This window comes from Meriones unguiculatus, chromosome 8 (genome assembly GCF_030254825.1).
Source record: "Meriones unguiculatus strain TT.TT164.6M chromosome 8, Bangor_MerUng_6.1, whole genome shotgun sequence".
NCBI lineage: Eukaryota > Metazoa > Chordata > Mammalia > Rodentia > Muridae > Meriones > Meriones unguiculatus.
This window is the reverse complement of record NC_083356.1, coordinates 43,381,526-43,453,614: the sequence shown is the minus strand read 5'-3', so window position 1 is coordinate 43,453,614 and position 72,089 is coordinate 43,381,526. Positions and strand designations below refer to the sequence as shown.

At 37.5% G+C, this 72,089-nt stretch overlaps 1 protein-coding gene across 1 annotated transcript; it reads right to left on the bottom strand.

Moving 5' to 3' along the window:
- Positions 1-23,777: 23,777 nt before the first annotated feature.
- Positions 23,778-59,567, bottom strand: LOC110561697 (solute carrier family 22 member 22-like). Its single transcript, XM_060389406.1, has 11 exons — positions 59,496-59,567; positions 53,960-54,382; positions 50,196-50,299; positions 44,207-44,361; positions 43,583-43,751; positions 42,630-42,753; positions 38,264-38,379; positions 36,987-37,201; positions 32,807-32,915; positions 26,851-27,054; positions 23,778-24,145 (listed from the first exon to the last, which is right to left on the bottom strand). Exons 2-11 carry the CDS (start codon positions 54,359-54,361, stop codon positions 24,076-24,078), a joined length of 1,668 nt encoding a protein of 555 aa, XP_060245389.1. The 5' UTR covers positions 54,362-54,382; positions 59,496-59,567; the 3' UTR covers positions 23,778-24,075.
- Positions 59,568-72,089: the final 12,522 nt, after the last annotated feature.

The following is a 72,089-nucleotide window of genomic DNA, read 5'->3' as shown; positions in this document are numbered from 1 at the left end:
CCATTACTGTGGAACCCACTTGGACACTGAACTGCCATGGGCTACATCTGTGCAGGGGTTCTAGGTTATCTCCATGCATGGTACTTGGTTGGAGTATGATTCTCAGGAAAGAACCCTGTGTTCAAAACTTTTGGTTCTGTTGTTCTCCTTAAGGAAACATTTTGCATACTATTTATGTCACTTAGCTACTTAGTTGTGGCCAACTTCAATTTAAGTAGGTTATTAGGTTCAATTCATTTGTGCATATTCCTGTTCTTCTCAGACACTATGCTCATTTTTAATTTCCTTTATAGCATCTGCTTCCTGGTAATGACAAACTTTGTTTTCCAAAGCTCAAAACTTTTTTTTCATCATTTCTGTAAACTATGGATGTTTGTTGTAAAAGTTAAAGCAAGAAGACGTTGGGGACCTGTACACTAAACACTATAAAATAGTGTTGAAAGAGATGCAAGAAAACAAATGCTTTGTATTTCCAAATAACCCCTGTGTATGCATTAAAATGTACACCACTTAAATGTCCATGTTAACCAAAATTATTTGCAAGTTTAATGTAGTCTTTATCAAAATTGCAGAAAGAATCTTAGAATTCTGACAGTCACAACTATCCCAAAGTTGTAAAAGCCATTTTATTCAAAAGCAACAAAGCCAGAAAAATTACACTATATGGTATCAAAACACAAATCCAGTAATCAGCACAGCTTGATAAAAGCATAAGAGCAGATGCACATACTGAGGCAACAGAATATAGCCCAGAGAGGTGGACCTACTCACTGGCAGCCAGCCCAACTTTGACAAAGCCACCAACCAAGATATGCAATGGAGAAAGAAATGTCTCTTCAGCAAATAGTGTGGGAACACCAGATAACTGTACATGGAAGCCTGAAACTTCTTATGTCATATAAAAATCAAGCCGAATATAAGATATAAAGCTAAAGAATCAAATGATTAAAATGAAAAACACTTCTTGACATCTGTTTAGATTATTATTTCTTGGACGTAGCTCCCAAGGCATATGTAACAAAAGTAAAAATAGACTAATGAGATTCATCAGGATGAAATGCTGCTTGAAGCCAAGGAAATAATAAATAGAGAAAGAGCAAGCTTGCAGATTCAAGGAAGTTTGTCCAAACCATGCATGGATAGGAATAAATACCAAAGAAACTCAAATGCTCAATGACAAAAAATATGTATATTTATATATGTATATATAAATAAAATACTTATTATATATATATTAAAAAGAGTCAAAGGACTTAGAAACAAAGTTTCCTCAATAAAGACATCAAAATCGCTGCTAGAAACAAATGAGAAAACAACAACAATCATGGAGAAAATGCAAATGAAAACCGCAAGGAGGGGTGGAGAGCTAATTTAGTAGTAGGATGACCCCCTTTCCTTAACACACATAAAGTGGTCAGCTTGATCTGGAACCTCAAAATAAACAAAACAATCAAACAGGAAAAAACTCAATAAATGATTCTACCCAACTCTTTTTGGAATAGAGAATATCAGGAAAAAAATGGTTTTTTAAAAAAACAAAAAGATAAATGCTGATTAAAGTGTTAATAAGAGAGCTCTGTGCAATTTGTGGGAATGGAAATCACTAAACACATGGAGAACAGCACTGAGGATCCTAAAAGAACTAAAACTTTAACTATCATATGATCCATATGTATCTTTCTGGATACATCCACAAAGATAATTAAATTAGTATCTGGAAGAGAAATATGATCCCACATGGTAGCAATATTCAAAATAGTCAGATATAGACTCAAACGAAGCATGTGCAAATAGGAGAGTAAATAAAATAATCTGTCTCATGAAGACACGTGGATATAATTCAGTGTTTAAAAAGAAGCAAGTCATTTACAACAACAGAACAGAGACACAACATAGGGGACGTTGTGCTAAATAAAAAAAGCCAGGCACAGAGAGACAATAGTTTGTGATCTCTTGATAAAGATAAATTAAGAAAGAGAGACTACAACAAAAGGGTGGTTGACATTGACTGGAAAAAGCAGTGGGGTTGAGAGAATGTGTGACAAAGGATAAGACTTCAGTTAGCAGGAATAAGAATTTGGAAGATAACTTTGGCAATTGCTAATGATCATTTGTTTCTAAACTTGAAATTTGTTAGGTGGCTTTTCAATTTTCTCAGTACAGAAGAATAGTTAAGCAGAGGAAGTAATGGACATGTTGACTTCCTTGACTTAACAATTCCATGGAATGTGAAGACACCAGGTTCATGCATGTGCTGTGTAGTTATTGTTCAGTCATCCATGATTTCATCGTTCATCCTATTATTATCTAATAGCATGTGAGAAACTCTTCCATTACTTTGCAACTATTAAGTCAGCCTTCGTATTATAAAGTATGTTCTAGTTTGGAACAGTTCCATAATGTGATAAACAAATACATTTACTATAAATTGTTTACTTATTGTGTATTACTGGTAGGCCCATTTTGACTTACCATGTAAATTAACTCTAATGTTTCTTTGCTGTTTTTGCATGAGTGATCTAGTTAATAAAACTATTGTTAAAAGTGGGTGTAATAATGGGAAGAGGGACTGCCTCTGACTTAATCTGATTGGCCTGCTCTTTGATCACCTCCCCCCCTGAGGGGGGAGCAGCCTTACCAGGCCACAGAAGATGACAATGCAGCCACTCCTGATGTGATCTGATAGACTAAGATCAGAAGGAAGGAGAAGAGGACCTCCCCTATCAGTGGACTTGGGGATGGGCATATGTGAAGAAGGGAGAGGGAGGGTGGGACTGGGAGGGGAGGAGGGAGGGGCTTATGGGAGGATACAAAGTGAATAAAGTGTAATTAATAAAATAAAATAAAATTTTAAAAAAGTGGGTGTAATAATCCCCTGCTATTATTGATTGTGCTGGGACTACTTTTCCTTTCAAGTCCAGCACTTTTTGTTTTATAAAATGTATTTCTTTAAATTTGTTTCTGTGTATGCATGTGTGTCTTTTGTGTGTGTGTATGTGTGTGTAAACACAGTTAATATAACTTTTTAACAAGTTGTTCTTTTTATGAGGTAGTGATATTCTTTGTCTCTTCTGACTGATACCATACAGAACTTTGTTTTAAAAAATATAAATAAATTTATCTTGATTGCATTTGAACTTCATTTTCTTAGTATAGAATTTTACATACTTTCACTTTCTGTGTGTTTACATCACTGTCATGTATATATTACACTATACTTTTTGTTTGTAAATATAATAGTGAAATTTTTTGTTTTTTAAACTTTTTATATCAATTACAGCCAGCTGTAGCCCCCTCCCTCATCCCCTCTCAATCTCACCCTCCCTCACTCTTCTCCTGAATATAATATAAATATAAAAAGAAATTTTTTTCTTTTAGTTTATAAATATCTTGAAAGAGGTATTTCTTCTTTTTGAAGGGTAACTGTTGAGTAAAGCAGTCTAGGTTGTCAGTTATTTATTTTCTTTCTGGGTTAGAAATTTGCCATTCTGCGTCTATATGCTTCAGAGTTTCTTCTCAGGAATATGCTTAGTCTAATAGGTTTGCTCTTAAACTTTGTTTTGAAATTCTGCATTATGCTTCAGATATTCTTTCTTTTTACTCCAGTAGCTTAGCTGCTGCATACCATTAAAAAATATTTTTTGTCACACTTACTAGACTTCTAAATGCCTTCTACATCTGAAAACCCATATTTTCCTAAAATTTTGAAAATTATTTGTTATTATTGCAATGAATTTCTTTTGTATGACTTTTAGCATTTTTTTCTATTTTACCTGTATCAATTTTTCATTAGTTTGTTCTCTTAAACTTTCTATATATGTTATTCATCCTCACTTTTCTTTTATTACTTAGCATGACAACCCATCAACTTTTTCTTCAGGCTCTAATATACTTGTGACCTTCAACTGGAGTTTGAATTTTACATCTGAATTTTTAATTTCCAAAATATATCTGTGCCTCATTTTTAGAATATCTATATCAACATTGAATTGTTCTTATATCCATATTGTTTTTCTTAACTAATTTGCAGTATCTTCTTTGAATTAGTCAATAATTGTAATATTATTCTTGTGGATTCTACATCAAGCATATTATCCACTTTGAAAATACTAAATCTGTTACTACTGACTTCTGAAATTTATCAGGGTCATGATACCATTGCCTGGGGATGATCTATGTTCATGTTTTTTTTTTTGTTGTTGTTGTTTTGTTTTTTGTTTTTTGTTTTTTTTTTTTTTTTTAAGACATAGCATCCACAATTTCATCATTTTTCCCTGCTATTGATATGGAAGTGAATGTTCACAATCAAGACTTAGTTCTCCTCAACTACTCATGCATGTTTGGGACTGCATCCTCAGGTAAGAATACCTACTACCTCTGTTCAGGATGAACATTCACCAGCAGTTGAGCACAGTTGGATTGTGGCTATGTTATGTGCAATGTTATTTCAGCCGAGATTCAATTTTACTTCAGTGGCAAAGATTCTGTCCAATATGCTAGAGATGCCAAATTTCAGTTCTAACTCACATTGGAAATAAAATAAAATAAAACCACAAAATCAATTGCATTTGTTTTGTACATTTCTCTCTGTTGCCTTTATGATATTCTATGTTGTTTAGATATATTGTAACTTTTTAAATTAATTCTAAGATTTTTTTCTTACTTTCTCTCCTTGAAAAATAGTTTATCCTTTGTAGTCCTGCCACTTTTGCACTCAAAGTCCTGAAAAGCATCGTTTGATTCCTCCATCTTATAGGAAAGACTGAATCTCTCATCCATATTAATCAGGTACAGCTAGCAACCAAAGACCTCAGGATATTATGAACCATTCTTTTTTTTAAACAAGGAATGACATGAGCCACAGAGACAGCCCAGAGGGTAAAGACACTTGCTGCAAAACATGGTGACCTGACTTCAATTCCAAAGACCTACATGGTGCAAGATGAGAACAATCTCCACAAGTTGTCCTCTGATTTCCACTCACATACTGTGGCCTATATGAAGAACCTCACACTGCACACACACACACACACACACACACACACACACACACAGTATATATATATATATATATATATATATATATGTGTATATATATGAATGACAGTGTTTGAGTATTTACATATTATCGGAAGATAAAAGAAACCTTTGTAGAATACCCCTAGAATGAAGAGATTTAGACATTAAAAAACCAAGTTCATCCTATAGTTGTGGTTTTATCATTATTGACAAGGATATGACGATAGCTCACTGGATATGAAGAATTACACGATTTCCAAGCCAAATAATATTTCTACAATTGACAACAAGGTTCTCAGGAGACGAGTTTGATGGTAATGAAGATGGAACCTAAGGATGACATATAGGGGATTTCTACAATAGGGTTCAAGAAGGCTATGCTAGATCAGCAGGAAAGCACTTTCTTGGATGCTGCAGATTTCTGTCTGCTTATGATGACTTTGAATGAGCTAAGAAGCTAACTAGAGGACAAGACAGTTGAAAGAAATCTCAGAGGTAGCAAGTTAGGCAGGCAACTTGCATGTTCTAGAAAACTGACAAGGGATCTTGGGTTACTAGGAAACTGGTTGTGTAGACCTTGCTGAACAAGCAGAGGCCAGCTGGCTGCGCATAGAATTCACCAGGAGTTGGACATGAGAGAAACCATGAAATTTACTGGGTTATTTTGCTTTTGGGGAAAGTCATTGCATTTTCTCAAAGTAATTAATTGGAATTCACCATTGTGTGACAGGATATGCTAATCATCCAGGGGAAGGCCTGCTAGGGCTGTAGAGATTTCTGAGAAAATAAGAGTGGCTACTGAACCTCCCAGGAGATAAGCAGGGCTATACATCCACTTGAGAAGAACGCTGACATTCATCCACGGTCATGCCTATCGGGATCAGGCATGCTAACCTAGCTTCCAAGAAGAGAACCGGATGGGGCTCTTCAGGGCTCTTCAACCCATCCTCTAACAACAACCCTCCAGTGCCCTCTACTGTCAAAACTATCCCAAAGCCGCAGCAAGGACAGCAAGGACAAGTGGGGGAATTAACATTCAAGAGGTAAGTAAAACAATAAACAAATTCCTTTGGCTTAATCCGAGGTATGGGATTAAACCAATTCCGGTTTTCACTCTCCTGAGTTCATCTGTTGATACTTCTTTTGTTTGTTTGTTTTTGTTTTTTAATTAAATTTTATTTTTTTATATTAATTACAGTTTATTTACTTTGTATCCCAGCTGGAGCCCCTTCCTTTATTTCCTCCCAATTCTACCCTCCCTCCCTTATCTCCTCCCATGCTCCTCTCCAAGTCCATTGATAGGGAAGGTCCTCTTCCTCTTCCATTTGAACCTAGCTTAACAGGTCTCATCCCGACTGGGTGCATTGTTCTCCTCTATGGCCTGGCAAGGCTGCTACCCCCTCAGGGGGAGGTGATCAAAGAGCCAGCCACTGAGTTCATGACAGAGACAGCCCCTGTTCCCCCTTACTAGAGAACCCACTTGGATACTGAGCTGCCATGGGATACATTTGAGCAGGTTATATCCATGAATGGTCCATGGTTGGATTATCAGTCTCAAAAAAGACCCCTGTGCCCAGATATTTTGGTTCTGTGTTCTGTTGCTCTCCCTGTGGAGCTCCTGTCCTCTCCAGGTCTTACTCTCTCCCCCTGCTGTTGTCAGAGCAAAATGACAGCCTACAGACTAGGAAAGGATCTTCACCAACCCTATATCTGACAGAGGGCTAATATCCAGAATATATAAAAACTAAAGAAGTTAAAGAACAACAAATCAAGTAATCCAATTTTAAAAAATGGGGTATGGAGCTAAACAGAATTCTCTGTAGAAGAATGTAGAATGGCAGAGAAACACTTAAAAAAACATTCAACGTCCTTAGCCATCTGGGAGATCCAAATCAAAACACCCTGAGATTTCACCTTACATCCGTCAGAATGGCTAAGATCAAAAACTCAAGTGACAACACATGCTGGAGAGGATGTAACCATTGCTGGTAATTCTTTTTGAAGCAATTCTATAAAGCAAGATCCCTTCAGGAAATGGAAGCAACCCAGTGATATGGATGGATGTAAGAGATTTGGGTATTGACATGGATACGAAAGAATACATGAACTCTACAAGAAATTGAGCACTAAGAAGAAATTAATTGTAGTACCAAAGAACAGAGAGATTACTGCTGAGAAATAATGCCCAGGAAGGGGCTGGCTTTGAAGGTGATAAATTATTCAAACAAGGGAACATGTGTACGGATTGGATCTATGAAGCACCAACGTGGCTACTCTGTGTGAAACCTCCATGGAAAAGCTGGCTAACTATCTGGCTCAATATCCAACACTGGCAACTCTGAGTGTTCAGACTCTAAAAATTGCTTCACTGATATTTCTTTCCCTTTTCTCTGCTATCTGAGGCCAGCTGGGTACAGGTTCTAAGTATTCTTTAGGGCACTTCTATGCCTTTCTTCCAGAGAAGCTCAGCATTACCTCTCTGTTCATCATTTGTTTTCCACTTAACTTCAAATACTTTTTCTCCTTAATCTTTTAAGTAGCATTTCTTTTTTTTGGTGACAGTTTTCTCAGGCATCTGATCTCTTCTGTACTTTTAGGAATAGCACTCAAAGTATTAATTTGCTTATTAATCTTAATTTTCACTGCAGTCTATGGAATATAAGACCAAGGGTCATGTGTCTGTCTTGGTTTCTGCTACACTTTTGTGCCTAAATTTCTTAGAACTCTAGAATGTAGTCATCTTCAGAGCGTAAGCACTAAAACAAACTAATTCTTTTCCAAATATCCAGACTCTTCTCACCAAGATCATCTATTTCCTGCTTTTAGTGCACGTGGACTTCTTGTTCTTATTTCCATTGTCAGTTGGATTGATTCTGTGATGAATTAAGATTCAAAGTGGTGTCACATTCCATATGCACAGCCGGGGCCATGACTGGCCAATAACCATCCCCTGTGGTTATTCTGCAGACTGCTAAGTCTCATGGAAAGTAAGAACTAAGCAACATTTGTTAAAACCATGGTGTCGTACTGGCAAGATGATCAGTGCTTGGACAAAGACTGGCAACATGAGTTCAATGCATAGGTCCCACAGGGTAGAAAGGGAGAAGTCCACTTCCGGAAGTTTTTCTCTGCCTGCCACACATGGGCCATGGCTTCTGGAAATACACACACAGATGAAATGGACACAACAAAATATAAGCATTGTGTTACTTGGTGAAGCCTTAAAATGTGTTTTGAATGAGGAATAAGTTAGAAAGCAGTATTAAAGACATTTTAGAGAATATATATATATATATATATATATATATATATATATATATATTTGCAGAGAAAAAGTAATGATCAGAGTCTACAAGAATAAGCTTTCAGAAGACAAAAAGACAATTTTTATTAATTTTTATTTTTATATTAATCACAGGTTATTTACTTTGTATCCCATCTGTAGCCCCCTTCTTCATTCCCACTTAACCCCACCCCCACTCCATCATCTCCTCCCTGCCGCTTTCCAAGTCCACTGCTAGGGGAGGTCCTTCTCAAAGAGCCAAATTTTAAGTTTGAATTGTAAATCAAAATTAGAGCAAGCAGTGGAATTGATAAAATCCTGGTAATTAGATTAAAATAATAAATAAATATATATGCTGTCAAGGTATGGAACAAAAAGTGGAGTACAATGTTGAGTTAGGGGATAATGCCCAATATTTGGAAAGGCTTTCCAAGGTAGGCTAAAAAAAATCTTGCTTTTTGTTTGTCTCATAGAGTGTAAAAACATATTTGATATTCATCTGATATAATGAAAGTGCTTTGTGACAGAAGACTTGACAGGGCAAGGAAGGGAGTCTGGACCACCTTGTCTCCTGTATTTAAAAATCTAAGATCATAGAGTGTCCATACACATTTTGTGCAAGAAACTATAATTTATCACTCACAATTAACCAAGAATCAGGCTGTATATTAACCTTCTAAGACAGTATTTGATGGCAAGTAGCTTAAATTTTCTTTATAAGTTTTATTTAACTCTTAAACTATGGAGAACAAAAATTATGTCATGTGGTTAGATTCTGTACACTAAAGTGAATTTGTATATTCAGTTGTTTTTTTATTATCCACCTTTTCCTGAAAATACAATCTTTTCTCATATCCTGATTACAGTTTTCCCTCCCTTTTCTCCTCCCAATTCCTCCCTACCTTCCTTCCTATCCAAACCCACTCTCTGTCTAGCTCTCATTAGAAAAAAACCCAGGGTTTTCAGAGATAATAAGGACACATAAAAATATAAAAAAATAATAATAAGATAAAATAAAAGCCATCACATTGAGGTTGGACAAGCAAACCAACAGAAAAAAAAATACAAAAACAATCCAAGAGGAGGCACAAGAATCAGAGACCCGCACATTCACACACCCAAGAGTTTCATAAAAATAATAAGCTGAAAGCTGTAATATATGCATAAAGGAACCTTCTGCGGATTCTGGTAGGCCCTATGTTTGCGGTTATCACTCTTTTCGAGTTAAGAGGAACTTTGCTCAGTTGATTTACAGAGACTTGCTCTGGTGTCCTCCACCCACTCTGGCTCTTACATTCCTTCTGCATCCTCTTCCATGGGGTTACCTGAGCTCTGGCGGCAGGGATTTGACAGAGACATCCCATTTCAAGCTCTGTATTCCAAGGCGCATCCCTCATGTGTGTGTACATGTGTGTGTGTGTCTCTCTGTGTGTACGTCTGTGTGTGTGTCATGTCTGGCTGTACTTGCTCCTATCTGTTGCACGAGGAAGCTTTTCTGATGATGATTGATAAGGCACTACTCTATGAGTATAGCAGAATACCATTAGTTTTAAAAATTATAATTTTTAAAATGCTCTTCTTAAAATTAATTGATTTATTTTTATTAATTGTAATTTATTCGTTTTGTATCCCAGCTTTTTGGTTTTTGTTTGTTTGGGTTTTTTTTGTTTTGTTTTGTTTTGTTTTTGTTTTTTTGAGATCAATAGATTTTCATTTTACCTTATGTCTCTGGGCTGTCTAGTCTCTGGTTCTTGATCACCTAACACAATGTCAGGAATAGGTTCCATTTCCTGGAGTAGGCCTTAACCAATCAAATGATGGTTGGTTACTCCCACAAGCTTGCACCACTGTTTGTCCTTGCATACTTTACATGCAGACATCACTGTAGATCAAAGGGTTTGTGGCTGGGTTGTGTTTATGTTTCTCTTTTGGTACCCTATAGAACACCTTTCTTAGAAAGACACCAGCACATGGGGTGAATGTTCTATGTAGGTACCATCTTGACTTCTCCATATGTTAAATGAATTGTGCGGGTGTTGTCTTCAGCAATGGGGCCTTGCTGTCAATTTGTGGGGAGCAGTCTAGTGCATTGGGAGCATCATGGAATGTTTAAGGATTTCCTTGGTAGGCAAATGGCTCAATTGGATGTATCCCAGTCCTGGTACTGAGAGCTTCACTTGGTGTCAGGAAATGGTCAGTTGGGACTCCATCTCCCTTATGATTGGGAGACTTCATCAAGTGGCCTTCATATATTTCAGGAAGTTTCCACTGCACTCAGTATCCACACAACCCTTCAAATGCTCCTCAGCTCTAGCTGTCTCTTCCCACATTTCCTCCCTCAATACTTTCCCTCTTCCTCCTCCCTTGATCTTCCAGTTCCCACCTTCCTGCCTCCTTTCCACCCATAAAATTTATTCTATTTTCCTCTTCCAGGGTAATCCATGTTCCCTGTCCCAGACCCTTTTTGTATTTCTAACTTCTCTGGGTCTATAGATTATAGCTCAGTTATATAATATCCATATTTATGTTTCTGTGGGGTCTGAGTTACCCTACTCAGTATGTTTTCTTTCTATTGCCATCTATTTGCCTGAAATTTTCATGCCGTCTTTCAAAACAGCTGAATAATACTCTGTTGTGTAAATGTACCACATTTTCTTTATCCATTCTTCTGTTGAAGGAAATTTAGGTTGTTTCCAGGTTGGGGCTGTTAGGATTAGAGTAGCAATGAACATGATTGAGAAAGTGTTCCTGTGATAGGTTGAAACATCCTTTGAGTAGATACCCAAAGCTGGGTCTTGATGTGTATGAATTTCCATCTTACTGAGAAGCTGCCACACTGATTTCCATAGTGGCTATAAAGAGCGCATTCCTGCTAGCAATGGAGTAATGTTCCCCTTTCTTCACACATATGCCAGCAGGAGTTGTCACTTGATTACTGATCTTGGCAATTCTGAATTGTGTAAGATAAAATCGTTAGTTTTTACTTACATCTCCCTGATGTCTATGGGAGTTGAACATTTTTGAAGTGTTTCTTAGCCATTTGAGTTTCCTCTATTGAGAATTCTGTGTTTAACTCTTTACCCCATTTTATAATTGGATTATTTGGTTTTAAAATATCAGGTTTCTTGAGTTCTATTTATATTTTGAATATTAGCCCTTGTCTTAGGGTTTCCATTGCTACAGTGAAACACTATAGCCAAAAAACAAGTTGGAGAGAAAAGTGTTTGTTTGTCTTACATTTCATATTGCTGTTCATTATTGAAGTAAGCCAAAATGAGAGCTCAAACAGGGCAGGATACTGGAGGCAGGAGCTGATGCAGAAGCCAAGGAGAGTGCTGCTTACTGGCTTGCTCATCAAGCCTTGCTCAGCCTGCTTTCTTGTAGAATCCAGAACTGCCAGCCCAGGGATGTCAACATGCAATGGACTGGGCCCTCCTCCATTGATTTATTTAGAAAATGCCTGACAGCTGAATCTCATGGAGGCATTACCTCAACTGAGGCTCTTTTCTCTGTGACGACTGTAGTTTGTGTCAAGTTGACATACAATACCAGCCAGTGCAACTGACCTCTTGTCAGCTTGACACACAAACACATCACCATTAAATCATAATCCTTGCTTTCTTATTCATCCCACGATCTTATAGTAAAAACATAAATGGCATCAAAAGTCCCATAGTCTTTATAAATTCAAACACATTAAAATTTCAGTTCCTTTAAAATAGCAATTTCTTTTAAATCCAAAGTCTTTTAAAATTCAGTCTCTCACTTGTAGACTTCAGTGAAATAAAAATAAACCAAATATTTTCTTACTTCAAGAGGAAAACTTAGGGCACAGTCACAATCACATCAATGCAAAATCAAACTCCAACCATCCAATGCCTGGGATCCACTCTCAATCTTGTGGACTCCTCTAAAGGGCTTGGGTCACTTCTCAAGCTCTGCCCTCTGTAGCACACAAGGCTTGTCTTCTAGGCTCTGTCTGGCTCCACTCCACTGCTGCTGCTCTTGGCGGTCCTTCCATGGTCCTGGCATCTCCAAAACTGCTGGGGTCCTTTACTTCAACTGGGCTCCACTTTCTCCAATATCCTCTCGTAGGCTCTATTCCTGGTGCCAATCCTCAACTTTTTTCCATGACCCCTTCAGTCCTAGGCCTTCACCTGACACTGAGGCTGCACATTAACCAGTGGCCTTTCATGACCTCTTGCAGTATCAAACCTCAGCTGCTCTCCATGACCCCATCATGCCTTTAAAATCAGTACCACTTGGGTGCCTCTTACACATTGCCAAGTTTTGCTGCCAACCCAGGAACAACCTTGGCCACTTCTGAAACACAGCTTCTCTGTGCTGTGAGGAATCACTTCTCAAAAGATTTCACCTCCACAATGCTGGTCTCTTCTTAATCACTGCTAAATCTTCAGCATTAGCTATCCAGCATTGAGTATGCCAGCAAAGCAAAGGTTTCAGTATTGTAGTTCTGATACCTTGTTAATCACAGCTGATTATTCAGCCCCAGCTAACCAGAATCTTAATTCAAAATAGCTAGCAGTCCCAACAGTCTTTAAACTTCTCTGAAACTTCACAAGCCAGGCCTCCATCTTCCACCCTGCCCTCAACATTCTTATATTCCAAGCTCTTAAAGAACATCCCACTGAGTTCTTGCCACCCAATGGCTTTTCTTGCCCAGAGGTCCAGAGTGCTTCCACAATTCTTTCAAAAACATGGACATATATGTCTGTCACAGCAACAACCCACTATGCAGGTATCAACTTGTCTTAGTTAGGATTTTCTTTGCTGTGGCTAAACACCATGACCAAAAGGAAAGCTGAGGAGGAAAGGCTTTATTTGCCTTACACTTTATATTGCTTTTCATTATTGAAGTAATCCAGAGTGGGAATTCAAACAGGGCAGGACTGTGGAGGCAGGAGCTGAAACAGAGGCAATGGAAGGTTGTTGCTCACTGGCTTGCTTCACATGGCTTTCTCAGCCTGCTTTCTTATAGAATCGGGAACCACCAGGCCAGAGATGACACCACGCACCATGGGCTCTGCCTTCCCCCTGATCACTAATTGAGAAAATGGCTTACAGCTGGATCTCATGAAGGCATTTTCTCAACCGAGACCCCTTTCTCTCTGAATACTCTAGCTTGTGTCAAGTTGACACATAAAACCAGGAAGTACAGCCCTCTATTGGATGTAGAATTGGTGAAAATCTTTGCCCATTCTGTAGGTTGCAGCTTTTTCCAAATGAGGGTGTCTTTCACATACAGAAGCTTTCCAGTTTCATGAGGTCCCATTTATTTTTTTAAAGATTAATTGATCGATTAATTAATTAATTAATTTATACAGTGCTCTGTCTGCATTTATGTCTTCAGGCCAGCAAAGGGCACTAGATCACATAATATATGATTGTGAGCCACGATTTGGTTGCTGGGAATTGAACTCAGGACCTCTGGAATGGCAGTCAGTGCTCTGAACCTCTGAGCCATCTTTCCAGCAACAAGGACCCATTTATTGTTCATCTTAGTGCCCATGCTATCAGTGTTCTGTTTAGAAAGCATCCTCCTGGGCCAGAGTATTCAGGGCTATTCTCTACTTTCTCTTCTCTCAGGTTCAGTATTTATGTTTATGTTCAGGTCTTTGATCCACTGGGAGTTGAGTTTTTTGCAGGGTGGTAGTTATGGATCTATTTGCATGTAGCTATCCAGTTTGACCAGCACCATTTGCTGAATATTCTGGGTTATTTTTTTTTTTTTTATTCTGGCTTCTTTATCAAAGAAATCAGTCATGTGGATTTATGTCTGGGTCTTCAATTCAATTCCATTAATAAATGTGCCCATTTTATGTCAATACCATGGTATTTTTATTACCATAGCTTTGTAGAACAATTTGAAATTGGTAGTGGTAAGGCCTTTAGCAGCTCTTGTTTGGGATTGTTTTTGCTATCCTGTTTTGTTTTGTTTTGTTTGTTTTATTTTGTTTCCCACACAGGATGCTGAGGATTGTCCTTTCAAGACCTGTAAAAAAACAAAAAATGTGCTGGATTTTTTACCGGGATTGCATTGCTTTCGGTAAAATGTCCATTTGTACTGTTAATCCTACAGATCCATGAGCACAAGAGAATGTTCTATCTTGTGATACCTTCTTTCTTTCTTGAAAGACTTTAAGTTTTTACACCGCAAGTCTTTCACTTGCTTGGTAGAGTTACCCAAGGAAATTTTATATCATTTGAGGCTATTCTGAAGGGTGCCATTTCCCTGATTTCCTTCTGAGCCCATTGCTGGCTTTTAGAAGAGAGCTACTGACTTTTGTGTGTAAAATTTGTATTCAGCTACTTTTCTAAAAGTGTTTTATCACCTTAGGACTTCCCCAATAGAGTTTTGGGGGGTCAGTTATGTATACTATCATGCCATCTTCAAATAACAATACTTGGACTTTTATTTTTCCAATTTGTATTCCCTTATCCTCCTTCTTGCGTCTTATTGCTTTAGCCAAAACATAATGTACTGTATTGTATAGCTATGGAAAGAGTGGACAACATTTTTCCTGATTTTTGCTTTGAGTTTCTCTCCATTTAAGTTGATACAGGTTATTGATTTGCTGTAAACTGACTTTATTATGTTGAGGTGTTTTTTGTATCCCTAATCTCTCTAGGACTTATATCATGAGGAGGTGTTCGATTTTGTCACAGTTATCTAATGAGTTGATCTTGTGGTTTTTGTACTTTCAGTTGTTTATATTCTGGATTTTATTGGCTGATTTACATATACTGAACAATACCAGCATCTCCGGGATAAAGTTTACTTGATGATGATAGATGATCAAGTAGTAACTATCAAGAAAATTATCAGTTTCTATTAGATTTTTCCAATTTGGTGGCGTACACATTTTTAAAGTATGTACTTACGATTCTCTAGATTTTCTCAGTGTCCGTGATGCCCCACCCCCTTTCCTTTCTGAATTTTAAAAATTTGAATGTCTACCTTTTAGTTAATTTGGATAAGTGTTTGTCAACCTTGTTTTTCTCAAAAAACTAACTTTTCATTTTATTAATTCTTTGGATATTTCTTTTTCTAATTCATTGATTTCAGCCCTGAGTTTGATGTTTTTGTCCTCTAATCCTTTTCTATGTGATTTCTTTTTTTGTTCTAGAACTTTCAAGTGTGTCTGTTGTTCAGTTGTTACTATGAGATTTCTCATTTTTTTTAAATGCAATCACTTAGGGCCATGGACTTGCTCCTTAGAACTACTTTCATTGTGTCTCATGTGTTTGGCATGCTGTGTGTTTATTCTTACCCAATTTTGGAAACTCTTTAGTTTCCTTCTTATTTCTGTCTTGACCCATTTTTTATTTACTGTAGAGTTGTTTAGCTTCCATAAGTTTGTAAGCTTTCTGTTGTTGATGATATCCTGCTTTAATTTGTGGTTGTCAGGCAGGATGCAGGAACTTATTTCAATTTTTCTTCTATCTGATGAAACTTGCTTTGTGCCTGAGTATGTGGTCAATTTTGGAGACAGTTCTATGAGATACAGAGAAGAAAGTATATTTATTCTGTTGTGTTTGGGTTTAATTCTCTGTAAATATCTGTGAGGTCCATTAGGTTTATAAAGTTAGCTCGAGCATTTCCCTGATTTCCCTGTTTAGTGTTTGTCTGGGTGACCTGTCCATTGGTGATATTTGGGCATTGAAGTCTCCCACTATCAGTGTGGGAAGGTCAACATGTAATCTTTTTTAAAGCTGTAGTTTGTTGTTTTTTTGTTTTTTTGTTTTTTTTTACAAACTCAGTGCATTTGTGTTTGGGACGTAGATGTTAAGAATTAAAATGTCATCTTGGTGTATTTTTCCTTTCATGAGTATGTGGTGTCCTTCCCTATCCCTTCTGATTAGTTTTGGTTTAAAGTACATTTTGTTAGATATTAAAATGACTTCGCAAGCTTGTTCCTTTGCTTGGAATATAATTTTTAATCCTTTACTCTGAGATAATGTTTACCCTTAATGTTAAAGTGTGTTTCTTTGATGCATCAGAAGGAGGGACCCTGTTTTCATATCTGTTGGTATAATGTTCTTTTAAAATGTATAGGCCTTACCCTTGTTAATTCAAATGCTGATTTCCCCACCCCCAACTCTCTGGTTTCAATCCGGATATTGCATTGTGATACTCATGATAAGCATCCTGTCTCAACTCTTGTGTAAACAGGACAAAATAAAGCAACTAGATACAATGTTGTGCAATGGGAGGAGCCAGAGAGCAGGAAAGGAGTGGGAGGAAAAGGGGCGAGGGGAGAGTGAGGAGAGCAGAGCTGGAGGAGAGAGCTTGGAGGATGTGGAGCATGAACCAGACCTAAGATTTCACCAAAAGCAAGTATAATGTGGGAAATCTAAATGTTAGGAAACTGAGGGCTTGGAGGTTTAGGAGGCAGTAAATATTGCCCAACATTGTTTTCTAGGTTAACTAAAAACCCAGTCTTTGTGTGGTGATTTGGTTATACAGCTGCTGAGGATTAGCAGCAGCATTACTAGAAGATAAACCAATAAAAATATTAATCACCGTCCTACAACACATATCTATTCTGTTAGTTGGTATGTTTTTACTGAGGAATTGAGACCATTGATGTTGAGAAATATCTGTTATGGGTTCAGAAATAGCTGCACTAACCACTGGAACACCAGACTCAGGTTGATGGAAGTTTATAAACATTAAACCAAAACTGATCAGTTGGAGCCAGACTATGCTACTGGTTTGTTTCTAAGGCGGGTTTTTTTTTATATGAAAAACCAAAGCCCGGTAACCAGGTGGAGGAAGCAAGGGGGCAGCATTAAATCATTTTGACTAGCTAAACATAATTGACTTTTTTCCAAGTGTATTGGGCTTTGTCTAGGTAGCCAAACAAAGCCTTTAAGCTAGAATTTAGGGTAGGAGACCTCTTGTGAGCTTTTCAGCTTTCTCAAAGTAAGGAACATAGCAGGATCTAGCAATCTTACCTCTAACAGAACATACATTTATCTTTAACTCAAACAGAACATGCATTTATCATCTATTGTTTTATTGTCAGCAGCAAGCACTGAACTACTGAATTGTATCCCATTCTGAGGCATGGAAAACCTGGGAACTTAAACTTAAATTTACCTCATATTCAAGATGCTAAGCTTCTCATATGCTAAGGGCAACAGTAGGTGTTAAAAAAGGAGCCAGAGTTATGCTAAGAACTAAAGTAGGTCTCAACTGAGGGGCTGTATAGTTCAATCAGGTTAAAACAATATACTCACTTATAAGTGGATATTAGATCTGTAATACAGAATAAACATACTAAAATCTGTACAACTAAAGAAGCTAATCAAGAAGGAGGACCCTGGATAAGATGCTCAATCCTCATTCAGAAAGGCAAAGGGGATGGAGAAAGAGGGAGAAAACAGGGAACAGGACAGGAGCCTACCACAGAGGACCTCTAAAAGACTCTACCCTGCAGGGTATCAAAACAGATGCTGAGACTCATAACCAAACTTTGGGCAGAATACAGGGAATCTTATGAAAGAAGGGGGAAATAGAAAGACCAGGAGGGGACAGAAGCTCCACAAGAAGAGTAACAGAACCAAAAATCTGGTATGGGTGTTTTCTGAGACTGATACTCCAACCAAGGACCATTCATGGAGATAACCTGGAACCCCTGCACAGATGTTGACTGTGGGAGCTCAGTGTCCAAGTGGGTTCCCTAGTAATGAGAACAGGGACTGTCTCTGACATGAACTCAGATCACCTACCTCTCAGGGGGGTACAGCCTTACCAGGTCACAGAGGAAGACAATGCAGCCACTCCTGATAGGACCTGATAGACTAGGATCAGATGGAAGGGGAGGAGGACCTCCCTTGTCAGTAGACTGGGGAAGGGGCATAGGTGGAGAAAATAGAGGGAGAATGGGGTTAGGAGGGGACGAGGGAGGGGCTATAGGTGGGATACAAAGTGAATAAACTGTAATTAATAAAATAAAATATTAAAAAACATTATCAATGTTCAATGATGATTGATTCCTGTTATTTTGGTGTTGGTGGTGTGTTTATGTTTCTTTTCTTTTTTTTTAAATTTTGCTTGTCTGAGATCAATTTTTCTCTTTATTTGCATGGTTGTAATTAACCTTAGAAAGAAAATTTTCCTCCAGTAACTTCTGTAGGGCTGAATTTAGAAATAAATACTGATTAAATCTAGTTTTATCTTAGAGTGTCTTATTTTCTTCATCCATGGTATTTGAAAATTTGGCTGGGTAAACTAATCTGGTCTGGTATCTGTGGTCCTTTAGAGTCTGCAATCCAAAACCTTCATGTTTTTAGAGTCTCCACTGAGAAGTCATATGTAATTATATTATGCCTGTTTTTTTCTATGTTATTTGGTCGTTTTCCTTGCAGTTTTCAATAATCCTTTGATCTTTACATTTAATGTTGTGATTATTGTGTGCCAAAAGGAGTTTCTTTCCTGATCCAATCTACTTAGCATTCTGTATGCTTCTTGAATCTTTTATTTTAATTATTTTAATTTTTATTTCTATTAATTACACTTTATTCACTTTGTATCCCCCATAAGCCTCTCCCTTGTCCCCTCCTGATCCCACCATCCTACCCCCTTCTTCACGCATGTCCCTCCCCAAGTCCACTGATAGGGGAGGTCCTCCTCTCCTTCCTTCTGATCTTAGTCTATCAGATCTCATCAGGAGTGGCTACATTGTCAACTTCTGTGGCCTGGTAAGGCTGCTCCCCCCTCAGGGGGAGGTGATCAAAGAGCAGGCCAATCAGACTATGTCAGAGGCAGTCTCTCTTCCCAATACTATGTAACCCACTTGGACACTGAACTGTCATGGGCTACATCTGTGCAGGGGTTCTAGGTTATCTCCATGCATGGTACATGGTTGAAGTATGAGCCTCTGGGAAGACCCCTGTGTTCAAATTTCTGGTTCTGTTGCTCTCTTTGTGGAATTCCTGTCCTCCCCAGATCTTACTATTATTTCCCACTTCTTACATAAGATTCCATGCACACTGCCTAACAGTTGGCCATAAGTCTCAGCATCTGCTTTTATAGTCTGCAGGGCAGAGCCTTTCAGAGGCTCTCTGTGGCGTGTTTCTAGCTTGTTTCTAGCTTGTTTTTTACATGTAGACAACCAGTTAGACCAGCACCATTTGTTAAAGATGCTATCTTTTTTCCATTGTATGGTTTTGGCATCTTTGTCAAAGATCAGGTGTCCATAAGTGTGTGGGTTTATTTCTGGGTCCTCTGTTCGGGTCCATTGATCCACCATTCTGTTTCTATGCCAGTACCATGCAGTTTTCTTCTTCTTCTGATGTCCTTCCTCTTTGCCTTTCAGGATGGGGATTGAGCATTTTAGTCAGGGTCCTCTCTCTTGATTAGTTTCTTTAGATGTACAGATTTTAGTAGGTTTATCTTATGTTATATGTCTATATGAGTGAGTATTTACGTACGGTGTGTGTCTTTCTGCTTCTGGGGAAGCTCAGTCAGGATGATCCTTTCCAGGTCCCACCATTTACCTGCAAATTTCATGATTTCCTTATTTTTCATTGCTGAGAAATATTCTATCATGTAGATGTACCACAATTTCTGCATCCATTCTTCAGTTGAGGGGCATCTGGGCTGTTTCCAGCTTCTGGCTATTACAAACAAGGCTGCTACAAACATGGTTGAGCAAATGTCCTTATTGTGTACTTGAGAATCTTTTGGATATATGCTTAGGAGTGGTATGGCTGGATCTTGAGGAAGCGCTATTCCTAGTTGTCTGAGAAAGCGCCAGATTGATTTCCAGAGTGGTTATACAAGTTTACATTCCCACCAGCAGTGGAGGAGGGTTCTGCTTTCTCCACAACCTCTCCAGCATGTGTTGTCACTTGAGTTTTTGATTTTGGCCATTCCGATGGGTGTAAGGTGAAATCTCAGGGTCGTTTTGATTTGCATTTCGCTAATGGCTAATGATGTTGAGCATTTCTTTAAGTGTTTCTCTGCCATTTGATATTCTTCTACAAAGAGTTCTCTGTTTAGCTCTGTTCCCCATTTTTTTTAATTGGATTACTTGGTTTGCTGCTTTTCAGCTTCTTTAGTTCTTTATATATACTGGATATTAGCCCTCTGTCAGAAAAAGGGTTGGTGAAGATTCTTTCCCAATCTGTAGGCAGTCGTTTTGTTTTGATGATGGTATCCTTTGCTTTACAGAAGCTTTTCAGTTTCATGAGGTCCCATTTATTGATTGTTGCTCTTAGAGCCTGTGCTGTTGGTGTTCTGTTCAAGAAGTTGTCTCCTGTACCAATGAATTCTAGGCTCTTCTCCACTTTTTTTTCAAGCCGATTTAATGTGTCTGGTTTTATGTTGAGGTCTTTGATCCACTTGGACTTTAGTTTTGTGCAGGGTTATAAGTATGGATCTATTTGCATTTTTTACATGTAGACAACCAGTTAGACCAGCACCATTTGTTGAAGATGCTATCTTTTTTCCATTGTATGATTTTGGCGTCTTTGTCAAAGATCAGGTGTCCATAAGTGTGTGGGTTTATTTCTGGGTCCTCTGTTTGGTTCCATTGATCCACCATTCTGTTTCTATACCAGTACCATGCAGTTTTTAAAACTGTTGCTCTATAGTACAGCTTGAGATCAGGGATGGAGATACCTCCAGAAGATCTTTTATTGTAGAGGATTGTTTTAGCAATTCTGGGTTTCTTGTTATTCCATATGAAGTTGAGAACACCCATTCATGTTTAAAGTTTTGGAGAGATATGGATACAGGGCACATACCTAAATATAGTGAAGGCAATATACAGCAAGCCTGTAGCCAACATCAAACTAATTGGAGAGAAATGAAAATCACCACTGAAATCAGGGACAAGGCAAGGCTGCCCACTCTCTCCTTATCTCTTTAAGTACTTCAAGTACTATTACATGAAGTCTTACATAGAGCAATAAGACAAGTAAAGGAGATCAAGTGGATTCAAACCAGAAAGGAAGAAGTCAAAGTATCACTATTCATGGATGATAGGATAGTATACATGAGTGACCCCAAAAATTATACCAGAGAACTCCTTCAACTGATAAATGCCTTCAATAAAGTAGCTGGATACAAAATTAACTCAAAAAAATCAGCTGCCCTCCTGTAAAAGGGCTGAAGAAGAAACTAGGAAAACAACACCCTTTACAATAACCACAAATAACATAAAGCATATTGGGGTGACTCAAACCAGCAAGTCAAAGACTTGTTTGAAAAAAACTTCAAGTCTCTGGAGAAAGAAATTGAAGAAGATATCAGGAGATGGAAGGCTTTCCCGTGCTCATGGATTGGTAGGATTAACATAAAATGGCTATCCTGCTAAAAGCAATCTACAGATTCAATGAAATTCCCATGAAATACCAACACAATTCTTTACAAAACAATTCTCAATTGCATTTGGAAAAGCAAAAACAAAAAAAAACCCTAAAAAACAAAAACAACAACAAAAAACAAACAAACACAGAATTGCTAAAACAATCCTGTACAATAACAGATCTTCTGGAGGTATCTCCATCCCTGATATCAAGCTGCACTATAAAGCAACAGTAATAAAAACTGCATGGTACTTGCAGAGAAAGAGTCTGGAGAATCATTGGAATTGAATGGAAGACTAAAAATAAACCCACACATCTATGGATACATGATTTTTGACAAAGAAGTCAAAACAACACAACGGAAAAAAAGAGCATCTTCAACAAATGATAACTGGATATCTACATGTAGGAAAATGCAAATAGAGCCATATTTATCACCCTGCACAAAACTAAAGTCCAATTGGATCAAAGACCTCAACAGAAAACCAGACCCACTAAACCTATGAGAAGAAAAAGTGGGGAAGAGCCTTAAACTCATTTGGACAGGAGACAACTTCCTGAACAGAGCACCAACAGCACAGGCTATCCTAATTAATGGCCACGAAGAGGAATCAACCACATCCCTTCCTACACGTCTTACCAGCTTCTCATGGCCTAATAATTTCTTATCTCTCAAGGCTATCACTTTTAGGATCATAGGATCAATTCATGACCTATGCTTGGAGGTCCTGGGCACAGACCAATAGAGAGGCTTTGAGTTCCAAGCCAAAGACTCAGATGAATTATTTCAAAATGGTGTCCCAGTCCATCAGTGCAACTGAATGCTAGAGAAGGAAGAAAGAAATTGGCATGAGCCAGAACGCTACAGACTCCAAACCCACATCTGGTGAGACTGTGTTTCTGCTTAGTGTTGGCACTGCTGTCAATGCTGTTTTCTGAGCTTTTCACTATTTCTCTCACCTCAGTCATAGTCTATACTTCCTTTCAGGTATATTGGGTGCTGAAGCTCTTTCTGTCCCTAAATTCTACCCTACAAGAATGCTTGTTTATCTCTGTTTGTTTTAATGATTCTATACTCTCACTTCTAAAATTTCAGTGTCTTCCCATCATAAAACACCTGGAGCTGTGAGAAATGGATGAATAGTATAGTTAGCCACATTTCTACACTTACGATAGCTAAACACTGGAAACAAAATAAGAGCTCTCCAATGGGATGATGGTTAAACAATCTGACACACCACACAATGAATTACTGCTATGCATGCACAAACACCATTGACATCCACAATAAGATAATTTAGAGAATGAATTTCGTAAACAGTTTCTCCTTGAGTGACTGTAGGCATAGGAACATATGAATAGTAGACTCTCTCTCCAAACATACATCGTCTTCAGGGAGAAAATGTCACTATTCTTATTACAAAGAACTTTCAGAATATAGGAAGTGGTTTATAAATGACTACAGTGGAAAATAAGCCTTTAATTTTATCAAGTATCCTGGATTTGAAAAACTTATTCACTTTAATTCTTTTTTGCTCCCCCCATTCATGTTCACCATTTGTGTCTCATGTTTCATTTCTTACGGAATTCATGGAGGAGGATTATGAGTTATGCCTGTGATTCATATGAACTATAAAATATAGCCCACAAAACAATAACCTGACCTAGAGGTTCCCACAGTGTCAAAAATCTGAGCCCCATGAGCATGTGTAATTTGTTTAGCTACTCCAGATTTTATTATAAAACTTGTATAGGGAATGCAAATATTGATCATGAGCTTTTCAACATCTGGCAATACATTGATCTTACCCCTCACTAGATGTACTTAACTCACTGTTCACTACTGAAAATGGTAAGAATGTCTGAGCTTATATGCCCTAGTTATAATGATGCTCAATTCTAGTTATTACTATTATATTTCCATTCGATGTCTACAAACTTGTTAATTCCAAACTCATTATACATGTGACTGGCAATATGAGAGAGTTTTTAAAACAATTACTGTGCAATTAAGTATCATAGCAGTGAATTTATCCTCTAAATAATTATCACAATGTTCAGCATAGTCTGTAAATTTTCTGAGCATATTCTCATTAAGATTTCTAAATCAAAATACACACATTTCAGGACAAGCACAGAATCAGTTGTATTTTAGATGATATGTTCTCAATTTTCAGTTTTAAGAAGATCCTATTCCATTTAATACTAAGACAAAGGATTTATTGCACAGATCTGTTTTAAATTTTTCATTAACAGAACTAGTACTCCGGTATTTGATAAAACCTTAGGATTTGTATCTATATTATGGACTGATCACTGAGAGATTTGCTTTTGCAATAGGTTCATTTAATGAGTATATTTGTGACTGCACATCAACAGGTATTTTGTGTACAGAACAAAATAAAGAATGAAAATCCTGTGGGTTTGGTTTCTTAGCACTCAGTAGTTTCCAAGAAGTCTTGCTCTTCTTTTTTACTGATGCTTTTGTTTATCAATCCATTCCTAGAATCAAAGAAATAAGAAAAAGCAGCAGATGAATGGACATAAAGGTGCAAGCAAAATGTTAAAAATATATAAATAATGTTTTTTTTTTTTGTACTGCACACTTAGAGATTACACGTCTCTCTTAATAAGCCATTCAGACTTTGAAACATATTCTTTTTTTTTAACTTGGAAATTTTTTAATTAAAATTGTATTTTTTATATTAATTACAGCTTATTCACTTTGTATCCCAACTGTATCCTCATTCCCTCCCAATCCCCTCCCTCCCTAATCTTCTCCCATTCCTCTCTCCAAGTCCACTAATAGGGGAGGTCCTCCTCCACTTCCATCTGACCCTGTCTTATCAGGTCTCATCAGGACTGGCTGCATTGTCCTCCTTTGTAGCCTGGCAAGGCTGCTAACCCCTCACGGGAGGGGTCAAAGAGCCCACCACTGAGTTTGTGTCAGAGACAGTCCTTGTTCCCCTTACTAGGGTACTTACTTGAATACTGAGCTGCCATGGGCTACCTCTGCGCAGGGGTTCTAGGTTATATCTATGAATGGTCCTTGTGTGGAGTATCAATCTCAAAAAAGACCCCTATGCCCAGATATTTTGGTTCTGTTGCTCTCCTTGTGGAGCTCCTGTCCTCTCCAGGTCCCACTATCCCCCTTCTTTCATAGGCACTCTTCCCAAAGTTTGATTAAGAATCTCAGCATTGCTTTGATACCCTGCTGGGTAGAGTCTTTCAGAGGCCCTCTGTGGTAGGCTCCTTTCCTGTAAAACATATTCTTAGAGAAATAGTCTTGAGTTCATGTATGAATATAAATTAGAACTCCTGCTCGGTTGTAGCCCATGGTACCTCAGTATCCATGTGGGTTTCCTAGTAAGGGAAACAAGGACTATTTCTAACATGAACTCAATGGCTGGCTCTTTGACCCCCACCACCTTGACCCTCACCACCACCTAGGGAGGAGCAGCCTTGCTAGGCCACAGAGGAGGACATTGCAGCCAATCTTGAAGATACCTGATAAGCTAGGGTCAGATGGAAGGGGAGGAGGACCTCTCCTATCAGTGGGTTTGGAAAGGGGCAGGAAATTGATGAGGGAGGGAAGGTGGAATTGGGAGGGAATGAGGGTGAGGCCTACAGCTGTGATTAATATAAAAAACTAAAGTAAATAACCTGTGATTAATATAAAAAATAAAAATTATAAAAAAATAAATAAAACACACACACACAAAAATAAACTCAGAATTCCATATGTACTAGGATGCAAGTCTAAGTATTTCATGTGGATATAAATCTGTCTAAATAAACCTTCCTCTAGTACTGTGAAAAAAAGAAAAGAAATAGTCTTGAATTAACATTACCATTTTAAAGATGCTTAAGTGAAACTCTGTGATCTCTTACAACTTACCCAACTTACACAGTTACTCAAAACAGATATTTTTATAAGTAAATTTTCAAAGCTTTACACTTTAATTCAATATTCATTTTTTTGGCATACCAGAAAAGTGTTACTTTTCCCGAATAATACATGCTTATGAAAAAAGGGATATATGAAACATGAGGCATTCCTGTCATCTTTGTTTGAAAACTATAGTCTAAAGATCAAAAAGTATAGTGGACATCTGGCATGTCAGCAGATCTATGTCAGTCACTGTGTGAGCACATGCGACATTAGGCCAACAATGAAAAGATAAACTTATCTGGAAACAAACTAGTCATACAGAGATGGTGCTTAAAGTGCTATACGGTAAGATTTATTTTAATAAAGAAACATTTTTACTCCTACCAAGTGAATAATTATGTGAATATTGTCATGTTAACTTTAAGTTTTAATTTGATATAGCAAAGCGACACGTGAGAAGGGAATTTTAGCACAGATCAGATTGGCCTGTGGACAGATCATTGGGCGGACAGGAGTTATTGGTTGTTATAGGAAGGTCCAGCCCACTGTGAGCAGTGTCATATTCTGGACAGTCAGTTGTGGACTGTACAAGAAAGATATCTAAACATAATCCAGAAAGCCACCCAGGAATGCAATTTGATGAGCTGGGATGTATGTGAAAGGGAGCTTCCCTTTTCTGAGGAATAGGCGGGAGAATGGGAAAATGGGGAGAAAGGGTGTGACTGTGAGGACAGAAGGAATGGGACTACAACCAGTATACTTATAAAATAAAAAATGATTGTGCAATATGATGATAATGCTTAATGTATAACATTTAAGCTCATTAGGAAACGCAGAAATAAAATAAGATTTGGCTTGAAATTCTGGTTTTGAATTTTCACATATATATTTCTGATTTTACAGAATACATATAAATTATCTGACTAGATAGATAGATGGTAGATAGATAGATGATAAATAGAAGATAGATAGATGATACTAAATTTTCTAGCATGAAATATAGAAATTATACATTCCAAATCATAGATTATATAAAATAATAGACAGATAAACACTTTTTAAGTTGCAAAGTTCTATAAGATACTAAGACATTTGTTATTTAAATACATAAATGTATATAATAAAATTATTTTGTAAAAGGAAATCAGAGTTGTATATCTTATAGGTATTCATGTATTACTAGATATAATATTAACAAAATATTCTATTCTTACTCTTATCAAATTAGAATGTATAAGTCTACCATGTAATCCTAAACTATTTTAAAATCGCACAACTTTCCTTTCCACGAAACTGCACCAACACAAGATCTCACCTTTTCTCCATATCCTTGATATCATCAATAAATGGAAGATTAAAGGTCTCCGGCAGAAAGTAGATGTTGATTATTGCTACTATGGGTAGGATTCCATAGAGAATCATGGGAAGGTGTACAAAATACTTTCTTGTAACAAGTACGAGGGCAGACAGCATTCCAGCCAATCGAACAACCATGCTATAAATGCCACTTAGAGTTGACCTTCAAAAAGAGAGCAGAAATGCCAAACCTGAATAGAGAAGCTTGGTCTATTGAAGCACATCATTTTCAGTACAGACATCTGAGATCACGCATGGCCAACACGGATTTTCCAGCATTCAGTGCTGCTAATGTTGTGTACATGTCATATATATCCCAATGCCTTCTAGTGTCCCATAATAAGCATTATTTTTATACAGACACAGACTTTTGCTTCTCTTGGACATAGTACATGGTGTTTAAAGCTATAGATTTTGTTGCTGACAGAGTATACATACACTGTTATTTTTACTTTTGTCTTCTGTAAAATGGACAAAACAGATATTGTATCAATGTTCATGGAACACAATATTAGGATAACTCGATAAAATAAGATAAACTAAATCTAAAGTTAAAATAAACACGGGTGTTATTTTAGTATGGAGTATCCAGCATGGGTCATTTCCTCAGTCTTTGTTCCATCTTTGTCCCTGCACATCTTATAAGCGGGGCAAATTTTAGGTTAAAGGTTTTGTGAGTGGGTTGGTGTTTTATCCCTCCACTGGAAGTCCTGCCTGGCTATAGGAGGTGTCCAGTTCAGACTCCTTATGCCCTACTGCTAGGAGATCAAGGGAATACAAATTGGAAAGGAATAGGTCAAAGTAGCACTATTTGCAGATGATATGATATTATACATAAGTGACCCCAAAATTTTTACCAGAGAATTTCTACAGCTGATAAACACTTTCAGCAAGTGGCTGGATACAAAATTATCTCAAAAAATTAGTAGCCCCTCTGTATATAAACAATAAACAGGCTAAGAAAGAGAATAGGAAAACAACACCCTCATAATAACCATAAACAATATAAAATATCTTGGTGTGTAACTCTAATCAAGCAAGTGAAAGATCTATATAACAGGAACTTCGAGTCTCCGAAGAAATTGAAGAAGATATGAGAAAATGGAAAAGACCATAGATTGGTAGGATTAACATAGTAAAAATGACCAACTGACCAAAAGTAATCTACAATTTTTTTTTGTTTAGTATAAATAAAGGAGTAAGAAAATAAATATTGGATGCTACAGGAAGCCCCCATGTTGCCATTTTATCTATAATGATGTCATGCCTTCAGGATATGGTAAGGCAATGGTGGCACAAAGCTTGGGGGAGTAACCAAACAATGTCTCATTTGACATGAGGCTCACACCAGGAAATAGCACTCATACTGGACACCAAGAACCAGATACTCCATAGCTCAAGGACCTAGGGTAAAGCCAAATACCACTGGGCTTAAATTTTTTTTAAAGTAGTGAAAAAATGACTTTTAATAATATTCTGCTATACTCAAAGATTTGCACTTTCTTTGGCCCTAATCAGAAAATTTTCCTCCTGCAGGAGATGGAAACAAATATAGGGACCCAAAGCCAGACATCACTTGCATACACACACACACACACACACACACACACACACACACACACACAGAGAGAGAGAGAGAGAGAGAGAGAGAGAGAGAGAGAGAGAGAGAGAGATATCTTGGAACACTCAGCTCAAAGTGGGATGTCTTCATCAAATGCTTCCCCTCAGATCTTAGGGAATCTTGATGACAAAAGAATGTAAAAGCCAGTTGGGATGGAGGACATCAAGAAAACAAAGCCCTCTAAGTCAACATGAGAAAAGCTTACATGAATTAACAGAGTCTGGTGGTGCAGCAAGCACAGAGCCTGCACAGGTCTGTTTTAGACCTTTTGTGTACATATTATGTCTTAAAGTTTAGTGTTTCATGGGATTACTGAATGTGTAAAAAAGTGGGTTTCTGTTTCTTGTGCCTTTTCTTGGAATCTTTTCCTTTTGTTTGTCAGTCTTGTCTAACTGATTTGATAGGTTTTCTGGGAGGAGGATGTTAAACATCATTATATTTTATTTTGTTATATTTTATTATTATCTTCTAGAAACATGTTTTTTGTTTTGTTTTTTTTTCTTAATGTAAGACAGAAAGGAAGCATATTCCGTTGGAAAAGGAGGTGGGTGATTCTGGGAGAAATAAAGAGAGGGAAAGTCATAATCATATTATATTATGTGAGAAAATAAGCTATTTTCAGTAAAAGCTAGACGAGGAAAAGAAGGAGGAAAGTCCACCACAAAGAAATGTAAATCATAAACCAAAAAGTAAGATTTTCAGTAACTTTTCCAAAATAAGTTTCGTTTTCCGTGTTGCCTGATATTCTCCCATTAAACGTTAAATGGTTTACATATTCCAGATATTCCAAAATTCTTTATTTGAAGATAGAAAACTTAGAAAGTTCTTCCATCGGTAATGGAAAATTCACCAGTAAGGGACACTGATTTGAGTGTTATGTTTGGCAAACAAACATGAAGGCTCAGTTTTGCGAAGGAAAGGCTCAGTTTTGAACATGAAGCTCTAATCTTCTTGGACATATGTGCATGTTTAAGGCCATGTCATAGGACTGGTTATGGTGCTATAAGGCAACTATTCCTCAGTATGCAACGTTTTGGTTTTGTACATGAAAACAACTTCAGGAAAGTGCCTTTCAAAGTTTGCACACAAGTTTTCTTTGAGCCATCAGCAATGCAAAGTAATAGGCTAAGCTAGGTTATTATTTTAAGCCTGAAGAGATAGAGTAAGAAGACAATAGTAGTCTGTGTTCTGCAATTTACACATGACCAGAGTTTTATTTATTTATTTATTTTTTGATGGATTTTAGAAAACTTTTTTTTTAATTTTTTTATCAGTTACATTTTATTAATTCTGTATCCCAACCGTGTCCCGATCCCTCATTCCCTCCCAGTCCCTCCCTCCCTCCCTCATCTCCACCGTGCCCCTTTCCAAGTCCACTGATAGGGGGGACCTCCTCCCCATTCATCTGATCCTGTTTTATCAGGTATCTTCAGGACTGGCTGCAAAGCCCTCCTCTGTGGCCTAACAGGACTGCTCCTCCCTTCAGGGGTGGGGAGACCAAAGAGTCAGTCATTGAGTTCCTGTTAGAAATAGTCCCTGTTCCCCCCACTTTGGGAAACCAATTGGTTACTGAGCTACCACAGGCTACATCTGAGTGGAGGTTCTAGGTTATATCCATACATGGTCCTTGGTTGAATATCAGTCTCAGACAAGACCCTGTGCCCAGATATATTTGGTCCTTGTGGAGCTCCTATCCTTTCCCCATCAGACTAACTCCCCTTCTTTCTTATGATTCCCTGTACTCTGCCAAAGGTTTGGTCATGAGTCTTTGCTTTGAAAACACTGCTAGTTAGAGTCTTTCAGATGCGCTCAGTAGACTCCTGTCATAAGTTCAATGCACATCCCATCTGTCTTTCTAAATGAGGATTGATCATCTTACCCCATGTCCGCTCAATTGATTATCTTTTTTAGGTGTATAGATTTCATTATGTTTATCATATCTTATAGGTCTATATAAGTGAGTATATCCCATGTTTGTCTTTCTCCTTCTGGGATATTTCACTCAGAATGATCTTTTCTAGATCCCACCATTTGCCTGCAAATTTCATGATTTCCTCCTTTTTGATTGCTGAGTAGTATTCCATTGTATAAAAATACCACAATTTCTGTACCCATTCCACCGTTGATGGACATCTGGGTTGTTTCCACGTTCTGGCTCTTACAAATAGAGCTGCTATAAACATGGTTGAGCAAGTGTCCTTTTTGTGTACTTGAACAAACTTTGGGTATATACCTAGCAGTGGTATAGCTGGGTCTGGAGGAAGCACTATTCCTATTTGTCTTAGAAAGCGCCAGATAGCTTTCCAGAGTGGTTCTACCAGTTTACATTCCGCCCGGCAGTGGAGGAGGGTTCCCCTTTCTCCACAACCTCTCCAGCATGTGTTATTGCTTGAGTTTTTCATCTTGGCCATTCTGATGGGTGTAAGGTGATATCTCAGGGTCGTTTTGACTTGCATTTCCCTGATGGCTAATGAGGATGAGCATTTCTTCTATTGAATGGCAGAATGACCAGAGTTTTAAAAGTATGATGATGTAGAGGGACTTGGGGCAATAAGACGGAAATTTCTACCTGCTGAATTATTCTTTCAACTGCTGTTTAAATGTCAACGATTTGTCTCTGAATGTTGTTGGAGGTTCCTTTCTGTTTATTTAATATTTTAAGTGGGCTTTATGAAATAATAGGTTTAGTTAAGATATTTTCATACATTTGTAACTTTGCTTTGTCATTATTTCTCTTTCCTCCCATTTTTCCTTCCTCATCCTCCTGCTCCAGGTTCTTCCCCCAACAGATTTCCCACCTTTTCATGTCACATGCACTTCATTGTTCTCTCTTTTTCCTTCTCTTCTCCCCTCATGTATATTCCTTTCTATTTCTTTTTTACTTTAATGACTCATAAACATAAACATACACAGACACACTCACACAAACACACACATACATATGCAGAAAGAGAGACTTACATATCACATCACATCATATCACATCACATATATCTCACTCACATTTAGACAGTTTGTACTGTATAATTTTGTGTCAACTTGACTCAAGCTAAAGTTATCTAAAAGGAGGGAACCCAAATTAAGAAAATGCAGGGGGACAGTACAGGAGCCTACCACAGAAGGCCTCTCAAAGCGTCTACCCAGCAGGGTATTAAAGCAGATGCTGAGACTTATAGCCAAAGGCTGAGCAGAATGCAGGAAATCTTATGGAAGAAGGGGGAGATAGAAATACCTGGAGGGGACTGGAGAGCCACAAGGAGAGCAACAGAACCAAAAAATCTGGGCATGGGGATCTTTTCTGAGACTCCAACCAAGAACCATTCATGGAGATAACCTAGAACCCCTCCACAGATGTAGCACATGCCAACTTAATCTCCAAGTGGGTTCCCTAGTAATGGGAACAAGGGCTGTCCCTAGTAATGGGAACAAGGGCTGTCTCTGATATGAACTCAGTGGCTGTCTCTTTGATCACCTCCCCCTCGGGGGTACAGCCTTACCAGGCCACAGAGGAAGACAATGCAGACAAGTCCTGATGAGACCTGATAGGCTTGGATCAGATGGAAGGGGAGGAGGACCTTCCCTATCAGTGGACTGGGGAAAGGCATGGGAGAAGAGGAAGGGAGGGTGGAATTGGGAAGGGATGAGGGAGGGGGCTACAGCAGGGATACAAAGTGAATAAATTTTAATAAATAAAAAAAATTCAAAAAGGAAATGCATCCATACATTCTGATTGTAGACAAACCTGTAGGGCATTTCCTTAATTAGTGATTGATTAAGAGGGCACAGACCATTGAGGGTGGTGCCATTACTGGGCTGGTGGCCTTACATTCTACAAAAATGAAAGGTGAGCAAGCCACTTAGAGCAATCCAGTAAGCAGTGCTACTCCATGGCCTCTGCATCAGCTCCTGCCTGCAGGGTTCTGCCCTGCTTGAGCTTCTTTTCTGTCCTGACTTCATTTGATGATGAACTGTGATGTGGAAGTATACACTGAATAAACTTTTCCCACCCTAAGTTGCTTAGTTAGTAACCCTAAGACAAAGGTCATCCAAACTAAAGATCAGCATGCACTTCAGAGCTAAACAACAGTATGAATTAAATAGACCTAACAGATATCCATAGACTATTCCTTCCAACAGAAATGGAATACATATTTTTCCCAGCAAACCATCAAACTTTTGTAAACTAAGCTAAATGCTGGAAATCCCTCTTAAAATGATACCTGTTTTACTCATTTACACTATCTAGATGCTTTCAACAATATTCAGGATGAACCGTTGTGATTTCTTTTCTCACCTGAGTGCTGTTGGTGTGAGTTCTTGGTTGTAGACCATAAACACACAAATGGAAGCAGCATAAGATCCTTTTGCCAAAAGGAAAAGAATAAGCCGCAGGACATGCATCTCTGAAAACCATGTTAAGAGGAGAAAATGCTTATTTTGTCAAATTTATTAACCTCTAATTAAAAACATTCCAAATATTTTCTAAAATATAACAACCAAGCCATTATCTTGAATCAAGAACTACTTTTGAAAATCTATTCTGATTATGTTTCCCTCCTGTAACTCCTTGTATATTCTCTCTACCTTCTCTCCACTCAAATCCACATCCTTTCTTGCTATCTTTCATTAGAAATAAAATAGGAACCTAAATAAGAAAAAAATAATAAAATGATATAAAACCAAGCCAGAGTATAACAAAAAAACACCACAATAATTTTTAAAATTTTTAATTGAAATATAATGCATAAAATGAACTTGTCTTGATACGACTAAAGTCATATGTGAAGATCCACTTCCAAAATCACATTCAACAATAAAATATGACACCTTCCTCAAAGACATGGAACAAGGCATGTGAAATCCAATAGAGTGAAAATATAATCTATAGAATGGGAACAAACAGCTTAGGATTCAAGTGGGTGTCCTAGTAAGGGGAACAGGGACTAACTCTGTCATGAACTCAATGGTGGGCTTTTTGACCTCTCCCCCCCCCTCGAGGGAGGAGCAGCCTTGTTAGGCCACAGAGAAGAACATTGCATCCAGTCCTGATGAGACCTGGTAAGCTAGGGTCAGATGGAAGGGGAGGAGGTCCTCCCCAATCAGTGGACTTAGAGAGGGGCAGGGAGGACATGAGGGAGGGAGGGTAGGATTGGGAGGGAATGAGGGAAGAGGCTATAGCTGGGATTCAAAGTGAATAAACTGTAACTAATATATAAAAAAAAAGAATGGGAACAAACAAGTACCTGGCAAGGTATTAAGTTGCACAGTATTAAAGGACTGCTAAAATTGCTTAATAAAAATCCAAATGATTTGGGTAAAAATGAACAGAGGGCATCAACAGAAATAAAGACAGAATACTTAGAAATGGTTGTGGCAAGCAGACCATTCTCAGTGAATGGAGTCCTGGGTGAGTGTGTGTTGTGGAAATGAGCGGACTATTTCAAGAACCCTAGACTCAGACTCATGGGAAACTGTCAACGCTCACTTCTCTTGTAGGGTTAGACTCTCAGGGATGGCACAGCCTTCCTGTAGTCTTGTGAAAATGTTGACAGTATGTGCAAAAAGTGTCCACTTTTGCTTTCTCCCCCAAGATATTTATGTCCTGAGACCCTCTCCTCTACAAAGTGCTCCTATTGAAGTTAAATAAGCCAAACTCTTTGTTCAGCTATGTATAACTCTGTTCCATTTTTTATCGTATGTCATAATCCCACCTTATGGTCTATCTATATGTAAAAACTTTGCCTCTGTATTCAACTATGTATTGTAGTAAAAATACAGTGAGTTTCCAGGATGCTACGGTTTCTCCAACAAAGATCCCAGTTTACCCGATTCCTGTGTGTGTGTATGTGTCTGTGTGTCCACGTGTGTCTGTATCTGTGTCTGTGTGTATCTATGTATGTGTATGTGGAGTATCCCTGAGGAAGCACATCATTGGATACTTGAAGTTTACAGCTCAGTCCTGCTTCCTGTCTCCTTTAGGTTTCTTATTTCACCAAGGTGTTAGAAGGTAAAGAGTCCTAGCCACACACTCATGCTTTCATGGAGCCACTGGCCATGATGCCTTCACCACCATGATAGTGACTCTATCCCATCAAATGAAAATAAATCCCTTCCTTTAAGTTACTCCCTGGCAGGTACTACTCACAACCACAAAAGGGAGCTAACAGACTTCATATGCCCTCTTTTCTCTTTCTAAGACAGCTTTCCTTCATCTATCCTACCTGTCTACAATGCAGCCTACTCATAGTCCATTGTTTCAGCCTTACATTATTTAAATAAATACTCTGAGATACAGTCATTCCAGTAGAACCTTTCCCATTGGTGTAAGAGCTTCAATAGAATACCTTCTAGATAATGAAAATACTATTCTAGATAATGAAAATAATCAAGTATTTCCTTATCTCTTACCTTCTCATTATTTACAGGTAATTAACATAATGACACTAATTTTTCAAACCACATGTCTTCCTGCCACTTCCTGGTATATCTTTCTCCTACATCATTTTTGTGCTTCTTCACCAAATAATACCTATTTGGATTTAGGGGTTCAACCCTGAATGGCACCAGAGAGATTCTTCTAACTACTCATGTGTAGTTACTTTTCTTTCCCCATGCTGTCTTCATGCCAAGCAATATTGTTGATATAGGCCTTCCACACACGACTGTGCTTTCACTGATGATACATAATTAGATCCTAGTAGAATCTGACTTAGAGATTCCAGGTTTAAAGGAAGCTATAAGGCTGGAATCCTTCTTATTAAGGATTTATAATGTCGAGACTTAGAAGTAGAGTGCGGAGCTGCTAGCATGGCTAAGCTGGTAAAGGTGCCACCAAACCTTAAGACGTGATCTTGGTCCCTGAAGCCCAAGCTGTAGAAGAGAACCAACTAATGCAAGTTTTATTGACTTCCAAATGTATACTATGAGAATGTCATAGAAATTTGTGTGTTCAGTCTCCCCTCCTGTTACTCTTAATCTAGTGCAAGGGTTCTCTATGCAATTCATGTACATTTATGGAAATCATATAATTTTTTTCTGTGATTATTTTTCTTATCCTGAAATTTAACTAGAAGTAAATCTCACAGGAGAAAGCTATAAATTTTAACTTTGATTGTTTTTTGGAAGCATCACTTGTAATAATTCTATCCCTTCCACTGTTTTCATATCAATATGAATAAATAAATTAATATTAAGATATGAAAGTTTTCTTTAAATCAGTAAATAGGGAGCTGGAAAAAACAGCTCAGGTGTTAGAACCTACTGCTCTTGCAGAGGATCAGAATTTTTTTCTCAACACCCACAATAAGTAGTTTATGACCAACTTGCTAAAACTCCATTGCCAGGTGATCCAATACCTCTTATGTAGAATTTTAATCCAGCAACATGTCTGCTTTGTCAACATATCACATCTAAAGTTCTTCTAGGTCTATATGATCTGGCTGGATTATAGATATTCACTGACTACACACCTTTAATCCCAAACAATGAAAGTTAAGATTCATTTATAGAAGAGAGCAGGCAAGTTTGAAAGTGATGTCTGAATGAGGAGCAGACAATGAGATGAAAGAAAGAAAGGTTAGAATGAATGACTAGGGACATACCACTTTTCCATAAGAGCATCACAGGAAACAGAGGTTACTTAAAAGCATCACAGTGAGAGGAGGAGGAGGAGCAGCAAGAGGAAGAAGGGGAGGAGGAGGAGTGCAGTGAGAGTATTTTGTGGCAGTTTCACCAGGGCTGTTTTATAGAAGCAGAAAGCAGAAAGAATAAGCCAGAGAATGAGAAGCCAGAAGATTAGAACAAATTGCCAGAATTAGTTTGCAGCAAAACAAAGCACTTCAGTCAGAAACCGAGAGAGAAGGAAGATTGAATCAGTCTGTTTGGAGAGGAGCTTGGACCTGAACAGCAGAGTTGAACCAGCCAGTGAAAGTGAGTTTATTCAGCAGGAAGTCTCAGAGGTTGAAACGTTGTAGGCCTAAGTTAGGAGGTAGAGACTGGAAGCTGAAACCTTCAAGGTTTGAGTTTACAGAAGATTGTCCAGATGTTAGAAGCTTCCAGGCCTAGGCCTAGGGGTAGCTAAAACAAAGAAAGAAATGCTCTGGTCTCAGCCCAAGCAGTGTACTTGTACAGCTTGGGTAAGGCTCTTACCTCACCCCTTCATATGAGGAAATAAAAACCACATCATTTACATCTACCTCCAGCAGTTACACTCTTCCTTCCTAGGGCACCCACGTTCATATACCCGTATATTCAGGTACCTGCACATTCACATATAGCATGCATACACATGCTTGCACATGCACATGGTATGCACGTGCACACACATACACACATGTAATTAAAAATAAAATAAACACCTAAATAAATAGTTTAGTGTTCTTCTAAGCAGGAGCGTCAGTTACGTTATCTATTTGAAAAGCCATGTCTATATAGACATACACTAATAAGATTCTGGAATACCAAGGAAGTCTCACCTTCAGGCAGAAACATGGTGATGGTAATACAGCTTCCAACTGAAAGGAGCAAACAAGCTGTTAAAGGACGACGCCTTACATGCCTTAGTGCAAAGTACGTGAGTAATCTGCTGGGTATCTCTACTGCTCCCAGGAGAAACTGGGTGAGGAATATGTTCTTTCCCAAAATTCGAATATCCAACAAGATGCCAAAAGAGCTGAAAATTTCTGCAAAACTGGGAGAAAGCACGTAGACACATTCAACCAACTGAGCAATCAAAACATTTTATTATGGGGTCAGTGAGTGAGTGTGTGTGTGTGTGTGTGTGTGTGTGCATCATTTCATTTAAAAACTAAAACTGAGCATTCCAAATATGGAATGAAATGGACTTTTATAATGTCACAGAAGTTACTTAGGAAAAATAGGAAAATAAGATCATTATAAAAATTGTCAGTAAATCAAATAGAGGTTATATCAATAAATTTATATTAAAAAACATTCTGAACTTACACCACATTTGAAGTGTAGAAAAGAATGAAGCAGTTTTTAGTGACAATGTTTTGTTTGTTTTTGTTTTTGTTTTGTCTAGAAAAGCATGGGCTCACCATCTTTCTCTTACCATTCTTGGTACAGTACAAAAACCTGACCATGAAGTACGTGTATATTTAGGAAAGTCAAATGATTTATCCTGGGGTCTTCTTTTCTTATCCTGTAATTTGGACTAGAAGTAAGTTCACTGGAGAAAGCTGTAAATTTTAACCTGTATTGTCTTGTGGAAATGTATTATCACTCAAACTGATTCTGTCCCTTCCACTGTTTTCGTACAATTGCCCAGTGGGCTGCAAAGATGCACATTTGTCATAACTGGAGATTAAGCCAAAAACTCATGATGCTTAGCCCTGAGCAAAACTTGAAATTTGTGTGAATTTGATTTCAATGTCATGTATGTAAGCTTACTGTATTACAGTATAAATAAAATTGATCAGTTTAATTGAAAACTTGTTTTGTCATTCTGTTCATTTAGTGAAAATTAGTTGAGGTCTAGATTGCCTTTTTAATTTCATGGTTACATTTCTACAGTTCCTGAACATTGCAACCATTCCATAAACCATTTCAAAAATCATGGCCCAAATGAATTGTTTTAAATTTTTTCCTGAATATGTTTCTGTTTCTACTGTCTTGAATAAAGGGAAAAGAAGGTGTTTGTTTACCCCAGACATTCCTCAAAGGGCTTAGCATGATGCTGAAGCAGCTGACCTTGTGTTAGAAGACCAAAGGGATGGGTGACACTACTCACATTGCACTGGAATAACACAACATTGTTTTACGCATGATCGGATTAATAATGATGTTCTTTATTTTGGCAGGTTTTCTGGTTGAATTCACATCTTCCTTAAATTTAGATCGCAAAGCCTTCAAAAAAGATCAAATCAAAACATTTAGGTTGAACAGAAGTTTGAAACAAATTCTCCACAAGTTATATTCCAGTACTCTTTGCTGTCATGCACCACAAGAGAATATCTCCTAAGCCCAGAGTATCATGGCTTATATTCCAGCCATCTAAAAGGAGAGCAGGACTGGCAGGGTTGCTTAATGTAAAGGCGCATGCCACCAAGCCGGATGACTTAACTTGAATCCCAGTACCCACAGGACAAGCCCAGAACTGATTTACACAGTTGTCTTAAAACTTCCACATGATTTCCCTCTCAAGTGCGTGCCCCCAACACATGTACACAAAATGACTAGTAAATACAATTAAAATTTTTTAAAGCAAATAAATAAAAAATAAGAGAAATAAATTTTAAAATGTTTAAATGATGAAGCATATATTATATATGTTATGAACCTATTTCCTGATAACAATTCTAGAAATTACTTTAATAATTCCTAAGTTATCTGGTGCCATGTAGTCTGACACAGTATCTAAATGATGCTCAAACTGAGTGATAGTTGTCAAGCTCTCCCTAGGAATCCCCACTACTAGTTACACATGATTAATTAATAGCCCTTTCATGATAGGTCAAGTCCTTTACCTGGTTAACTACTAAAAAATTTCCATTATATAAATATACATGAAGATATTACATATCCTTTATATATTAATATAGTATACAATATTATGTTAATTTTATCCATAGAAACAATTACCTAAAGGATGTATAATATAATCCTAACCCTATTTATTATATATTATTTAGCTAATTATTTCTGGGATTAAAATTGAAAAAAAATGTAGAGTGATCAAGAATGAAGATACTTATATCTAGCTATTTGTCTATGATGCCTGTAACTACAGACCTCTGAAACACAAATCTCCAGCATACCTTACTAGGTCATTTTACCTAGATGTGTTACATGCTACATTATATCCAGGACAAAGCTAGGCTTATTTAACTTCTTTTTTACTAAATAAGTACAATGACTAAAATTCACCTAGCAATCATGAAGATACATCAAGACAAGCAGAACTTGTTAGACACATAAAAAAAAATGTTAGTTCTCAATTTATTGACTTTGTATCCCTGCTGTGGTCCCCTCCCTCATCTCCTCCCAATTCTGCTTTCCTCCATCTTCTCCACCTATGCCCCTCCCATTAATAAGAGAGCTCCTCCTTCCCTTCCATCTGACCCTAGCCTATCAGGTCTCATCAGAACTGTCTGCAATGTCTTCCTCTGTGACCTGGCAAGGCTGCAACCCCAAGAGGGAGGTGATCAGAGAGCCAGCCACTGAGTTCATGGCAGACTATAATTTAGTAATATCATAACTTTTCTTCTCTTGAACCCATCACGTGCACCCACTTGGTCTCTGCCAAATTCATGGCCTTTTTTGCGTTGTTGTTCCTGTATGAGCACTTGGTATTGGATAACCAATTGGAGGTGGGGTAGGAAATTCTCAACATGGTTTTTTTTCTATTTAGAAAATATTGGTGATGTACTTACAATTATTACAATCATTTTTTTTTACAATTATTAGGTTAGAAACCAAATTACTAAATCTGTGAGACCTCCTTTCCTTCCATGCCCAGTTTGACACACATAATGTGGACTTCTTAAACACCTACCCATCCTATACTCAATTATTTTCATACTTCCAACATAATCTTATAATAAAGCTGAAAATCACATACCCCAGAAATATTTTTAAAAGGGTATTTGCACATCCATGCTCACTACCACTAACTTCATAACATCTAGGAAACAGACAAAATCTAAACATTCTTCAACTGATGCGTGAATAACAAAAATGTGGAACAAATAAACTAATTTAGCAGAAAAAAGATAAGACTGTAAACTTTGCAGGTGAAATGGATCAAGCTAGAAAATATTGTATTTATTGCCACATTTTTTGTCCTACCTTTGGTTCCTAGCTCCAAATCTTTATAGTTGGGATGACAGTGCACACACAAAGATAAATTCATTCTCAAAACAACAACAACAAAAACAAACAAACAAAAAAACAAGTACGAAGCAGAAGAAATAGCATCACTTGTTCAGTGGTGTCCAAGAGACTTCCAATATAATACAGACTATTGACATTGCATTTGTTGTCTCCTAGAGGTTGAAGGTAATTCCCTATTGCTGAAGACACATTGCACTTTGAACACAGGACTTGGAAGGTCTGAGGGGGATCTAACCTCCTCCTTGAGTACTAGCTGTGATAGTGCTGGAAGGTGCTGTCTAAGTGGCCAAATGAAGGAAATCACCAATAGTCCTACCCAGATGTGATGTGTAGGAATCACAGCAATGACCAGCATCACCAGATATCACTAATGGTATGATAGTGGCATATCTTGGAAGTAATCAATATCTATCTAATTGAATTTAAGGTCTACTCAACAGATAGGAAATGCTGTTTGATACTGGAAACTAAGCCAACTACCTAGAACTATCAAAATCAAAGATCTTCATGCATGTTCCTTGGTTGGAATATGAGTCCCTGGGGAGACCCCTGTGTTCAAATTTTCTGGTTCTGTTGCTCTCCTTGTGGGGTTCCTGTCTTCTCCAGATCTTACTATTTCCCACTTCTTACTTAAGATTCCATGCACTTTGCCCATCAGTTGGCCTTAAGTCTCAGTGTCTGCTTTGACAGTCTGTAGGGAAGAGCCTTTCAGAGGCCCTCTGTGGCAGGTTCCTAGGTTGTTTCCTGTTTTCTTCTTCTTCTGATGTCTATCCTCTTTGCCTTTCGCAATGGGGATTGAGCGTTTTAATCAGGGTCTGCTCTCTTGATTAGTTTCTTTAGATGTTCATGGTTTTAGTAGGTTTATCCTATGTTATATGTCTATATGAGTGAGTATATACCGTGTTTGTCTTTCTGCTTCTGGGACAGCTCACTCAGGATGATCCTTTCCAAGTCCCACTAGAACCTCTGCACAGATGTAGTCCATGACAGCGTAGTATCCAAGTGGGTTCCATAGTGATGGGAAGAGGGACTGCCTCTGACATAATCTGATAGACCTGTTCTTTGATCACCTCCCCCTGAGGGAGAGCAGCCCTACCAGGCCACAGAAGAAGACCAATGCAGCCATTCCTGATGGGATCTGATAGACTAAGATCAGGAGGAAGGAGAGGAGAACCTCCCCTATCAGTGGACTTGGGAGGGGCAAGAGAGAAGAAGGGAGAGGGAGGGTGGGGCTGGGAGGGGAGGAGGGAGGAGCTTATGGGGGGATACAAAGTGAATAAACTGTAATTAATAAAAAATAAAAAATAAAAAAAATCAAAGATCTTAGAGAAGAATCTTCTACCACTACTTCACTAAACCAATATAATTTCTAACTGCTTTCTGCATATTTGTCCTTCTATTCCCATAGATAAGTATAGTTCACATTCCTGATCAAACAAAATTCTCTCTGCAAAAGACAGAAACCGTTATAGAAAACCCCAACTTGTCTAGATAAAATGAACAACTAACTGACCATGAGATTCCTAGATCTAGTTGATACATCTACTTCACAACTCCTGTACTCTTAGGCTCAGGAAACATCAAGGGAGAAGAAAGCAAAGATAGTAAGAGCAAGAGGACCAGGAAGTCTGTTGTATTATTCTGTCTCAGAAGTGACAGGGGCGCATCAGCCCTGATTTCTGAACAATATGTCTTATCTACATAAGACCTGAACAATGACAAGATCAATAGACATGCTGATATGTCTTTCACAGGTACCCACCCAGACAAATAGCTATAGGAAGCCAAGAAATGTTGAAAGAAGGAGAAATAATCTTCTTGAGGGAATGGGTTTTCTAATTGGTTATTTAATACTACGGTGTCAACCCCAAAATCGTACATATGTAAATAACACAAAGTAGACTGAAAAGACTATAGTTATATATGCAGGTGTAAATATACAGCAACAACAATTAAAGAAAAAAGAGGCCAAGAATCTAATAGGGAGTAGGAGAGAGGTGTTGTTAAGGGAGTTAGAGGAAGGAAAGTGAAGAGGGAATATTTTAATATACTTAATATATTACATAAAAATTTAATAAAATATATTAATTAGTATATTTTAATTTAAAAGACATTTGAAAAGAATAATAATAGTGATCACTTTAATTTGAATGTGTCCCCAAATTCTTCTAGTTCTTGGGTATGTTTTTCTATAATTTCACTGTGGTTTTTATTATTTGATGGTAGGAAGGAATTGAAAAATAATTGTAATGTGTGTCTACTACCTCAGTAGTTAGATTCTGTGCAATGTCTTTCTTTCCATTGATGGAGGCAATTTTCTGTAGTTCCTTTAGTGCTCGGTCTATTTTCCCAGTGGTCATGAGCCACCGGGCAGATTCTGGCCCCAAGCTGTTTAAAAAGAGATTAGTAGAAAGAGAGGTCATATTCCAGCCCAAAGACATTCCTGTTCTTTCCAGGAAAAGGTTAATCTTATACCATTATTAGCTCTCCTACTAATAAAGGACATTCCAGGATTTAACCAACCTTCAATTTATTCATGAATCACACTGTCATACCCTGTTACTAAGCCTCTTAATACACTTTCACAGCTAGAAAAAAAAAGATTTTTATTCTTAAAGAGGAATAAAGACTCCATTACTCAAAATCAGAATGTGTTTTGTAGTTTTCTAATTCTAAAATTATTGCCACTTTAATATGTGACAGTAATTTGAGATTCACAATTTTTAAATACAAAATGTTTATATTCCAAATTAAAAATATTAATTTTTATATTGTTTATTTTAAATATCTTGTGTTTTTTCCTGAGAAGACTAATTAAAGTTTTAAAGAATACCAGAATAGTTGCTTTAATACAAAAAAGACTGTTTCTTGTTTCCTTAAAGAAAGATCAAAAATATCTATTTTCAAATCACTCTGTCATTGACTGTCATCTATGTAGACTTTCCTATGGTTTGAACTCAGAATCAAGTGAAGAATAAAGTAATGTTACATGAAATTTTGAACCATCATTCACTTAAGTTTATAAATTAACTGAAGGAATTATCCTGCTATTGATTTTTCTGTTAGGGCTTTTACATTTATTTCTCTGCATATATCACTTAAGACAGGCCAGAGTACATGAGTAAATGGCAAAATATTCCTCAATAGATATAACAACACTATCATATGTTATGATCATTGAAGTTTAATGGCTTAGTACAAATCAAAATGCACATACCAGAACAAAAGAGAAAAAATGAAGTATGGCAAGGCAAAAGCAAGTTGCAGTCTGTGCCAATCTGACAGCATGTAAGCCAGTCCTCCAAGCCCAGCCTGACCAATACTCATGAACAGTCCACTTAGTATTACAGCTATGGTGCACCACTTGACTGACATTTCTTCTAAAACTAAAAGAAAAGAAGAGTTTTGTATTAGTTTGCACTTAGTGGTGTGTCTATCACCATGACCAAAAGCAACTTGGGGAGGAAAGAGCTTCTTTCATCTTAGAAGTTATAGACCATCATAAAGGGAAGTAAGGGCAAGAACTTGGAGGCAAGAACTGAAACAGAGGCCATAGATGGAGAGCTTCCTGGCTTGCTCTCCGTTGCTTGCTAAGCCTGCTTTCCTGTATAACCCAGTACAGTAGTAGGTCGCCCCATATTATTCATTAATCAAGAAAAATGTCCCATATATTTGCCTACAGTCCATTCTGATGGAGACATTTCATCAACTGAGGTGCCCTCTTTCCTTATGACTCTAGTTTATGTCAAGTCAACAAAACAAAACAAAAAACAAAACCAGCACAATACCAAGATTTCAAGAATGTAAGGCAATACATGTATGCCGATCAAGGCAAACTTACCAAGGGTAAGAGAGTTGTTCATGATAGTGCTCATGGAGGCAGAAAGCAGGAATCTCAAAACACAGTAAAGGGAGAAATTGGGGACAAAGGCACAGTAGGTGCCCAAAATCCCATAGGCTAAGCAAGAATACACCAACAATGGCTTCCTTCCAAACCTGTGTAACAGTAATGAAAGCAGTGAAAAATCTAACAACTGATTACATATAGATCATTGTCACATCCCCAGAGAATCCCCATTACTCTTAGATCCTTGTAATCTGAGAGCCTATGCTACCATACTGCAACAATGAAAGTCACACATCTTTACATAAATATCAATGTAGAGTCACTTTGTATCTAATACAGCACTATTCGCTATTTCAGATCTGAGACATCACACTGAATACTTCTAATTTCTTTTTTTATTTTATTCATTTTTATTTCATGCACATTAGTGTTTAGCCTGCACGTATGTCTGTGTAAGGAAGCAAAATCCAGTGAACTTGAATTATGTATGCTTGTGGACTGCCATATGAGTGCTGGGAATTGAGCCTGGGACCTTTGGGAGAGCACCCAATCTTTTTAGCTGCTGACTCATCTCTCCAGTCCCCTTTCTAGTCCTTCTTCAGTGTATGCATTTTTTGCGAGTGCATGTGTGTGTGTGTGTGTGTGTGTGTGTGTGTGTGTGTGTGTGTTGTATGCAGGTATCTCTTGAGACCAGAAGGGAACATCTGAACAGAAAGAACTGTGACCCTCTGAAAGATCAACAAGCACTCTTAACTATTGAGAGTGCAGGGAGTCTTATGGAAGAAGGGAGATGAAAAAAGGACCTGGAGGGGATAGGAGCCAAATAAGGAGACCAACAAAGCCAGAAAAAAAAAGAGAGAGAGAGAGAACATATATCGAGAGGACCTAGAACAACCAAAGACCATGCATAGAGAGGACCTAGACACCCTGCTCAGATGTAGCCCATAGAAAGCTCAGTCTCCATGTGGGTCCCTTAATAAGTGGAGAAGAGACAGTCTCTAACATGAACTCAGTTGCCTGCTCCTTGATCACTTCTCTCTGGTGGGACAACTTAGCCAGACCACAGAAGAAGAGGATCCAGACAGTCCTGATGGAATCTGATAGGATCGGGTCAGACAATAGAGGAGGAGGACCTCCCTTATCAGTAGACTAGAGGATTAGTAGAAGGGAGGAAGAGGGAGAGAGAGAAAGGGAAGGTAGGACCAGGAGAAGATGAGGGAGGGGCTACAACTAGGACACAAAGTGAATAAATTATTAATATTAATAATAACATTATTAATAATATAAAAATTTTTGAGAGCATAAAAAGAAAACTGACCAACCACTACCAACACCACCAAAAAAGACAAAAAAAAAAAAAAAACAACCCAAAAAACCAACTACTGACACATCTCTCTAGCCCTACCATTTGGGGGGAGGGAGAAAAACTTTTTTTTTCACTTTTAAAAAATTTATTTATATTTTTAATAAATTACAGTTTATTCACTTTGTATCCCTGCTATAGCTCCCTCTTCCCCTTCCAATCCCACCCTTTCTTCCTCATCTCCTCCCATGCACCTCCCCAAGTCCCTAATAGGGGAGGTCCTCCTCCCATTCCTTCTGACCCTAGCCTATCAGGTCTCATCAGGACTGGTGACATTGCTTTCCTCTGTGGTCTGGTAAGGCTGCTCTCCCATCAGGGGGAAATGATCAAAGAGCTGGCTACTGAGACAATTCCTGTTCCCATTACTAGGGAACCCACTTGGAGACTGAGCTGCTATAGGCTACATCTGTGCAGGGGGTTTAGGGGTTCTAAGTTATCTCCTTGCATGGTCTAGCCCTACCATTTACTCAGTTGCCTGCTCCTTGATCACTTCTCTCTGGTGGGACAACTTAGCCAACCCACAGAAGAAGAGGATCCAGACAGTCCTGATGGGACCTGATAGTATATGATAGGGTCAGACAATAGAGGAGGAGGACCTCCCTTATCGGTAGAGTCCAGGTAAACAATTCCTGAAGCCCACAGATCTGAATACCAGGAGGACAGTAAGACAGGCCTGTAGGCCACTGAGGTATTCAGGCAACATGCGCATTGTGCCCACAAACGCTGCCATCGCCCACACTCCCTCCTGGACTTAAGCCCCACATTACAGTCATCTACATGCTCTAGCACCCTGTCCTTCAAGGTACACTTCCATGCACATGCCTATGCTTCCCGGCCTGTGACCTTTCTCCCTCAGCCACAGCTGAAACACCAATACACACTGTCAAACCAGTGGACCTCTCTTATTTTCCTGAAGAATACTCCAGACACCAGAGAAAGACGGACCCAGTCTGAAGTACACACTCCAGGAACAAACAGCAAAGGTTACAGATAAGCAGATGGCTAGAGGTCAGCGTAAGAACATGTCCAACAAAAAAATCAGTACATCATGGCTTCACCAGCAACCCCCAAAATCAATAGATATTTTAATTTTTAATATTTAATCGGAAACATAGGAAAATTATTTTAAAGCTATGCTTTTCCAGTTATTAAAGGCACATGAAGAAGAAATGAACAAATCTCTCAAAGAAATAGCCACACAAATGGAGGCAAATAAACAGGAAATGAACAAAGCTCTCAAAGAAAAACAGGCAAGTATAGCCAAACAAATAGGGGCACAAGCAGAGGCACAATTAGTGGCATATAGAGAGTAAACAACCAAAAAAAAAAAATAGAGGACATCATGGAAAGACAGGAATCCACATTCAAACAGATGAAGGAAATGGGGCAAGGCATGAAAACAGAATTAGAAGCAATAAAGAAAACACAAACAGAGAAAATGCTGGAGCTGGAGAATTTAGAGAAAAGATAAAGAACAACAAAGGAATGCATCACCAATAGAATACAAGAGATGGAAAAGAGAATCTCTAGAGCTGAAGATACATGCGCAGAAATTGATACTTCTCCCAACGAAAAAGTAAAATCAGAAAAATTCCAAACACAAAACATCCAAGAAATCAAGGACTCCATGAAAAGATGAAATTAAGAACAATAAGAATAGATGAAAAAGAAGATTCCAGGCTCCAAGGTCCAGAAAATATTTTTAAGAAAATCATAGAAGAAAATTTTCCCAAGTTAAAGAAAGAGATCTCCATAAACTTACAAGAGGTCTACAGAACACCAAATAGACTAGATCAGAAAAGAAACTCCTCATGTCACATAATAGTCAAAACACTAAATCTACAGAACAAAGAAAAATTATTAAAGGCAGCAAGGGAAAAAGGCCAAGTAACATATAAAGGTAGACCTATCAGAATCACATAGGAATTCTCATCAGAAACTATGAAAGCCAGAAGGGCCTGGGCAGATGTTATACAAACTTTAAGGGACCACAGATGCCATCCCAGACAACTATACCCTGAAAAGCTTTCAATCAACATAGATGGAGAAAACAAAATATTCCATGACAAAAATAAATTTAAGCAATATCTACACAGCAAACCAATTCTACAGAAGATACTAGAAGGAAAAGTCCAATCCAACGAAAACAATTATACCCAAGAAAACATAGGATACAGATAATTTCCCAACAAAAAGTAAAATAAAACAAGCAGTGAATCACAGTAAGACCACCAATTCCACAATAAAAGGAACTAATGTTCATTGGTCACTATTATCTATCAACATCAATGGACTCAACTCTCCAATAAAAAGACAGAGACTAACAGATTGGGTGTAGAAACAGGATCCAACATTCTACTGCATCCAAGAAGTACCCTCTGCAACAAAGATAGAGTAAACGGCTGGAAAAATGTTTTTAAAACAAATGGACCCAGAGAACAAGCTGGGGTAGCTATCCTAATATATAATAAAATAGACTTTCAACCAAAATTAATCACCAAGGGACAGATCATCTAGACAGAAGCTAAACAGGGAAATAATGACACAGTGGTCCTAAATCAAATGGACCTAATAGATGTCTACAGAAGTTTTCACCCAAACTCAAAAGAATATTCCTTTTTTCAACACCTCATGGAATCTTCTCAAAAATTGACCACATAGTCAGGCACAAAGCAAGCCTTGACAGATACAAGAAGATTGGAATAATCTCTTGTATCCTATCACACCATTATGACCTAAAACTAGACCTCACAAAAAACAGAAATAACAAGAAGTCTATATGCACATGGAAACTAAACCACTCTCTACTCAATGACAGCTTGGTCAGGGAAGAAGTGAAAAAAGAAATTGGAGACTTGCTAAAATTCAAAGAAAATGAAGGCACAACTTACCCAAACTTATGAGACACAATGAAAGTTCATAGCACTATGTGCTCCAGAAAGAAGTTGAAGATATCACATACAAACAACTTAACAGCACACCTAAAAGCCCTAGGGGAAAAAAAGAAGCAGACACACCCAAGAGGGTGTGTGATTGGAAATAACCAAACTTAGAGCTGAAATCAATGAATTAAAAACAAAGAAAACAATTCAAAGAATCAATGAGACCAAGAGCTGATTCTTTGAGAAAACCAACAAGATAAACAAACTCTTAGCCAAACTAACTAAAAGGTAGAGAGAAACTGTCCAAATCAGCAAAATCAAAAATGAAAAAGGGAACATAGTGACAGACACTGAGGAAATCCAAACAATCATTAGATCTTACTACAAAAGCCTATATGGCACAAAATTTGAGAATTTAAAAGAAATGAACAATTATCTTGATAGAGTCCATTTACCAAAATTAAATCAAGTAAATAGATTGAATGTCCTATATCCCCTAAGGAAATAGAAACAGTCATCAAAAGTCTTCCATCCAAAAGAATCCCAGGTCCAGATGGTTTCAGCACAGAATTCTACCAGACCTTCAGAGAAGAGCTAACTCCAATTCTCTTCAAACTATTCCAGAAATAGAAACAGAAGGAACATTACCAAACTCATTCTACGAAGCCACAGTCACCTTGATACCTAAATCACACAAACACCCAAATAAAAAAGAGAACTTCAGACCTATCTCTCTAATGAACAATGATGCAAAAATACTCAATAAAGTACTTGCAAACCAAATCCAAGAACACATAAAATATTTCATCCACCATGACCAAGTAGGCTTCATCCCAGGCATGCAAGGGATGGTTCAATATATGGAAATCCATCAATGTAATCCACCATATAAACAAAATGAAGGAGAAAAACCACATAATCATGTGGTTAGATGTGGAAAAGCATTTGACAAAATCCAACACCCATTCATGTTTAAAGTCTTGGAGAGATCAGGGATAAAAGACACATGCCTAAACATAGCATAGACAACATACAGCAAGCCTATAGCCAAATCAAACTGAACGGAAGTAAACTTAAATCAATCCCACTGAAATCAGGGACAAGCAAGGCTGCCCACTCTTTCTATATCTCTTCAACTTGAAGTCCTAGTTAGAGCAGTAAGACAACTAAAGGTGATCAAGGGGATATAAATCAGAGAGGAAGAAGTCAAAGTATCACTATTTGCAGATGATATGATAGTATACATGAGCGACCCCCAAAAATCAATCAGAGAACTCTTTTAGCTGATAAACTCCTTCAGCAATATGGCTGGATACAAAATTAACTCAAATCAGAAGCCTCCTGTATACCAAAGACAAAAGGGCTGAGAAAGAAATTAGGGAAACAACACCCTTCACAATAGCTACAAAGTACCTTGGTTTGTTAGTTATTCCTTTGAAACACACCTATCATTTATATTGCACTCAGTCTACCTAGATTCTGTCAATGTTCATAATTTTTAATAAATATATATAGTCCTTAAAAACAGTTTTTTACTGCTTGCATGCCTGGCGCCTGAGGAAGGCAGAAGAGGTAGTGGATCTTCTACAACTGGAGTTTCAGATGGTTGGGAGCTACTATATGGGTGCTGGGAATCAAACCTCCTGTCCTTTGAAAGAGAAGTAAGTGTTCTAACCACTGATCCATCTCTACTTAAAAACAGTTTTACAGGTATTCTTTGTCAAAAAATGAAGCTTACCTGTCAGAAACAATGCCAGAGAGAGGACTACTCAGCACATGCCCTGCCAACGAGGTGGCTTGTGCATAGTATTTGAATGACTGAAAATCGCATACTAAATCCCACTGTAAAAGAGTGAATAAAAATATCATAACGAAAAATTATATTTAGATATGAAAAGAGGCTCCAAATATAACTAGAGAATAAACTTGTTGGATAATAGAAAATAGTCTATAATTAATGTTTAACATTGACAAGGACTACATTCTAGGTAACTTATGGTTAAAAATGACAATGGGTTGGGGAGAGCCTACTACTGTTATTTTACTAAATGTACACAGTATTGATGTGGCTTCTATGACTTACATTTATATGCACAAATTAGTGCATATACCACTTCTTGTCAGAGCTGATGGTGAACTGCATAATGCTTAGCCTCAAATGAAACATATACATTCTATACCCGCAAAGAGGAAGATGGGGAAAGGGGATGGGGGTGTGAAGGTGGGACTGGAAAGAGAGGAGGAAAATTTACATCTGTGATTTGATTGCATTGATCAATGTGTTTGGTTTTTTTTAAGCCCTACAATGTGTTTTATGTTTTTTTGTTTTTTGTTTTTTTACTATAGCTTTGTAGTACAACTTGATAATACCTCAAGCAGGTCTTTCTTTCTTTATATTTTTTAGCTGTCCTGAGTTTTCTGAAAATCAATCTTTCAATTTTTATGAAGAATTGTGTTGTAATTTTGATGGAAATTGCATTAAATTTATAGATTGCTTTGGAAGGATGGCTATTTTAACCTTTTCAATCCTACTGATCCATGAACAAAGAGGGTTTGTTGTTGTTGTTGTTGTTTTTATCTTCTGATGTCTTCTTCAGTGTCTTAAAATGTTTTCTATACATTTCTTTCACTTGCTTGATTATAGTTACCTCATGATATTTTGGGGTTTTGTTTTTGTTTTTAGAATATTGTGAAAGGTATTGAATTCCTGTTTTATTTCTCAATCTAGTTGTCATTTGTATATTTAAAAAAACTTAAATTTTGTTCTATTATAGTAGGTATTCATGAATATTTCCTAAGTGCTTTAGTGTCATTTCTCCTTTCCTTTGTTTTGTTCTCTCTTCTACTATCCTCTCCCAAACCCAAAATTAATCTACTAATTAATCTACTACTAATCTATTAATTAATCTACTCCATTACTCCTTTTTAAACTTTTATACCACCTCTCTTTTTTTTTTTTAATTTTTTTTTATCAGTTACATTTTTTTAACTCTGTATCCCAGCCGTGTCCCGATCCCTCATTCCCTCCCAGTCCCTCCCTCCCTCCCTCATCTCCACCGTGCCCCTTTCCAAGTCCACTGATAGGGGGGACCTCCTCCCCATTCATCTGATCCTGTTTTATCAGGTATCTTCAGGACTGGCTGCAAAGCCCTCCTCTGTGGCCTAACAGGACTGCTCCTCCCTTCAGGGGTGGGGAGACCAAAGAGTCAGTCATTGAGTTCCTGTTAGAAATAGTCCCTGTTCCCCTCACTTTGGGAAACCAATTGGTTACTGAGCTACCACAGGCTACATCTGAGTGGAGGTTCTAGGTTATATCCATACCACCTCTCTTGAAACTCTTTTTCATTGCCCCTTAATAATTCCCTGACTTATATGAATATTCTAAACAAAACACACATATGTGAAGATTCAAAACTAACATTTAAAGATGAAAGAAAGTATGCAGTATTTCTTTTTCTAACTCTGGGTTATCTCACTCAGAATAATAGTTTCCATCTCCAACAATTTACCTGTGAATTTCATAATTTCATTTTTCTCAATAGCTTAATAAATTTTTTTTAATTTTATTATTTTTTTTTATTTTTTTATCAGTTACATTTTATTAACTCTGTATCCCAGCCGTGTCCCGATCCCTCATTCCCTCCCAGTCCCTCCCTCCCTCCCTCATCTCCACCGTGCCCCTTTCCAAGTCCACTGATAGGGGGGACCTCCTCCCCATTCATCTGATCCTGTTTTATCAGGTATCTTCAGGACTGGCTGCAAAGCCCTCCTCTGTGGCCTAACAGGACTGCTCCTCCCTTCGGGGGTGGGGAGACCAAAGAGCCAGTCATTGAGTTCCTGTTAGAAATAGTCCCTGTTTCCCTCACTTTGGGAATGTGATTATAGCAAATGGAGATAGTTAAATTTTCTTCATCTGTGTTCTACAATTTCAACCTTCAATGAAGAGGGCTTAATTATCTTTAATATAATGTAAGATATTTGTCTTAGTCTGGGAGCAGGTTTTGGTTATATGAAAAACCATTTCTAAAAAGAGATGTGTCCACTTGTGTAAAAGTGATATGATTTAACAATCATGGCATAACTAATGACATTTCCACTCGATCTGAGGCCTGCGTTACAGTGGAAAATTTCATGCTTGGTGTGGCAATACTGATCAAAAGGCCAGGGCTGCAGAGGTCATCTACCTTCATAGGGGGACAGAACCTGCTATTGCTACTTTGTTCAATAGTTATAGTGTCAAATTGCTTTCTTGTGGTGGTTTGAATAAGAATGACCTCAAGACTCATATGTTTGAATACTTGTTTCCCTTTTGCTTGAACTTTTTTGAAAGGATGAGGTATTGTGGTCTTGTTGGAGGATGTGTGTCACTGGGAGTAAAAATTGAGGTGTCAAAAGACTCATAAGATTGCCAGTGATTTCTCTTTGCCTTATGGTTGTAGATCAAGATGTGAGCTCTCACTCCTCCATTATGGACTCTAATCATCTGAAACCATAAGCCAAGTTAAATCTTTCTTTTATAAGTTGCCTTGACTATGATGTTTTATCACAACAATAAAATATTAACTAATACACATATAAATATTTATGTGTATACTTATAGACCTAACTGTTCTCAGTCTTGCTCAAAGAAGCTTCTTTTAGTAGTAGGTAGCAATCAATGAAGAGACACATAATTAGACAATAGCTTAGAAAAAGAGACTGACTGTTCAGTCCTTAAGAAAACAGTTTGTTTTTTTTGTTTTTTTTGTTTTTTTTACATCTTTATTAACCACTATCTGCCCCCCAAGGCTCAGGGAAAATTCGATATCCTGAACATATCGTAACTGTCCAATTCACGGAGTCATAGGAGCTGTGGTTACCTACTCAGATATGCAAAATATCAAACCAGCTCAAATTCTAGCAAAGATAGGAGTGATAACCTCCAGAACCCACCCCTTACAAAGAATGTATTGCTGAGAACTTCTGCTTTTAAATGTCTTGTATATGTCTTGCAAATACTCTAAATAGTATTATCTTAGGTAGTAAAGTAGAATTTTTAATAATTATGTTCAGATAACAGCATTAACCAGACATTTTCCTAAATAACAGTATATAAAGCCTTAACTATAAATAAACTGAAATATAAAACTGTTCAAGAATAGATCTAGGAAGTTATACTCAAATAAGCTGAGTACTGAGCATAATATCTGAATGCAATCACCACAGACAGTTAAATGTTGTGTAGAAGGATGGTGTTACTTTTTTCAAATATATGGAGAAAGATTCATATGAAGTATAAACATAGAAATATAAAGTATGTGCCAAAGATGAAAGTTTACAAATCTTGACTTTGAAGCTATATCACTCTTAAAAATATATAGACATGTACTTACACAGAGAAAGAGAGAGCTTCTCTTTGCCTCCTTACTCTCAGTATTTTGTGAAAATGATCTTACATCTCATGACTCAACGTCAGGGCTCTCTAGTTAATTCACTAGACAGCACTAGATGTAAGTACTTTACCTCAGTGACGATGGTAGAAGTAAAAACACTGTGGTCATATGTCCATCCATCCAGGCACGGCTCGGTCTCCAGCTCGGTGATGTTAGAAGTTGATATATTGGGATTTAAGAATTGCCACTGGGTGTGCCGGAAGCGACGACATTGCTCCAGTTTCTGATTTGGGCCCATTGGGATGGAGACCTTCATCATAGCTTCAGTAGTCAAGTTCATGGTGATATTAATTTCAGTTATTGGATTGTCCAGAAGATTTACTCTGCAGTGATGATCAGGGATGGCTGCTGTAAAATTCTCCATGAAGTCATGACATGATGACAGCAAAAATAAAATGTTGGAAAGGACAATCATCAAAATCTGAAATCTTCCACTGTCACCTACATGATGCAGAATTTCATCAAAGGCCATGGTGATTCTTACAAATGTCAGCTGTAGAATTATAGGTATATTGATATAGAAAACATAAATTCAAAATCTTGACTTATTAATTTAAAGATATACATTTTTATGTGACAGAAATTCAAAAATTGAAATAGTCATTATTTTCTAAAGAAAATGTACATTCTCTGCCTATGTATTAAAATATAATAACCCATTTGATTTCACAACATTGACAGCAGTATGTTTTATTTCATAATGACAGAAAAAAAATTTTAAATATCCCCGATTTGGCAACCTACTGAATGAACACCAATTTAGAAATTCAGTTAATATGCAAAGTAATGTGTTCCTCTCAGCTCTCAAGAGGTAGGTTTTTAAAGATACCAATAGCTATTACCATCTTTCTGACCCCTGTGAGACTATATCTTCTTTACAGGACAAGGAAGCTATTATATGAAATCTCAAAAATATGGAAGCCTAACCAAGATCTGAACAACATCAATTACCATGCCAACATGGATGGTAAAAATCTCACAGGCCCCAACCCTAAATGAAGAGATGTATGCAATTAATAACTTCCGAGAGTGAGAGGATCAGTAAACTCCAGGAAAGTAGTTATGAAGTGCCAATTGGTCAACCCTAAAAAAATACATATGCTCAACTAAATGGACTTAGCAGGTTGTATATATATATATATATATATATATATATATATATATATATATGCATAACATATGTAACAATAATATTTGTAAAGAGAAAAAGGCAAATAATCTAGTTAATGCATAAAAAATAGAGGAAAAAAATTAAAGGTAAGGAAGGCGAACGGTGGGTTGCAGGTAACAGGATATGATAATAGGAGATTGAAGATGACCAAAATACATTATTTACATGAAGAAAATATAATAATGTAAACTATTACTTTGTACAATAAATGAATGGAAATAAAAAATAGAGAAAATATTAACATACATATATTACATATATTCAAAGCATAAAATGTCCAATAATTAGATTAACTACTATTTCTATCATCATGTATATGTGCCTTAATACTGACAGCTCAACTTGTGCAACCACTTGGGAAATCAATCTGGTGCTTTCTCAGACAATTAGAAATAGTGCTAACTCAAGATCCAGCTATACCACTCCTAGGCATATATCCAAAATATGCTCAAGGATACACAGACATTTGATCGACCATGTTCATAGCATATTTATTTTTTAATTAAATTTTTATTTTTATATTAATTACAGTTTATTCAGTTTGTATCCCAACTGTAGCCCCCTTCCTTATTCCTTCCCAATCACACCCTCCCTTCCTCTTCTCCCATGACCCTGTCCAAGTCCACTGATAGGGAAGGACCTCCTCCCCTTCCATCTTACCCTAGCTTATCAGGTCTCATCAGGACTGGCTGCATTGTCCTCCTCTGTGGCCTGGCAAGGCTGCTCCCCCCTCTGGGAGAGGTGATCAAAGAGCCAGCCACTGAGTTCATGTCAGAAACAGTCCCTGTTCCCCTTACAAGAGAACCTACTTAGGTACTGAGCTGCCGTGGGCTACACCTGAGGAGGGGTTCAAGGTTATTTAGGTTATATCCACGAAGGGTCCTTGGTTGGAGTATCAATCTCAGAAAAAAACTCTGTGCCCAGATTTTTTGGTTATGTTGTTCTTCTTGTGGAGCTCCTGTCCTCTCCAGGTTTTACTATCTCCCCCTTCTTTCTTAAGATTCCCTGTACTCTGCCCAAAGTTTGGTTATGAGTTTCAGCATCTGCCTTGATACACTGCTGGATAATCTTTCAGAGTCCCTCTGAGGTAGACTCCTGTCCTGGTTCCTGTTTTCTCCTTCTTCCAGCTTTATTTGCAGTAGTCAGAATTTAGAAACAATCCAGATGTCCCACAGTTGAGGAATGGATACAAAAATTGTGATACATTTACACAATGAAATACTACTCAGGAAATCATGAAATTTACAGGCAAATTGTGGGAACTAGAGAAGATCATCTTGAGTGAAAAGACACACCTGGTATATATTGACTTATAAGTGGATATTAGACATATAATATAGGATAACTATGCTAAAATTTGTACACCTTAAGAGCTGGGTATGATGTTTAATCCTCATTCAGAAAGGTAAATGGGGTAGACATCAGAGGAGGGTGAAAATAGGGAAGAGGACAGGAGCCAACCACAGAGGGCCTCTGAAAGACTTTACCCAGCAGGGTATTAAAGCAGATACTGAAACTCACCAAACTTTGGGCAGAGTGCAAGGAATCTTATGAATGAAGAAGGAGATAGAAAAACTGGGAGAGGACAGGAGCTCCACAATGAGAGCAACAGAACCAAAAAATTTGGGCACAGGGGTCTTTTCTAAGACTGATACCCCAACCAAGGACCATTCATGGAGATAACCTAGAACCCCTCACAGATGTAGCCCATGGCAGTTAGGTGTGGGTTCCATAGTAATGGGAACAAGGACTGTCTCTGATATGAACTGATTGGCCTGTTCTTTGATCACCACCCCCTCAGGGGGGAGCAACCTTACCAGGCCACAGAGGAAGAAAATGCAGTCACTCCTGATGAGACCTGATAGCTGGGATGAGAAGAAAGGGGAGGAAGACCTTCCCTATCAGTGTACTGGGGGAGGGGTATGGGTGGGGCAGAGGGAGGGAGGGTGAGTTTTGGAGGGGAGGTGGGAGGGAGCGACAGGTGGGATTCAAAGTGAATAAACTGTAATTAATAAAAAACAAAAATAAATAAATAAATAAAAATATACTGATAGCCTGCCTATCTCATCATTGTGGTTTAACCCTTTCAATGGCATCTTCCAACTTATCCCACCTCAAATCAGTATTATTCTAACTTTTGGTCCTATGAGTTCAATGGTTTTGATCTGCATATCTAAGTCAAATCAAACAGAATTTGTGTTTCAGTGTCTTGTTGTTTTCACATAGAATACTATCTTTTAGTATTGTTTATATATTCAGTTATAGCAAGTTTCTTCTTATACCTGAATAATAAAAATAATAAAGAAATTTAAAACATATATATGCATATGCAGATATACATATATGCATATATATGTATATATATCATACATTCTTTAGACAGCTAGGAACCCTTAAAAAGAGCTTGTTTTCACAAATCATCTGCAAAATGGAAATCAAAACCAAGTCCAGTCACAAGGATAACGTATCCCCTCACATCTTAGGGTAGCTCTTACAAAAATCTATTAGAAATACAAACATGGGGCAATTGTTTGAGAGAGGTGAGTCCTTGCGTGTTGTTCACAGGAATGCAATGTAAATCAGCATCTCATAGAAACAAAACTATGAAGGTTCCTCAAAAGCATCTAAAAAGTTCACCAGTCAGTCTTCTGTTTCTAAATCCAAAGAAAGACACATTCATGAGATATTCGCCTCTTATGTTCATTACTTAATTATTCACTATAGGAAGCTAAGGGAATAAGTTAGTGTCTATCATTGAAAAATAATTTCAATTAAAACTGCTTAACCTTGGCTTGATCAAATGATGTGTTTGCATAAATGATCAATATATATGTTTATATATGATAGGAATTAATTTCGTTTGTGAATGCAAACGAAACTATATTCTCAAATGATGTCTTAAAATGAAAAAAACCTTAAGTTTCTCCTAAGTATTGTGAAGGCCTTCCTACTGCACTGCTTCAAGGCATGGTCCCTGTAAACTCATTCCATGAAACACCAAGGTCTTCTCAGGTGATAAAGGTAAGGAAAGGGAAGTTTAAGAAAGAAGTGTCCAGGTCTTATGCTAAAAACAAAATGATTACTAGCATTGATCAGGAATGTATCTGATTAAAATATAGCTAAAAAGAACCATAAAAAAAAACAACACAAAAAACCATGAGTCAGGCTGAATGGGATTGGTTAAGAATTGTGTCAAGGATTAAAACCATTTTGATAAATTTAAATGTCCCTTTTATTGTACTGTATCATTTTATATCACAAAGTTAACTGAGTTAGCTGACACTTCTATGTATTTAAATGACATATATGTTAACTACATTCATTGAATTACACTTTCATGCTCTACTTTGTTTAAAAATTATAAAATCTATTCAGACCAGCAAAACATACCAGTGTTACTTATCAAGTTATAATTTTTAAAAAGTAAAGATAGAGAATTACAATTAAAAAAAACTACTGCAGTTCAACAGTAAACTGGTAGTTGTGCTCATAATGCCTGAAGGTAGCAGTATAAGATCTTAAAAAAGGAATTCTCATATTCCTTTAAATTTATTCAGATTCTTTCTGAATAGGAGACATAAGGACAACCAAGTCCTTGATTTTTTTTCCACCTAAATCAAGATCTTTTTGCTTTGATGACTTGATTCCTCTGGGTAGCCCCCTCCCTAGTCTCCTCCCAGAACACCCACCCTTGCTTTTTCTCCCTTATCCCTGGGCCCAGATTTTTTGGTTTTGTTGTTCTCCTTGAGAAGTTTATGCCCCTTCCAGATCTTTCTATTTCCCTCTTTTTCTGTAAGGTTTCCTGCACTCTGCTCAAAGTTTATCTGTGCATCTCAATATCTCCTTCGATAACCTGGTGGGTAGAGTCTTTCAGAGATTCCTGTGGAAGGCTCTTGTCCTGTTTCTTGTCTTCTTCTACTTCTTATGTCTATCCTGTTTGCTCTTCTGAGTTTGGCTCTTCCCTGGGGTCCTCCTTTTTGTTGAAGACCCAGAAATGAACCCACACACCTAATAGAACTTAATTTTTGACAAATAAGCCAAATGGAAAAAAAACAGCATCTTAAACAAATAGTGCTGATCTAACTGGATGTCTACATGTAGAAAAATACAAATAGACCCATATTTATCACGCTGCACAAAACTAAAGTTCAAGTGGATCAAACACCTCAACATAAAACCAGACACATTAAATCTGTTAGAAGAAAAAATGAGGAAGAGCCTGGAAATCATTGCCATAGGAGACAAATTCCTGAGCAGAACACTAGTAGCACAGGCTCTTATATCAATAACCAACAAATGGGACCTCATGAAACTGAAAAGCTTCTGTAAAGCAAAGGACACTGTCATCAGAACAAAACAATAGCCCACAGACTGGGAAAGGATCTTTCACTAACCCTACATTTGTTGCTATTTTAATAAAAGTACAAAAGCTTACCTATGTAAGACTTCTGTTACACACGGCCAAATCACAAATAAAGAAAGGCCATGTATCTTCACCAAAAAGAATGATATTTAGGCCAAAGTTATTAATTTACCTCTGGTTACTACAGAAAATACATGACTGAAGTGGACTTTAGTTTGTAGAGTTGCTTGTGCTTTTCTGCTTAAGGGGAAATACTGTATTAGGTGAGAAACGCTGGTGTCTAGGTACTTTATGGGAAAAACAAAAACAAAGTAGACTCCCACACAACCTTCAGGCTGGATCCAGAACAAGAGCTAGAACAATGCCAAGCAACGTTTTTCTGACTCTGTGTTTCAGTGTAGTTTTCTCTCATCACCACTGTGGTTTCCCAGCTTTGACATTTCTACCTGAGTAAATTAAAGCTTTTAGAAAACATGCCCATCCAGTGACAAATAATTATTACCTGGAAATAACTGCATTTTTCTCCATTCTTTAATATTTCATTCAGACATACAATAAAGTTCATCATATGTATTCACATTTTCCCACTCCCATTCATTTATATACTGCCAAATGGTCACCATCCAACCTCATGACTTTTAAAATAACCCACTATGGTCAGTTAGTTCTTCCCATATGTGCATGGGCATGTGACTACTCATTGGTGTGTGGCAATTATAGCAATTCCAAACAAACAAACCAACCAAACAAAAGATTATTCCTGTAGCTTCTATAAGACCTTGGATCTTTAGAAATCATAAATTCAGCATGTATTTCCCTATGATACAAGTCATCATACATTTTACTAAAAAATATTTACTCAGTCCAGTCAATTATCTCCCAAGTTGAATATTTAACACATTTAACTAAGTGAACTCTGAAAGCAAGTGAGTTCCAGTGGATTTCCTGACTTTAGCATGCAGCCAAGAGCAGGAGCAACAAATGTATAATGTTCTCGGTCTCCATATGCACCACATCTGCTGATACTTTGTGGAACAGAGCAAGAAACATTACAAAATAAGAACAAAGAACAGAGATATAATCTTAGCTGCTCAGCAAAATGAATCACAAAGCAACACAGTAAAAGTCATGGACGTAGAAATAGCTGACAGAGTTGATACATTAAGACATAAATTTAGCATAGTAATTTTATTAAATATAAATGCAATTCTAAATTAACTCCTCTTCTAGTATTAATTTCAGTTCAGAAAATTTTCATCCTCTTTTAAATGGATTCAATATTTTTGTCATTCAAAATGTAGACAATAAAAATATTGTTTTCCTATGAAAAAAATGAATGATGTCTAAATCTGTGCATGAAATTATTTCAACCAGCTCCAATTCTATTTGTGGCTGCTGCTGTACTGACAACAGGATATATTCATGAAGAAAATTAGGAGATCCAGTGATGCAGCTCACTGGGCATCTACCTAGTATATAAGAGGCCTGGGATATATTTACATTTTCAGGAAAAAAAAATAACTCAGAGTTCTAACTTCAAGGACATGACTCTGCCAGTGGCACTGCTCTGATGATGAGCTCATAGAAGATGGTGTTAAAAATATCTAAGAAACTCAAAAGGAAAAGAAGGAAAAAAAATCCATTCAAAAAATGGAGTTATCAGAATAAGAAAGACATGGCTAAGAAGTATCTCAAAATATTCATCATTCCTAGTAGTTTGGAAATGAAAATTAAAGCAACTTTGAGGGTCTTTCATATTCTAGTCGGAACAGTAAAGATCAACAAACAACCTATGATAAATCATGGATGAAGATGGGGAAGGCAGCACCCAGTCATTGCTGGTGGGATTGCAAACTGATCCAGCCACTTTTAAAATCAGTGTGGATAATTCCCAAAAAGCTAAAAATAAAGCTACAGTAGAAAGTCAGCTACCAAGGAGTAAAAATACATAAATAATTGCTCGGCCACATTCGTTGCTGCTTTATCCACAATAGGTAGGAAACTGCAACAATCTAAATATCCTTCAGTCAATGAATGGATAACGAAAATGCGATACACACACACTATAAAATACAATTCAGCTGCAGAGAAAAAAAAAGCAAAATTATGAACTTTGCAGATAAGTGCATAGAGCTAGAAAAGGTCAAATTAAGCTAGCTAACCCAGACCCATAAAGACAAACATGGCATGTTCTCTGTCGTCTGAAGTCTCTTAGCTCAAAATCTTCAGCTGTGAAGTTAAAGCCTGCTCTAACTACAGAAACCAGGGAAGTGAAAAGATACCATAGTTGCTGGGGAAGGGAGTGAGGGAGCAACAGAAAGGGGACATAAGATAGAAGTGATCTTATTGGGAAAGGGTGGTCAACTTGAAGGAAAACATCACATGACAAAACTGAGTCCAGAAATTTCCACTTCAGAGTGGGGGCTCTTAGGGAGGGACAAAGAAGTAAATACAATTGAAGGCGGGAGAAAAGCTGTAAATTTTTTTCCAGATAAGAAAAATTAAAAGGTGTAATGTTTTCACAATGGAATGTGAGCTGGAATGAATATAGTGAGGAAAATTTGGGGGGGGGAGGTGAAAGCAGTGAGGAAAAAAGGGAGAAAATGCAGGGATAGTTTTTATCTGTTTGCTTTAAATTTGTCATAAAGAAGAAGTAACATGTTTCATATTCTGGTGGAAATAGATTACACCACGAGGGTGGATCAACTCTCCATAGAAATGATTGCAAGTAGAAATGGCTAATTGTATCCTGGGGAACAGAAAATGAAGAGAAGACAAAGAAATGACTTAAACAATGTTAGAAGCAGCACTTACACCTGAGTCAGATTTGCTAAGCCCCTTCACTCAAAATGGAAGACAATCAAGATAATGGAGAGGGAAACTATTAAAATAAGTTTTAGAATAAAAACAGATTTGGGTTTTTGTTCCTTTGTTCCTTTGTCTGTCTGTCTACCTCCCATGCTCTAGGGCATTAACTTCTTTTAGTTGTTATTTTCAAGAATAGTTTCTGAGATTCTTAGAATTTGTTAGAGTTAAGACTGTGTGTGTGTTCATTAGCACAACTTCCACTGAAAGTCAACAATGGCTCAGATTGCTTTGTATGAGTATTTTTTTTTTTTACCTCACTGGTCTTTGGTTTGTATATTATGATTTCAGATTTTGTGGGTTTTTTTTGTTTTTGTTAGTGTGTGTCTGTGTGTGTGTGTGCTTGTGCCTTTTCTTGTGCTCTTTTTCTTTTATTGTTTGTCTGTTTTATTTGTCTTTTTTTTTTTCTTGCAAAAGAAAAATGGCACACAGTTGGACTGGGGATGGGGGAGTTAGGAAGGCTCTGAGAGGAAATGAGCAAAGAAAAACTGTGATCAAAATATATTGTATAAAACAATTATTTTTAATTAAAAAATAAAATGTTAACATTGGGTCTGGGAGCAGGAATCAAGGGTAAAATTATTGCTTAGCATGTGTGGGGTCCGGGTTTCAGTTCCCAGTCTCCCAGAAGGGAGGAAGAAAGGGAGGAAAGGAGGAAGGAAGAAAGTCTGGCGGGTGAAGAGCTACATAGAGGTCCAGGTAGATTTCCTTTACAAGAGCCAAGTTTTCATCTCTTCCTCTCACTGCTTCTCTGAAGGATGTTCCAAAGAACTGAACAAGATTCAATTATCTGATACTATCTTGCTGATACTACTAGCTCAAGCAGCAAACAACAGAGTCAAAAAAAGAAGCTTGAATCTTTCTTTAATTTAATTTTTGGCTTTATTTTGAAATTACATACATGAGTACATCATTTTTACCTCTCAGTCTCCCTTCTCCAACCCCTTCATACGCCCCATGCTTGCTATCAAATTAGTGGCATCTTCTTTAGTTACTATTGTTTTACATACACACACAATGCACACATGAATGCACACATCCATTCTTATTTCTTATATATATACATTTCTTATATATATATACATCTTATTTCCTATAGAACATATTAAACATATTAAAATAATAGTTATAAAACATATTAAAAGTAATAGTTCCTTTAAGCACCTATTGTAAATAAAATCTCATGGTTATGGGGGGGACAGTGTGGTTAGTAAAGTGATTGTAATGTAAAAATGGTAGCCTAAGACTAATTTTCTTTAACCTATTTTGTTTTTTAAATCCCCCAAATAGGCATAATGTCAGTCTCAAAATATGTTGGACAATGTTCCCAAGGAATAACAGTTAAGGTTACTCTAACCTCCATACATACATACATATACATATTTACACACACATGTAACCATTACATACTTGGGCAACCATTCACATGTACAAACACAAAAAAATACAAAAATCCAATATTCCATGACTCATTTACCTGCTTGTTTATAATTACCAGGTCTCAAAATGATACATCCTGTGAGATCAATGACTATTTTTTCTGCCAAAACTCCAATAAAATATAGCAGTTAAGGTACACAGCGAAGTTAAAATACAGATACTGGTATACACACACCTAGTTCTGGTACAATATAAATATTTTTCCATGATTTTTCTTTACCCAACTTTATATGTTTCTCACACTATATTCTGTTGTTTTAGGAAGTAGAGAAAGCTGTAGTACTGTTTTACCTGTAGAGCTCTGGGGGTTCATACAATACTGAAGACTTACGGAACTTTTTTATTTAATGAAAAATTAATAATATGTTCATTTGCCATGGACTCAAACTTTTACACACTGTAAGACTCTCGGCTCTTCTTATAGCCCATTTAACTTGAAATAAAGTCATTTGCAGATCTGGAATCTTAGGACAAACCAGATTAGCTGTAAAAAGAATCTCTCTTTGTCACCCAGCCACCAGAATACCCACCTCTGTTTGAGGATAACTGTGCTTGACCAAGAGCAAGAAACAAATACACTGAACATAATTCAATCCCAGAAGAATGTAAAGAAGAGTATTGATTACTCTAAGTCATCAGTTGGCTGAACTACATACAATGATGATAGCAGTGGCAAGACATGACTCCCTCCATTGTTAGACCGTAATGATGCCAAAGATGAGAAAATTTTTACCCTGTTCACACTAAGGCAATGGCTACTTTTATGTAAAGCCCACTAAGTCATTCTTCTTTTTAGATGTAGTAGCAAATGTTTCCCTTCCAGGTGAACAGATGTCATGGTTTAAATGTGGACAGAGGTCATAAAAGGATACCTTTTGAGAGTCAGTTTTTTCCTTCTCTGGAGGGTTACAGAGATTAAATACTGAACTTCAGACCAGCATTCCAAACAGTACTTATTCAGTGAACCATTTCACCACCTCATGAATTTTACTTCATAACAATTAAAATAGCCCCTTAATGTTTTCAATTTAATATTTTGTTCATGTTGTTTAATATTATTCTCTTTTTTAGTGGTTTCCTAAAAGAACTGATTATGTAGTCCACGTCTTTAATTTGTCTCTATCAACTCTGAAAACCAATGTAATCATGTATGTCCTTTTGAGTCCATCAAAATTGCTCACTAAGAAACTGATGCTGCCTGTGTTGATAGCTCATAGTGGTGAACTCACTCCATCATTGTTTTTGACTTAGCAGGGGATCTGACACCCTGATTACTGTCTCTTTGGCAGTTGCTCCTAGGACATTGTCTTCACTTGATTGTCCAGCGTTCTTGAGACTCTTTGGAAGACACTACATCTTGTATTGATTGGTTTCTGGCTTTCTTCATTCAAATTCATCTCTTGGTGAATGTTTCTAGTTATGTGTCTTTAAATACTCTATCAAAGTCCATCTGTTTTCTGTAAATCTTTAACCCACCTAAGAAGCATTTCAGTAGCACGCACATAAATACCACATCACAATACCATCAAAACAGAATGGATATGAGCCAAGATCAAGTAGGCAGGTGAGTCTTCATGAAGCCAAAAATGAGAGCATGCATTTTTTTAAATCAGCAAGTCCTAATGTGACCTTCATGAAGTTTTAATGATAAATTTTGCAGTTTGTTCATCAGAGACTAGAAATACAATGAATGCCTGGGCCTGAGCATTTTGCAAGCATTCCCTTTCTAGAGAAAAAAAAAAAAAAAAAAAAAAAACTGTCTAGCTCTTGTTTTCTTATCTAGGCTTAAATATTGTCTGCCCATTGTCCCTATTTAGGCCAAATAAGGAGGAATCTTTAGGTCTTCAAAAGAATGGAGAATGTTCTCACCTCTACACTTTTGTTTAGGATCTTCCCATTGTTCAGTATGCTCCCACTCCCTGCCTTAGTGGAGTACGGGTACTTTTGTTGAAACATTCTAATACAGTAGTCAGTTCCCAGTTAACCCTTTACACCTCCATTAAGCTATTAGCATTGTGAGAAAAAAATACCAATTCTGTTTTATCTTGTTATGTTCTGTTAAGCTCACAGTGCCTAATGATTACTCCATCTGAACACAGTATATGAATGGTAACATGCAGTTTCATACCAGCATCATATCAAGATTCTATGATCCAACGATCAATTGAAATTCTCTTTGTTCTGATTTATTCAGATCTCCAGAGTTACAGCTTAGTCTTCTTGTAGGTATAAAGCAAGAAAGAGAAAGAATTCACCTTTAGACATCCAGGTGGTCTGGACAGTATCTTCAGATAGGGATTGAGATTGTGCTAGATATAATAATTAGTTATGATAGCAGGGAACATCTTGTTTCCAACACAAGCAGAGAAAGCCCCTGGAGAATAATGAATGCCTTCATTAAATCAAAACAGAATAGCTTTGCTTTCCATATGTTGGCTCCAATCACAATCCTCTTACTTATGCTGAAACAAGCCAACTTTCTCTCTTAATATAAGTTTTAAAAGCCAAGAAGCTGCTAACAATACATAAATGCACACAGCTCAGGGCTACTTTAGGCTATGCCAACTTATGCATCCTTGACAAAGTATAGTTAATAATGAAAAATATATGTCCACCATGAAGAAGAAACACAGTTTGCCCACAGTCGAATATTATTCTTAAGCAATTTGATGAGTTTAATTTAAGGTGAATTAATTTCTTCAATTTTGGGCAGTTTTTATTGTCTTCTAGAAATTCAATCATGTAATATCAAACAGATGGCTTGAAAAGTGGATAAATAGGGCATAAGAGTTCTGTATACTTCATTGTTCTGGTTTATAGCTAAACACAGCAATCAGGTTTTGTTGAAACCCAGATAAAATTGCAAGTTTCACTTTGTTTGAATTCCAGGTAATCTGGAAGAAATAAAATTTATCCAGGAGCACGTGTTCTTGGAATCCCTATTTCATGTAATTTACCCAAGAAATTGATTCAGTCCCATGGGGATTTCTAAGCTATAGATTTTTTTAAATCTAGGATAATCATGTCTTTATCATGATTTGCCAAGATCAAACATAGATGCAATGAATTTTAAGTGAAGAAAACGTAAAGTCAGTGTTAGACAAAAAGGTATAGAAAAGGTAGAGATTCTGATGAGTGTTCTAAATACTCAGATACATCAACTAACACACCACAAACATCTGTAATTTGATGAGTAGTCATTACAGAAGGCAACAGACGCTTGGCATGAGGGATTAGGCTTCCTTATTTCTCCATTTTGAGAATACACTGTGCATCAAAATGTTGTGCCATAGGTTTTTTTTTTTTTTTTTTTTTTTTGTATAGAAATAGCTGAGGATTAACTAAAGTATGGAGCATTCAATCGCAGGTCTATGTCACTTAGATAATACAATGGACCCTTGAACAAAAGAGTTCTAAAACACATGCATCCACTTTTAGTGCAGAGTTTTTTCACTCAGGGATTTGTGAATACTTCAAGATGAACTGTATAGTCTAGAATATTCAATAAGAAAGAATTAAGACACAAATGCATAATATATAAGATAGTCTTTTCTCATTTACTACCAGAAATATGCAAAAATCTATTTTTAGATATATTTTATTTTTATTAATTACAGTTTATTGACTTTGTATCCCTCCTTTAGCTCCCTCCCTCTTCCTATCCCAATCCCACCTTGCTTCCCTCTTCTCCACCCATGCCCCTCCCCAGTCCACTGATAGGGGAGGTCTTCCACCCCTTCCATCTAGCCTATCAGGTCTCATCAGGACTGGCTGCATTGTCTTCCTTTATGACCTGGTAAGGCTGCTCCCCCCCATCCTGAGGGGGAAGTGATTAAAGAGCCAGCCACTGAGTTCATGTCAGAGACAGCCCCTGTTCCCATTACTAGGGAACCCAGTTGGACACTGAACTGCTATGGGCTACATCTGTACAGGGATTCATGGAGCTTACCACAAAGGCCTCTGAAAGACTCTACCCTGCAGGGTACCAAAGCAGATGCTGAGACTCATAACCAAACTTTGGGCAGAGTGCAGGGAATGTTATGAAAGAAGGGGGAAATAGAAAGACCAGGAGCTCCACAAGGAGAGCAACAGAACCACAAAATCTGGTACGGGTGTTTTCTGAGGCTGATACTCCAACAAAGGACTATTCATGTAGATAACCTAGAACCCCTGAAAAAAATCTATTTTTCTAAATTTATTAATTTTTATTTTATTTGCATTGGTGTTTTGCCTGCGTGTATGCCTATGTGTGAGAATTTCTTATCCCCACAACTGGAGTTACAGACAATTGTGATCTGTCATGTGGGTGTTGGGAATCGAACCCAGGTCCTGTGGAAGAGCAGTCAGTGCTTTTTTTAAAAAAAAAATTCTTTATTAATTACACTTTATTCACTTTGTATCCACCCTGTGGTTCTCTCCCTCCTCCTGTCCCAATCTCTCCCTTCCTCTACCCTCTGCATGTATGCCCTCCCAAGTCCACTGATAGGGGAGGTCTTCTTTTCCTTCCTTCTGATCCTAGTCAATTAGGTCTTATCAGGAGTGGCTGCATTGTTCTCTTCTGTGGCCTGGTAATGTTGCTTCCTCCTCAGGGGGAGGTAATTAAAGAGCAGGCCAATCAGTTCATGTCAGAAACAGTACCTGTTCCTATTACAATGGAACTCACTTGGATACTGAACTGCCATGGGCTACATTTGTGCAGGGGTCTTAGGTTATCTCCATGCATGGTCCTTGGTTGGAATATCAGTCTCAGGAAAGACCCCTATGCTCAGATTTTTTGGTTCTGTTGCTCTCTTTGTGGAGTTCCTGTCCTCTTCAGATCTTATTGTTTCCCACTTCTTTCATAAGATTCCCTGCACTCTGCTCAAAGGTTGCCCTTAAGTCTCAGCATCTGGGTTGATAGTCTGCAGGGCAGAGCCTTTCAGAGGTTCTCTGTGTCAGGCTCCTGACTTGTTCCCTCTTTTCTCCTTCTTCTGATGTCCAGCCTCTTTGTCTTTCTAGATAGGGACTGAACATTTTAGCAAGAGTCCTCTCTCTTGTTTAGTTTCTTTAGGTGTACAGATTTTAGTAGGTTTATCCTGTATTATATGTCTATATGAGTGAGTATATACCATGTGCATCTTTGCTTCTAGGATAGCTCACTCAGGATAATCTTTTCCAGATCCCACCATTTACCTGCAAATTTCATGATTTCCTTGTTTTTTATTGCTGAGTAATATTCCACTGTGTAGATATACCACAATTTGTTCATCCATTCCTCCACTGAGGGACATCTGGGCTGTTTCCAGCTTCTGGCTATTACAAATAAGAAGCAGCCAGTGCTTTTAACCACTGAGACATCATTCTAGGCCCACAAGAATCTAAAATAAAGAATTTAAAATAAAAACCCTGGTAGAAATTCAGACTACACTTGGTGCCATTCACAGTTGAAAGAAATAGGAAAACACATAAATTTCTGTTTCTTGGGTTGTAGCAATGGGAGGCCCCCATCAGTGACTCAGCCCAAGCTGAGATTATAGGTATTATTTTTAAATTGATTTTAGGGCATACCTGAAACTGAGAAATGTATAAAAAATGTTTATTTTTGCCAGTGACTCTAGAATGTAAAATAGTACAGTGAGCTTGTTGCTGCTTTTATGAGTTTCTTATTTATGAGAGAAATAATGTCCTACTTACCTTATGTACAGAACCATCTTTCCAAGGGTCTGGTTTTTTACTTTTTGTTTTGTGTCATTGTTTTATCTATTTTAGGTTGGTTTATTCTTCCCTCATTGTACATATTATTATAAGCTACTTCAAGTGGTTTTTGGATAAGAATGAAATCCCTTTCTCTTATATATTACATTCTGAAGACTGCTGTAACAAAGATGCATTATAAAGAGGGTAGCTTAAAGAGTATAAATCTGTATATATATATACACATATTCCTAAATATAACCTGCCCAGTCTGTATAATGTCACTTGTATGTATGTTTTTAGGGTTGCTTGTAACAATTTTTTTTTTCAATTCAGTTTATTCAGGAACCTTGAACAATCATCTGACCCTGGGGAAAGCCAGCCCACAGCTTAAATAGCCTCTGGGTAGCCAACCCCAGCGTGCCACGTGGGCAATGCAGATAGGTCCACATACATGGAAGCAAGCCAGATCCTCAGCCTTAGCCAAATGTGGAGTTGTTTGTGACGGAGAGCACTCACCATCGGGAAGGTGGAAGGCGGAAACCAGCTCCTTCTTTAAGGCGCGGCATTACGCAGCTCTCTACAGCTTCCCCTTTTTGTTTTAGACGCATCAGGCAAGAGTAGAGGTCTGACCTCTGATATTAGAAATAAATTGGGACTTTGTACTGATGTTCATTTAGGTGTCATCCACCCAAAGAACATCAGACCCGTCAGATACCTTTTTCTCAGAGGCGGGACCTGGGGCATCAACCCGCATGCAATCAGACATGCTCTTCTCTGGGTCCAAAGCGGCTGACCCTGAGTGCAGTGCTTAGCCTCGCATCCTGAGCTTGTAACAATTTTTTAAGGCCATGGATTTGAAAGGAAGCAAGGATAGGTGCATGGAAGGGTTTGGAGAAAAGAGAAAGAGGACATGATGTAAAAAAAAGTAATTTTAAAAAGAGTTCAGTTTTGCAAAGAATGTAAATCTATTTCCTCCTAGTTCGAGAGAGCAGAAGTCTGAAATCAAGGTATTGGCAAAGACATACTTGTACTCTCTAGAAAAATCATCTCTTGCATGTGGTCAGCTATGATGGACACTGGCATTGTCCTAGGGTCTTGTGCATAGGGAAATCATTTCAATTTCTCCCCATCTCCATAGGACCTTCCTCGCTGTGTATAGAGCTCTATTTCTACATCTCTATTTGCTGTCACTTTTTATTTTCCCACAAAGACTACAAACTTTTAATCATTTGAATGCGGTTTCTCCCAACCCTCTCTGACCTCATTTTAACTTGATCACACTGGTAAACAACATATTTCCAAACAAGACTATATTAAAAAAAGTACTAAGAATTAGGCCTAGAAGATAATTTTTGCAGGACACAACTGGATTACAGCTTTTGCTTATCCATACGGCATCATACGATCCACAAGTCTTTCAGCTTGCATTATTGTACAAGAAGAAAATACTCAATCTACTATCATTCATCAATCCTTTAACCTCACTGAAATTGAAAAGCGATTATAGAGAATTTAATCACTGACCTAATACAGTGATGTGAAAACCACAGTGGACACAGACAGAGAAAATTGGAGTTTCCATCCCAACTCTTCAGCATTCTAAGGACCATAAAATGTAAACCATATGTCAGTTGAGTTGAATTTGGCTTGAACCCTGCTTCCGACCTCCTGCCAAAGCCTAAAGCCCAAAACCCTCTCCAGGACATCTGTTGATTCCCAAGTGCTTCCTTCCTCAGGTTTCTCTCTGACTCAGCATCTCTGCTTCAACTGTATCGTTCATTGTTGCTCATAACCCGAGGCCACTGGAAAATATCGTGAAATATCTTAAATAGGCAGCTCCATTGCTGGGTGTCCTTCACATACACCCTTCCTGGTTATCTGTGCCCATCATGCCTCTCTCACTGGCAGAAAAAAAAAAAATGATGGCAGCTGTTGTACATTACTTTGAGTAGCTTGTGACATCTTATGCATTCTCCAATCAGTCATTAAATTATAAAAATCTATGTTAAAGGTTCATTTCTTTTTTCCCCCAGCTTGTGTTTCCCTTTTTAAATAAAATCATCATTTAATAAGCCCAACTATACTACCTTCAGTTCAAACTAAAATCCTTAGATTAGCCACGTTAGCATGACAAGCATTTAGTAAGTTTTTTAAAGCTGGAATAAAGGAGGGGAACACAGAGAAGTATCAGATCTCTCTAGTATTTTCATGTAGAATCCAGAACTTGAATGTTCCACACATGTACGTATCATGAAGCCCCAACCACCCCTGTAAAGGATCTTGACAAATTACAACTAACCTGAAAAAGACTGTACTAATACATTGAAAGAACTAGACCTACCTTCTACTACAAAAAGTTATGCAAATTTTCTGAGCCTCCATTAGTCTATCAAAAAACTTGAAGATGATACTATGCTAAAAGTCATGTACTAATGAATCAAAGAAAAACGTTGTTTAAAATAGTTTACCTGCATTTCTTACTTCAGTTTAGATCAAACACAATGATAATATAGAATAGCCTACAGTTTAAAGCTGTGGGGATTTTGTGTAAGATCTTGAATGGTAATCTTTCCTTGTGAGTTGTGACCTCATAGCTGAAGGGGAGTTTGTGTTCCCTATCTATTCTCAACAACAAATCAGAAATTTTCTCAAAACATCTTCCCTACTGCTGTCCTGTACACAAAA

Bases quoted from the DNA above. Each gene is read 5' to 3' on its own strand.
- LOC110561697 (XM_060389406.1), bottom strand. From the start codon at position 54,361: ATGGCCTTTGATGAAATTCTGCATCATGTAGGTGACAGTGGAAGATTT. The intron at 44,362-50,195 runs GTAAGCTTCATT...ACTGTTACACAG, and splicing joins TCTGGCATTGTTTCTGACAG to GTTTGGAAGGAAGCCATTGT. The intron at 38,380-42,629 runs GTAGTAGACACA...TCTTTTTTGAAG, and splicing joins CACAGAATCTAACTACTGAG to GCTTTGCGATCTAAATTTAA.